The sequence below is a fragment of the Erythranthe guttata genome, chromosome 7 (genome assembly GCF_056151865.1).
Source record: "Erythranthe guttata isolate IM_541 chromosome 7, IM_541, whole genome shotgun sequence".
Classification (NCBI taxonomy): Eukaryota; Viridiplantae; Streptophyta; class Magnoliopsida; order Lamiales; family Phrymaceae; genus Erythranthe; species Erythranthe guttata.
Genome location: NC_142539.1, coordinates 14,812,808 through 14,882,446, shown reverse-complemented (window position 1 = coordinate 14,882,446; position 69,639 = coordinate 14,812,808). Strand labels below are relative to the sequence as shown.

Below are 69,639 nucleotides of genomic sequence, written 5' to 3'. Positions count from 1 at the left end.
AGAAAAAAAGAAAAAAAAAACATTTTCATTCCCAAATCCAATTATCATCCACCCTCCGCCGCACCATTACCACCACATCCGCCTTCAACCTGCTCTCGATTTGGTGGGACGAAAAAGCTCCAAAATATGGGTGGAAAATGGTGTAGAAAAGCTCTAAACCAAACCGAATCTTGTCAGAGAAAATGTTGGAGTGGTGGAGCGGAAGGAGCTATGGTTGAAGGCTTGAAGCGGAGGCTGAGGGTATGGAGGGAGGTGAGGGCGGAGGGGTGTTCGCCGGAAGGAGAGGAGCGACTCTGCTATGTTCAGTGTATTTCTGGAAAAAAATTAAATTAGCCCATGACTTAAGGAAGAAGAGGGCCTTTTTAAAAATGGGAGGGACTGAATTGAAAATGTTGAAAACTTTTTTTTGGGGCTAATTTATGAAATTTCTGATTTAAAGGGTATTTCAGTATTTTCAAATCAAAAAATTAACCCCCAATTGCATTTGTGGGAGTGTACCGCACAATCAATTTACAAGGACCCTGTTGGCTTTGACTAACTTTTATAGGGGGTCACTGTTAATTGTTTTAACACAGGTACTTTTGTAACAATTAGAGATTACACAAGGATGGTTCTAAAAGATTGTGTTTAATTTGTTTTGGAATTTCATCAAACGTATTCCATTTTAGATCTATGAACAAATACCGATTTTAACCTTAGTAGTAATTGTAATAAAAATATTTAATTCCATGAATGGTACTTAATTGTAATATATTATGTTGGAATGAAATATATATGATCATTTTGTTCTAAAGACTGATATTGGAAAGGAGGGGCATGTGAGAAAAAAAAAACATAAAATTACAAATTCAATTATAAAGTTCACTTTTTGGACGAACCTGTAACAATAAAGTGAAATTTGGGCTAGTTAAAAAAATTAGTTACATAAGGGGTCTAAAGGCGTTCTTTCAGCGTTCTCACGTGCAAAACTCCAAATTAACACCAAAATCAAATGGCAGACCAAAATTGTTAATTCAGGGATTAAAATCGTAACAAGAATAATATAAGGACTAAAATCAATTTTGGAGTATTATATAGGGACCAAAAGTGTAATTATCTCCAATATAGTCCTTACACATTTTTCTGTTAAGTACTCTAGTCAACGGTTAGTCAGAGAGGGATTTTGGTAATCATGAATTCGTGAGGGGGATTTTGGTAGTTTGACCTTGGTAATAAGATGGTCTTTGAAAGTGTGAAGAATCCGTCTACTCCTTGCAGATTTCGACAACAACAGCCAATGGTCGGCAAACCAATGGTGAATCTTCGACAAACTCCGATGTATTATGTATTTTAAATTATAATTAGGTAGTACAAAATAAAAATTTGACGTCAATTCTGATTTCGTCTTTTTACCAATAGTCCAAAACTTTATTCAAGTTTAATTACATGCCTATGGTTTTGGTAAATTTCTCCGAGTTGCAATCTCTAAACTTTGAATTTGGTAATTTCGTAACTTGGCAAAAAAATTGTGGCAGAAAATGTTCGGGGACAAAAATTGTTTTAGATTGTAAGTATAAGGAACAAACATATAATTATTTTGCTAAATAGTTAAAAGCAAATCCAGCACACTCATTAATATTGCAACAAATATGAATTTCAGAATTACATTGAAAAACGAGAGCGAGCATGAGGTCGATCGAGATAAATAATTGCATGCGTAACTAGACATATATACTTGTCTCGTTAAGCACGTGCTTTCTCAAACCAGGGATGTGAACTTCTTGAAAATACTTTCTCCACTCTATTTTTGTTACATCCAGGTCAAAGTTAATCTGCTCTTCCTTCGACATTTCGTACAACAACTTCTGAGTATTGCCTGCATGGAATCTATCTCGGGAAGGAAAGAAAACACGAAAGGAAAAGGAAAAATATAGTTAAATGATTATTTTGATTGAACATATTAATTAAGCTCTTTTGTGTGATGTGCATTTTCATGTTCGATTTCTTCTTTCTTTGCTCTCTTCTTAAGCTATCTATGTGTTGTGAAGTACAATTACTAATGTAGTCTTAAGCTCTCAGTCGAAGCTCTCTCTACGTAAATTTTATGTTCGAGTGTATTCATGTATTGCTTAGCTAGTCATCTTTCTATTTGTTGTTGAGTGCGTGTGTTCATCTATTGTTAATTAGGTGACGTTTGCAAAAAAAAAATTCAAAAGTGATTCTGAGTTTTGTGTGGCTCAGAATCGCTTTAGAAGTGTTTGTAATACTAACTTTTGTTTCTACTTTTCTTAAAATAAGTTGCATGAGACTGAACTATGAAAAGCACTGGAGCAACTTCTCGTAAAATAAATTGACTAAAGTTGATTTTTCATGGAGTGTGCAAACACCCAAAACTTTCAGAAATAAGTACTTATTACTTCTACTAACAATACTCATGGTCATAACCACCAACATCAATTTTTTTTAAAAGCTTCTGCAAATACTGCCTAAGTCATCAGTCTAAGTTTTCTTTGTAATCTTTCAATATCTAAGTTGATCTTTGCTCTCGATGCATTGTTAAGTGGATATGTTCATATATTGATGGCCAGAAGGGTTAAATTGTTCGATCAACGGAATTTTAATTAGGTTAAAATAATTAGAAGAATTTAAAAAATATGAAACATAAGTTCAACACTTAATTTTAATAAGATAGAGATATATAATACATACCTTGCTTTGAAGAGCCCCAAGAATTCATATATCTTGCACAAGTGCTCGGCATACATGATCTTTGCTCTGCATTGCGTTTGGGCCTTCTTAGTTGCTACCGCATTTCCTCCTCCAACACGTCGGGATATTTCTTGCCGTGTATATTTGGAGAAATCGTCGAAATTGTCGAAATATTTAATTTTTTCAATGTTATCATAGTAGTTCACCCTAATTAAACTTTCCGATTCTATTAAAGGTTCCGAACTGAAATATTCATAAAGATACTCGAAAAATTCAGAGTATCGTAAAGGGTTCGTGACGCTAGATGCTATCTGGTACACATTCAACTCCGGCTTTTGCATATAACCGTGCTTTGCTATCGCTGCAATTGTTGCATTTACGACAATGTCCAACGGAATCTGATAATAATAAATATAAAACAAAAAAGCCAATTATATACATCCATGATTCGGAATAGAATTTTTCAAATTTTTTTACGTAAACTTACGACATCCATGAGTGAATCAGGTTTTCCTAGAAAGGCTGGAAGCTGCCCTTTTCCGTATGAAACAATTACGGGATCGAACATCCTAGAAATAAAACAACCAACATATATAATTTAATACATTTCTGCTGATTTAAACAATTGAAGAAAATATATATTTAAGTACAAATTTATATTTTCACCTATTTCCTTGAATCCAACCAGGAACAGGTTCTTTGTAGCAACTCTCTATGACAGTTGGCCTAATGACGACAACCGGTATATCCCCTCTCGTTTCATTAATTACCATTTCCGCCATCGCCTTTGTCAAGTGATACGTATTATACCATCCGTACAAATTTGCTCTGCTAAAATAACATCAAGATTCACATAAGTTTATATATATTCATATATATTTTTTTTTATTAATTTTTTTTTTCGTTTTACGTATAGACATTTAAATGAAGACGGTCACATTTTTTTGTCACGTGTGTACGTTTTACTTTTTTGTCGTAATTTTGGCCCATTAGTTTCCATAGTTAGAATGTATAAGAAACAATAATAAATAATCGAACTAATACCAACCAAACATCTACTGTTAGAGTAGAGGTCTAGTGTTCAAAGTAGAGGTCTAGTGTTCAAATTCTGCCAATTCATTACTATTTTTTTCCAATTTGTAATAGAGTTTGAATTTTAGATAGAAAACATAAAAAATAAGATAACCTTTCCATTCCAAGCTTTTTCATATCTTTGGTCATATCATAGTTTGAAGAAGCTGTTCTTGAACTCAACGCCACCATGTTTAGTTCGTCGGCTATATTCAGACGAGGAAATTGAGATGTTTCGCATATGTCGTTTCTTCTATTCTCCCCCATAATCAATGGCTTTTCTAATATTATCCCTTCTTTTTCTCCGTTGACATATGCTATAATAACATTGCATTTAATAATTAGGGATAAACGAAAAAAGAGTTAATTTCATAATTCGTCATTTTTTTTATGTACTTACCGGTTGAAATATGGACAAGGAGCTCAAGGTTCTTGCACGTCTTCGCAAAACTCATCAAGTGTTGAGGGCTACTGACATTAGCTTCAAGCAAAACATCGTACCTGCGTGAAATTTTAGATAGTCTTGAAAGTGAGATCACATTCTTTTAATTAGAATGTCAATGTTTGAATTTGATCGATTTCGATGGGAAATGAGAAGAGAGAAAACCTAACCTTTCGTTCAAGGTTGTAATTGCGGCGGATTGTATAATCACATTGACATCTTTAATGATTGCATGAGCAGAATCGGAGTCCATTCCGAGGTTTGGCTCACAAATATTTCCAACAACTGGTATTAGAGTCTCCCTTATAAATGCTTGGTAATAATTTCCATGTTTTTCTTCTAGAGATCGGAACAACTCGGAGTTTACAAGCTAACAAAAAAGCAAAAGGATTTGCATTAATACAAGGGTTAAATACATTTTGCACCCTTGAAGTATAGCTTATGTAACACTTACCCATTAAAGTATCATTTGTAACAGTTGTCCCGTCAATATCAACTATTTTATATTTTAAAATTTAAAACATAATAAACATAACAATCTAATAATTATTGGATAATATAAAATTGAAAAGTAACTAAAATTAAATTATTAGAAAATAATTAAAAAGTAATTGGTCCTACAACAATTAGATGTTATTTATTAAATAAGTACCCAACGCAAGATAATATCTTTAAATTTTACAATATTGCATTTTTCAACAAATATTTTTAGTTGTATAATTTAATTATTATTTTAGTTATTATTTTCAATAAAAGAGAAAATTTTAAGGTATTAGAATATAAAATGCAAATTAAATTGTGCTTAAGACCTAAGGGGTAAGTGTTACAAATTATACTTTAAATGGGTAAGTGCTACAAAGAATATACTTTAGACTGTATTTAACCCTAAAATTTAATTAAAAATTAAACCTAATCATGCAATGCAAAAACATACTTCTTTGGCTATTCTATCAACGACTCCTTCTTGATCGTCCGCTTTCACTAGTACGTAAATCTTACCCACCGGTGTCGACCTTAATATCTTCTCCACGAGAACTACAAAATTTTATGTAATATTTATTTAGAAGAAAAAAAATAAAGGAATATAAACTATAATTTCCACATAAAAAAAAAAAACAAGTGAATTACATATGTATTTTCATGCAAAAAAAAAAAAAAAAAATATATATATGTATATATATATAGACACACATATATGTACATACCTTTTCCAAGAAGGCCAGTTCCACCAGTAATAAAAATGTTTTTTCCTTGAAAAAACTGAAGTATGCCTATACCCTTGCCAGAATCTATTAATCGTAGTGGTACTTCCAAATTACTTGAGTTGGCTAAGTTGCCATTGTTAAAAGCTGCTTTTGTAATATTAATATTATTTTTATTACTAACTAAGAATTGAACCCTGGATTTCTCATGACAAGAAAAGTTGTTAAGTTCCCTAATTGGTGGGCAGAAAAATGGGCTCTTACTCAGCAACATAGTTTACTTGATTAAAGTAAACGGAGAGAGAGAGAGAGAGAGAGAGAGAGAGAGAGAGAGAGAGAGAGAGAGAGAGAGAGAGAGAGAGAGAGAGAGAGAGAGAGAGAGAGAGAGAGAGAGAGAGAGAGAGAGAGAGAGAGAGAGAGAGAGAGTGAGTTGTGTTTGGTTTGGTTTGGTGATTTTTAATGTGATATAATGATCCAAGTAGAGGTCAATTTATAGGAGAAAAAATGGTATTGAGAGCTTCAATGAAGTTAGGTGGTTACACGGATTGATTTATAGTGCCTGAACCTGATGAAATACAGTATGTGGTTTTGCACTTTACATTTAAAAATAATAGTGCGTACGCCCACGATTTCTTATCGATGACAATCTATACCTAACAGAAGTCCAGAATTACAAACTAGTATTCAATGAAATTGAATACAAACAGACTAGGTGAAAAAATACAAAACAAATAATTATTGAAGATGTTCCAACACCCAATTTTTTTTCTTCTCTCAACTCTTTCTAGAAAATCGATAGTTAATTATTAGGCATAGTTGGTATGCGAACCTGAATTTTGGATTTTTATTATTTTTGTGTTAAAAAAATACCTAGGCATTATTTTATTTCGCAGATAAGACAAAAATGTTCACTTAAAAATTATGTTCCCACATAATTACAAATTCACAACTCTGTTGACTTAATGAAATTAATAGTATACACGGACTGGTAAGACCAAATATTCAGTTAAAAATTAACTGTTCACACTTGGGAGTTTTTTTAATAAAATTACCAAGTCAGATTAACTTATTAATTAATGGATTAATTTGTTAAAAGTCAGATTAACTTATTAATTAATGGATTAATTTGTTAAAAGTCCTCCGACCATAAAGTTTAGTCAGAATGGGGACAAGGTACCCTCCATTAAACTATTGAAAAGTAAAAGTAAAAGTCCCCGGATTTACTGTTCAAAGTAAGAAAATAGTATCTAGTGTTTATATATGGACGATAGTACCCTCCATTAAACTATTGAAAAAATGACATTGTCATAACATTAGGTGGAACTAATAAATTATATATATATATATATATATATCAAAGTTTGTATATATATAAACTTGACAATGTAGATTATTATAAAATACAAAGATTGTAGGAAAAAAAAATGTAAAATCTTGAAATAGATAAAATTAATTTGGAAGAACTCAATATCTAACTAATTACAATTACAATTGATAAAAGACATATCATTCACATCAATTGCAAGAATAAGTGTATAGAATTCCAAGAAATACTTAAAGTGGGTAAAACAGTATAGTTATGGTTATTGAAATTATTGAACTGTGTATATATTTTCAATACTATTTTATTCTCTAAAAATGGAAGATCATAAACAGATTCTTCTCTAGCCTATAATCAGACATAGGGTTGTTCGTGGGTTGGGTTAGTTGATTATCGGTCATTAAACCAATACAATTCAGCTAACCAACAATGGTAAATATTGAAAACAATTATCAACCCAACTTAGATGAGTTGGATTGACATCCAACTTTGTAGTTCTGACGGGTCGGTTGGTTGATTGCCCATCCACATTTCTAAAAAAAAATCATTTCTTTGAATATATTATTAAAACAATATTATATTATTCAATTAATAATTAGTTCAACAACATTTAATAAAAAAATTAATTTTTTTTAAGCTAAATGTGCTGCAATTAAACATAAATAGTTCAACAATATTATAATAAATTCAAATATTTCAGATCATGTGTCTTAAAATTAAAATAGCTACACAACATATTGAAATTTTATGTGTTATTAACTGAACATGAATTCAATACTTCACAATAGTTAATATCCATAAATTAGGTTCATATGTTTTGAGTTTAGTCAGTATTAGATAAGCAATAAAATTAAGAAATAATAAATAAAACTGGGTGGCCGATATTATCCGACTAAACAACTTTTTAGTAGATTATAAACCATTATTGAGAACCAACTTGCACGAATTGGTTGATAGTTGATTATCCGTAAAAAACTATGGGTAAAAAATGAGTTGGTTTGTGGGAAAACCGACCCATGGACAACCCTAATGAGACCGGGCCTTGAGTATATATACAAACTATATTTATTATCTCCCTCTCATTTAAATCACCACTTGCATGAATAAAGTCAAAATTCAATCACGAATTTATGCAACCTCTTTCACACGGACGTATCACCTAATACATTTTTTTTTCCAATATCTTATGTTATTTTGTTACCAAAAACAAAGACCTCTTAATAATTCAATTTTTTTTAACACTCAAATAATCACTAAAAAAGATTAAATGATATATGGTGGTAATTTTGCATATAAAATAACTTAAGGTAGTTTTTCAGCAATTCGATATAATACAGGGGTACTAATTGCAATAAACTCCAGTATTAATAACAAAATTGGGATATAAATAAGTGAACTCTATAAATATAAATCAGTTATTTCAGAACAAGATTGAGTATAGTATAATTTCAAACTATATATTTACACATGGCCGCCTTATCAGCAGTTCCTTCCATGGAAGACCTAAAGGTCAAGTTACAAGAAAGCTCTCTTATCTTCCCATACAAAGAAACACCGAAAAAATCGATTTTCTTGTCCAACATCGATCAAATCTTGAACTACGATATCCCGACAGCCCATTTCTTCAAGCCAAACCCAGATTTCCCGCCGGAAACAGTGGCCGAGAGGCTCCGAACTGCACTGGAGAAGGTGCTGGTGCCGTACGATTTTATGGCGGGAAGACTGAAACTAAACCGGGAATTGGGCCGGCTGGAGATAGCCTGTAACGCGGCGGGAGCTGGCTTTGTGGTGGCTAAGTCCGATGTTTCTCTTGATGAGATTGGTGAGAACCTCGTTTATCCGAACCTCGGATATCGACAGCTGGCTGTGCAGAGATTGGATAGCTTGCCACCTGAAGTTGACCAGCCACTCTGTGTTTTTCAGGTAGATTATTATATGCATGCGTTTCTTTCTCTCTCTAGATCCTACACCTGGTTAAATACATTATATAAATAACTACCCACATAGGTGTTTGTTATTATATATAGATCAATGATGTAAAACTACGTGGTGCATTTCACCAGGTGTAGGTTCTACAAAATCGTCTCTATATGTATGAAAAAATTGTGTTTCTTTAATTTGTATATATGAAGGTTTTTTAGATTATATATTTCTTTACGGTTTTAAACCCTAGATTTACACATACCCATATGTATGTGTGCTTAGTGGGTAATTATTTATGTAGATCTACCGTTTAAAACCACATAGTGAGTTTGGTGTAGGATCTCATAAACCTGGGTGACTAGGAATAAACCGTATGATCGTGATATTCCACCTACATATGTTGCAAATAATACATTAAATTTGGAATTGGTAAGTTAAGTTGTTCAATATACTAGAATATTTTTTTCAACAACTCAAGCTAAACCTATGGGGGAGAAAATGGATGATTAAAGGTTTTGTAGAACTACATCATGTAATTTTTAATCGCCGATGTACACATAATAATACATACACTCATGTGTATGATCAGTGGATAGTTATTAATGTAGATCTACGGTTTAAAACTACATAGTGTATTTCACCAGGTGCAGGATCTCATTAGCCGATGATTAAATTAAACTTATTTAACTTAGATATATTCGTTTGGATCTTACACGTTTCTAATACAACTTGCAGATTACCTCATTCAAGTGTGGTGGATTTGCAATTGGCATGTCTACGAATCACATCTTATTCGACGGGTTAGGCGCCAAAGCATTCATCGAAAACCTAGCCTCCCAATCTTTTGAAAACAAACCCTTAGCTAGTGTACCCTACATCGACCGTCGGATTCTCGCCGCTAGATCTCCACCTCACGTGTCCTTCCCACACCCCGAGTTCCTCAAGCTCGACCTCCCTGTGGGCCCGGGGTCAAGCCCCCCCGTGTTCGATTGCAGTATAGAAAAACTAGACTTCAAAATCTTCAAACTCACCACAAGTCAAATATCCCAAATAAAGGACAATATTTCTAAGAGCTCCAAAATTGCCAAAATTAGCACGTTTTCGGTGGTGGCGGCCCTCATCTGGCGGTGCAAAGCCTTTTCCGGCAATATCGAGTATAATAAAGATACGGTTTCGACTTTGCTCAATGTTATTGACATTAGGCCAAGGGTGAACCCCCCATTGCCATCTTCGTACTCGGCCAACGCAGTGCTTCCCTTGGGAGTTTCGGAAACTTACGAAGAGATAAAAAACGGGCCGTTTTCGAAACTTGTGGAGATTATCACCGAAGGGGCTAAAGAGATGACGCACGAGTACGTGAAATCGGCTTTTGATTGGTTGGAGTTGAATAGAGGGATTCCTCATGGGGATTACATGGTCAGCTCATGGCTTAGATTAGGGTTTCATGAGGTGGTGTATGCATGGGGGAAGCCGATATACAGTTGTCCGGTGGTGAATCATCGGAAGGATATTTGTTGGGTTTTTCGAGATGCCGTTGATGGTGGTGTGGGTGCAATGGTGGCTTTGCCTTCTCAAGAGATGGAAAAATTTGAGGCTGTTTTTCATGACTTCTTTGCTTCAATATAATATTGGTTCGAGTTTGGAAATTCATCAATAATGAATAATTTGATGTGTGCATGCAAATATGTAATATTGTTCTTTGTGTGGTTTATTGTTGTGTGTTTAATTGGTTTTGATTGTTCATTTAAAGTGTTTCATTTTGGATATATGTGTAAGTTGTGTACTATAAATGTCCAGTAGCGAGTCTAAGAATTTGTTATATGATGAGTTTAAAATTTTCAGTGGTTCAAAAGAAATTTTCAGTGGTTCAAGAGCAGCTTACATAAAGAAGTTGTAAGGATTTTTTTGTTCAATAATGTAGGACAAATTAAAACATAAAAATAGGAAAGATGAAAAAGAAAACAAATTTTTTTCCGACTTTTTTGCACTAACTTAATTTTTTGGGTGGGCCAAATAAAAATTAGGTGGACTGTTAGAATTTATTTCGTGCAAATATTAATTATCTGTGTTAGATTCAGTTATTCGTTACTGTTGCGTAAAGTGTTGTAACAATTCGTAAAACAATTTGTAACAACATAAATAAACGAGACACAAGTTTAATGTGGTTTGGATATAACAAGATTTTGTGTTGTCATGAGCGGCTATGGGGACGGCAATGAGTGCGGGTTTTCGAGTCTGAGACTCCAAACCGACCCGGTTGGGGCGAAGTTGTGTAAGTTAAACGATTCTTGATGGGTAATGAGTTTTAGTTCCTAGAACCGGATGATTCTGGATCGGGTTACGAATTTTATTGAACCGATCTAGAACCAACCCGTATAAATATATTATATTTTGTAGAAGTTAATAAATATAATTAATTAGATAATTTTATTACTCACTTTAAATTACTTCCAAAATATTGCATTTCAATTTTGAGATTCTTTTTTTTTTAAATATACAAGCTTTTAAATTATTTCCAAAGTATTACATTTTAATTTTGAGATTTTTTTTGTTAAAATATACAAGCACAAATATTATGAAGTTAAAAAATGTTAAACTTTTTGTTCGATATTAACCGGTGTAGCTAGCAGGTCTGGCGGGTTAGACCGTTTAATTCGGTATGGGTTGGCGCGAGTCTGGGTTTAGGCCAAAAGAAGTTTTTTATATATTATTTCGTGGATTCAGATCTCGAGTTTAGACAAATCCGCTCCAGAACCGACCCATTGTCATCCCTAAGAGGAGCCTGATCTAACTAGTTGACCAAAAGGGGAGGGGGGGAAGAAATTAACTAATCATGTTTGGACTAGAGCCCAAATTTGTTGTGTACATTACTTTGAAATCCAAACTGATAACTAATAAATCTACGATATGAAATTATTATTTGATAACTTATTTAGAATTTAGATATCAACATATAAAGCAAAACGGCTAATAAATCTTGTGTAATTATGCTGAGGTGATACAAATGAAATCACATGGATCAAGATTCATTAATTAAGTTATGATTTAGTTGGTATATAAACGGTGCCATATTGATATGAATTTATATGTATGACTAATTTGGAATAGAATTCCAAAAAAAATATAAACTATAATTAATTATTCAAAAAAACAAAATCTGATACTGATATCAATTAATTGGTTTTATTAATAGGTACAAGAAATTAATTATCAAATTAACTAGTCATCAATATTTAAAATTCTCTAGACATGAGTTAGACAGTATATAAATTCAAACCCTAGTTTCATTTTTTCTCTCACCACCTTTGAATAACACTAGAAAAACATCATGTCTAATGTTGTCCCATTTTCTTGCAAATTATTTCTCGTCGCTATCGCAATTAAACTATGTACGGCGACAGCATACAACGTTGTCGATTTTGGGGCACGAGGAGATGGAAAAACGGACTCAACATCGTCCTTTCTTAAAGCTTGGAACGCAGCATGCAACTCGGATGTACCAGCTGCTGTAATGGTTGTTCCAAAAGGAACATTCTTGGTGAAATCGATATCGTTTACGGGTCCATGCAAAAGCAATATGAAGCTCTTAATACACGGAACTTTAATTTGCGCCAAATGACTATCGATTTTTTGGCTCTAATGAGTTTTGGATTATGTTCTATCGAGTCAACGGGCTATCGATCTTTGGTGGTACCCTTAATGCTAAAGGTTCTAGTTTGTGGTCTTGTAAGAGTGGAGGAAACAATTGTCCGTTCGGAGCAAGGGTACGTTGGTCATTTCACATTTTACATTTATCATATTTCCTTTTGTCAGAAAAATACCCTTTTTCCTTTTTGTAATTAATTATTGAATGCGATGATTTGCAGTCGATATCGTTCCAATCATGCAATAATGTGCTAGTTAGTGGTTTGAAATCTTTCAACAGCCAAAGAGTTCATATTTCGATCAACGGATGTTGGAATATGTTTTTACAAAAAATGAAAATCGTTGCACCAAGTCGAAGCCCTAACACGGATGGAATCCACATTGAATCTTCGACGGGTATTACGATTAGCAACAGCAATATTGGGACAGGAGACGACTGCATATCCATCGGGCCGGGCTCCATGAAATTGCGGGTGGATAAAATTTCATGTGGGCCCGGACATGGCATCAGGTACTTTGAGAAATTAAATTTGAAATGGGCCAAGCCCAAATAACTTTTGAATTTCGTCGATTATGGTCTGCAATTTCTGACCTTTAAATATTTTTTTGGTTCCGATTTCTAATACTTTAAATGATTTAGGAAGCTTTAGGATATCAAAATGGGTGATTTTGATCATTCAAAAATCCAATTTTATAATATTTTTTCTTCGTTCTGATTTTCAAATTCACGATTCGACTATGTCGAGAAAAAAATTTGGATCTGAAAAAAAAATTGTTTTCTAATTTGATTGACAGCATTGGAAGTCTAGGTCGAAATACAAGGGAGCACGGAGTGCAAGATGTGAACGTCACGAATTCAATCTTCGTAAAGACAGAAAACGGCGTTAGGGTGAAGTCATGGCCGAGGGCAAGTGACGGATATGCGAAGAATCTTTTATTCAAGAATCTCGTCATGAAAAACGTCTCGAATCCCATAATCATTGATCAAGACTATTGCCCTCATCAGAGTTGTTCTCCTAAGGTACATTTACGACACTAGCGCCGAATTTAATATTTATCCGAGGGCTGTTCGAAGTTGAATGAAAAAAAATATTATAAGTAACATATTATATATGGAAAAAATACAGTTTTCACGCCTCACCGGTTTTACATTTGGTCCCAAATGTTTGCAAAATACACATTTGGTCCCTCGTGCTTTAATAATTTAGTAGTTTTAGTCATTTCCGTCAATTTACCGTTAGTTTGTCAGGTAAGGAAGGGATGGGCACACCCTCGATTTAGTTAGTTTTAACGGAAAATTGACGGAAAAAACTAAAACTGTTGAATTTTTGAAACATGAGTGACCAAATGTGTTTGTTGTGAACATGAGAGACGAAATGTGAAATCGGTGCAAACGTGAGAGACCAAAACTATATAGAGAAAAATACAGTTTTTGTCCCTCAAGTTTGCACTGATTTCACATTTGGTCCCCATGTTTACAAAAAACACATTAGGTCCCTAATGTTTTAAAAATTCAACATTTTTAGTCATTTCCGTCAATTTCCCGTTAAAACTAACAGAATCAAGCGTGTACCCATCACTGTCTTAACTAACGGAGTAACGGTAAATTGACGGAAAGGACAAAATGTTAAATTATTGGAACATGAGGGACCAAATGTGAAATCGGTGCAAACTTGAGGGATGAAAACTGTAATCCCCCCCCCCCCCCCCCCCCCCCCCCACACACACACACACACACACATATATATATATGTGTGTGTGTGTGTATATATATATGATGTTTATATTTGAATATTCGACTGCATGCAGAATTCAGGGGTGACGGTGAGCCAAGTGAGATTCGAAAGCATAAGAGGAACATCGTGGTCGCATAAAGCGGTAACATTGCGTTGCAGTTCGACGAATCCTTGTCGCGGAATAGAACTAAAGAACATTGATCTCACTTACATAAACCATTTGAAGAAGCCTACACTCTCGGATTGTGAAAACGCACGAGGTTTTTGTGCTGGTTTTGTCTTCCCAAAAGGTTGTTTGTAGATTTAATTTCCGAGATCATGTAGTGCTATTTTTGCTCGTATATTGGAGGGCATTTTTGAAGTTGTTGAGAAAATTGTTATAATACATATATATTTTTAATGCATTTTTGGTTTATAAGTAAAAAGTAAACTTCGTTGATCCATTCAAAAAGTCTTGTAGTCCACTCTAGTTATATTTTGAAAAAAATTGAAAAATATTGAGAGAAAATGTAGTGTGAATGAAAATTTAATAAATAAAAGTTAAATAAGAAAAACAATTTTTATTTGTAGATATATAGTAGAACTCAACCTGTGACATATTAAACAAAAATGCAATGTTGTCAGAACCGAACCGGCCATGGAACCGGACGACCATTTGGGTCACGGTTTTATAGGGTCGAACCGGATCAATTGGGTTTTTGATTTTTTTAATATATTATTATTATTTTATTAATTTTAATATTTTAAAAATATTATTTTCTTTACATTTTTAATCTTCCACCTATTATTTTCAATTTTATCAATCTCACACCACTTTTTACTATATATTTTTCCATTCTTTATTCTTCTAATGCGGCAATTCACCACCGCTATTCGATCACCCATGACCGAATCCGGCAATTCTTCGACCACTCATGACTAGATCCGGCCACCCATCACTAAGTCCCGTGTAGATTCACTCAAATCTAGTCATAAATAACCAACTTAGCGGTGATTTGAGATGTTTTGGCCGAAAACCGGGTTTTTTGACTGACTCGCCGGTTCTCGGGTTTTACTCGGTCGAACCGGATTTCGGTCATTTGACCCCGATTTTCATTTTTTTCCGGGTTTAGAGGTCAGATCGGACTGCTTCGAAGCCAGGTCACGGTTGAACCGGTCCGACCGGCCGGTTCGGTCCGGTTCTAACAACATTGCAAAAATGTACCTACTTACCACTTGAACCACGTACAACTTTATCTTGTCAACATTTCGCATATTCTAACATAATATATTGGATCAGTATATAAGGAATTTTTTTTAAAAAAATCAAGGGTGCGCAGTTGCACACCCTAGAATTATAGTGGATCCGCCACTGCCTATAAGACTATAATGGTGGGCTACTATCGGAAGACGCCCAGAGAAGACGTCAAAAAATGCATAAAATAGCTTTTTTCGTGGATTTTTCTCTCTAAAAAGCTCTGTTTTCGATGGGCAAATATTTTTCTTGGATTTCACGGGTTGTTGATGTGTTTTTTGCAGAAGAATAATGAGCTTGAATCTTAGCTCCAAACCGAACCAAATTTCGTCGGAATGGTGGGGCGAAGCGGAGGCTGAGGATATGGAGGGAGGTGAGGCCGGAGAGAGTGTTCACCGGAAGGAGAGCGGCGGTCAACTATATTCAGTTTTTGGAAAATTACAAATTAGTCCCTGACTTAAGGAAGAAGAGGGCCTTTCTGAAACTTCAAGGGACTGAACTGAAAAAATTGAAAACTTTATTTGGGGCTTATTTTTTAAATTTATAATTTAAAGGGTATTTTGGTCTTTTCACGTAAAAAAATCGAACCCCAGTCTCACATTTGGCGACTATATCACACGACCAGCTCGTAGAGACCTTAATATCGTTGACTATGTAAAACAAGGGATATATGCTAATTGTTTTAACATAGGGACTTTCTTAGCCATTAGAAATTACACAGAAGTTCCAGATACTAAGCTCATATTTCTAATTCCTTTTTGAAGTGTTCCATTCAAAAAGTCTTGTAATGCACTGTTCTGTCGGTTCTAGACATTTTATTTATCGCAGTAGTTAAATATAAAGGTAAATTACGATCACCACTGAGTTAAAAGATCGAATTACGAAAAAAATCAACGTAACTTATTTTACACACACTTTTTTATTTAATAATAATTTTCTTTTTCTTTGTTGGTTTATAGAAGCTGCAGATATTCATTGTAAACTTTCTCCAGCATGTCCACTTCACTGGGTATTAATGAATCCGAGGGGCGGAGCATCGGCAGAATATAACCACCGCCGAGATCAAATTCCTCCTCCTCTCCGTCGCCACCAAAAACCCCAAACAGCTGCGGCAACTCCTCCACCGGCGGCACATATGAGAACCCAGGCGAAACTCTTGTCGGCTTCGGCATATACACCTTACTCTTAGGAGGATTATTACTTTCATTTTTACTTTGAGCACTCAACTCTATTAATTTCTCGTTATTGCCGATTTTATCCTCGTCAACCTTTACTATATTCTTCTTCTTCTTCCTCTTCGGTTTCTTTTTCTTCTTGCCTTTGGCGGCGGTGGCGGTAGATTTCTTTGTTTTTGGAGATTCGGGAGAATCTTTGTTGTTCTTGAGTTTCTTGAGAAGGTATGTGTTCCAGTGGTTCTTGATCTCGTTGTCGGTTCGACCCGGCAATCTGCCGGCGATCAGAGACCATCGATTTCCCAAAATCCCGTGGAGCCGTACGATCAAATCCTCTTCATCTTCGCTTATATTCCCCCTTTTTAGTCCCGGCCGAAGATAATTCATCCACCTCAGTCGACAACTCTTCCCGCATCTCAACAGACCTATTCAGTGGCGGAACCAAGATTTTATGTATGGGGGCCAAATATATACATATATCCGAGACTCTTGTAATGAAGGGTCTTGCAACCAATCATATAAGTGAATATGGTAAACCTACACTCTTGTATATTAATAGCTTGCAAATCATACGAGATGTGTATACTACAGTACACTAGGCTAGCTAACTATGTGTGACAAACTCTACCTAAAAACCGTTGACAAGACAAGCTTCTACGTAGATTTCGGAAGTTTGTAATGGATTACATTAATATCAATGTGGTACGTTAATTTCACAGTAATTTTAACTACAATTCCTTAGTCATTTTCGATAAATTTATAGTGGTTTTCGATGGATATGTAGTGGATTTTTCAAAAAAAGTTAAACATTATCGATTTAAAACTAAAATTAAAAAAAAATAATGAATAACCAATTTTTGTTATAAATTAAAATAAGGAAAACCATTAAAAAATCAAAAAGAATTGGAAAAACAGAAACTGAAATGGCGTAAGACGCAGAGAATTAGGGGAATTTGATATATATAAAAAAAAATTAATTGATTTTCCATAACAATATAATATGTTCAATTTCATTAAATAGAGGCATTTTGGATAATTCGAGTTAATTGGGTTTATGACTAATATCATGAAGACGAAATTCAATATATGAAGGGGTTTTGTCAAATAGCTTATATTTTTAATCCATCATTTTTATTAATTGTTAATTATTAAAAAAAAAATTAAAATATTATCAATTTCGAATACTGGATTCGCCACTGCATACGTATGTATCGAATATCATATATAATAATGTACTCACATATTATACATGTATATGTGTATGTATATGTGTGTGCAGCTAGGTGAAAGCTACCCTTGAATTAAGTATAAGAAAAAAAAAACACTAATTGCAATAAATAAGATTACCAGCTTTGTTGGGGAGAAATCTCCATTGGCCTTCACCATGTAGTTGAATGTAAGTGGTGAGCAGAGTGTCTTCTTCAGCAGACCAAGGACCTCTATTCAGTCCAACTTTTGAGCAACAAGGTGATCTCCCCATTAATTATTGCTTTATGTGTTTTTTTTCTTTTGACGAAGGTTTAATTTGCAATTTTGGACTCAAATATAAATATACAAAACTCTATTGTTATGTCTCCCTCACACACACAACACGTCAGGGGCGGACCCAGAGGGTTTTTCTTGGGTGGACTAGAATATGGGGGTGATTTATGAGAAGATTTTTTTTTTTATGGACTAAAATGTATAAAATTAGAAGTTTAGGATGATAAAAGTGCATTAATTAATACATAAATAACAAATAAATAAATTAAAAAAAAAATTATAGGGGGGTTGGGGCCACCCAGTATACTCCTAAGTACGCCCCTGCAACACACACTAGCACCTCATTAATACACATAGATAATAAATAAATGGGTAAATTACACCCACATCCCTAAGGTATGTTAAAATAACTTTGAGGTCCATGTGGTATCAATAGTTACACTGATCACCCCTAAAACATAGTTAGAAACTGGAATGATAATGCATTGGATACGTTATTCCAATAGAGTTCTAACAGACTATTAGTTTCAGGAAGCGGTGGAGACAACAAAGAGTTATGGGGGATTTAAGAAATGTTGCGGGAGCCATGTCACCCCCTAACTCTATATTGTCTCCACCACTAGCTAAAAGTAATAGTCCGTTATAACCCTAACGGAATAACGTATTCAATGCATTATCTCATTAGAGTTTCTAACTATGTTTCAGGAGGTAAATGTAATTATCGATACCATAGAGACCTTAAAGTTATTTTAGCATATCTCAGAGGTGTGGGTGTAATTTACCCTAAATAAATATTATTTGGCGCAGTATCCATAAGAATTGTTTTAGAAAGAAAAGTTTATTAGGTATTTTTGAAGTCACTTGCTCTGTTTTTCGAATTATTACCATACTACTGTATTATTTTAGTTATATATCTTAATCGGGTAACTACTTTGTAAAAATGTTTTAAAGGGGTATTTTGGACCCATGCAATAAGTACTGAGTTGAAGTTTCATAAACTGTCTGATTTTCTTAAAAGCAAATTACTTGGATTAAACTTTAAAGTATCCTTTGTAAGTAGAGTTAAACTCGAGGGATTATTTAACATAATATTGAATATAGATCAAGTTACATAGGGTATTATGTTACACCGAGGAACCATTCTTAGAGTAGTTGATGAGTAATATATATAATGACTAGTCTATAATTAGAACAATAAATTATTCTTTAAACTATCTATGTGCTAGTACTTATAATGGATTAGATTGTCTATGCTTCTTTGAATGAGATTATGTGAATTATCGAATTTCATTTTTTGTACTTGAATTATGTATTCTATTCCAGTGATATATATATATATATATATATATATATATATATATATATATATATATATATATATATATATATATATATATATATATAAAAGTATGCATATGTGAATGTATATGTATATCTATAATTTAGACCTGCGAGGTTGTACGTGTACTCCGATCCCTTGGAGTTGAAAAATCCTGTAATTTGAATGGCGTGATTAAGATATTCAAAACACGGAAACGTTAAGAAGTTGAAGTTTCCGTGCTACATAGATTCTAATACATTTGTTTCCCGTACCAACAAGAATTAACTTTTACTATTTACATTAAACATTTTAAATAGGGTAAATTACACATACACCTCTGAAGTATGCTAAAATAACCTTAAGGTCCCTGTAGTATCAGAGGTGGAGACAACATAGAGCTAGAGAGTGACATTTCTCTCCTAACATTTCTTAAATTCTTATTATTTTATATAACTATTATAAATTTTCGTCTATGGTAGCAGTAACGGCCCCGCGCGAAACAAATATAGTGCATTTAAGTTACCATAACATGAAATCTTGACTTTAGTAATTGTTTCAGGGATACGGCTGTATTTACGAATACTACAGGGACCTTAAATTTATTTTAAACTAAACATTTGAGACATGCACATGTTAGATGGTAAGGGAGGGGCCTCGACCCCGCGCTGGCACGGGGTAATGTCACATTCTCACCCTTATATCTTTGCAACTTGTCAACTGTTTTTATCTGCACGTGCTCAATCATTATATTATACTATTTTAAGTTCCGACCAATATAATCAACCATTCTCCACCGTCCAATTTCTTTTTATTTCCTTTTTTGGTTTGTGATCAAATCAAACCAATTTTTTGAGTGTCATTTCACATCGCTGTTAGTTGGAAATTGGAACGATCCCAATACAAATCCAAAACCAAACAAGTTTCTTATCTGACTGTATATACAATCCAAACAAACAATAATGATCATACACTCAAAACCCTAGCTAATTCTAGAAGATAATGGTATTTTTATTTATTTTTAATTTTTTTTCTATATCAAATTTAAATAAATACCATATATTCGACTTCAAGCATAATATATTAATATAGTAATATGTACAACTATATTTACTAAAAATAACATTTATACATTTTCAAATATTGAGCATTTGGTGCATTTTAAGATATATTATACTTTGATATACAAATTAAAACCGTTAAGTTTCTAGAAGGACGATGTAAATGGGCCACACCCTCTGATGGTGGCGATATAAATGGGCCACTGCCTCAGTCGCAGTCTTTTGTCCACCATATTGCCTAACATGGCCTTTAGGGCCGCTTTTGTTAATTGCACGACGGGCACTTCAGGGTCGGTGGGGTTTGTTGTCCTCGCAGTCCTCAGCCTTTGGAGTGGAGATGGATAGGGTGGAATCACTCCCTCTCGGGTGGAGGAGGTCTGCTGGGACCTCCTACCCCAGGATCGGACGGCGGATTACTAACCACTTGATTATCTCATTTTGTAACACGTGCGTAGGTAGATGTTTCCACAAACAACGCCAAAATGAAATGATGATGCTTCAGTACACTCACAAATCTTCAAACTCAAATAAACTGGGAAAGCGAGATATCCTGCTAGATGTCCAAGAATGCAAGGTTACAATCAGAATGTCATGCAATAGTTTCTGTGCATAGTAGAATTCTTCGCTCCAACCTACAAAACCGAGACAAACACTCGGTGACTCGCTGGGGTTGGCCTGGCGATTAACCTCCGCTGATAAAGTCAACCGGGATATTTTTCGTAGAATAGAAAGCTCTCTAAATTGTCAAGGAAATAAAATTTACATCAAATGGATAGTAAACTCTAATATTTCATGGGTTTCTCAATCGATGGGCTTAGTTTAGGCTTTTGACTCCAATAATCCATGAAAAATTAAATTTAAGCCTAATGGACCAAATTAATTATACATGGATTATTTAAGTAAATAATCTATGTATAATGAAATTAGGCCTTATTGGTTAAATATATTTGGATATATGATTTATTAATTTTAAAAATCCATGTAATAATTGTTATTAGATTTCACGGGTCGATTTAATTATATATTGAAGTATATAAGGGATAATATGTATAGGATATGTAACAATCACCTTCCGAGGTAAAGTGTAATTACAAAAATACCCATTTTCTTTGATAAATTACATCCAACCTCCTGTAGTTTATAAATTTCTTACATCCACCACCTACAACAGGATGTTGAAGTATGAAATCTATAGATTGCAAGGGCGTAAATGTAATTATGAAAGGTGAGGATTTTTTTTTCTTCATAAATAGACCTTACGTCATGGGTGAGTGTAGTTTACCCATATTTTAACATGTTATTCAATATAATGAGTTGGATTGACTCTTTCTTGATTCAATGTTGATGATCAAGAGCCATTGTTAAAAATATATTTTAGATATATTGAGAAAAAATATACCTAAAATTAAAGTAACATGTTCATCTCAATTTTTTTTCCAACCCAATTGGAAGCTCTACTTACCATATATTTATTAATCAACAAAGTAACATGTTTTTACTTAAATCAATCATTTCTTGTACTTACTACTTTGACATTCCTCTCACTAATTATTTCCCGGGAAAAAAAGAAAAAAACACAAACAAAATAGCTGCAAAATCAGCCAGTATCCCGCCTAATAATCCTCCGTGATAAATCCACGTGTCACATGGCTTTCTCAGCCAATTTAATTTCGTAGACTTGAAAAAAAAAATATCTGTTTGACTATTAAGGGGAAAAATATCGTTTTAATACCGTACTTTAGTACAAATTATTGATCCATGCACTTGCCCACTATTATGGCATATTCCATGTAAATATTTTATTTTAATTGACTTCATTTTCATATGAATTATTGATCTTGCATGCAATTTAAGTTGAAAATTACTATTATTAAAAGAATAAAGATCAATAACTTAAACTAGCTAGTGGATTAATAGCATTTCGCCATCTATATTTTGTCCATTTCTGCACTTTGTCACTTTAACAATAAAAATATGCACGAATACACTCAAATCTGTTAGTTTGACTCACTCACTTAACCATCTATAGTCAGGGGCGGAGCCAGGATTAAGAAGTAGGGGGGCTAATTAAATTTTCGGGGTTCGGGGCAGCGCCCCGAAAAAAATTTTAGGTTCACAAGACATTAAAAAAATAGGTTTATACTGCGAATTTTTAATTAAAATAATATATATATATATATATATATATATATATATATATATATATATATATATATATATATATATATATATATATATATATATATATATATATATATATATATATATAATTTTATCATATTTCAAGTATAACAAAAAAATCTAAATTATTCTAATAATATATTGCACTTAATGGGATTCATGTCACGTCTCGTATTATTTTTTAGAGACATTGATATAAAAAATTAAAGATCGATAAGTAAATATTCATAAATTTTATTTAAATAGTACAAGTTTTAACCATTTTATTTTATATTTTTATATTAAATATAATATATATCTATAATTTATATAAAATTGTGGAGAATAAACAAAAAAATTAAGGGTTAAGATACATATTTACAAAACCTTTGGGGGGGACAAAAGTAATATTTAAAAAATATTATGCCAAAACAGCAAAAAAAAAGTTTTTTTTGCCCCCCCCCCCCCCCCCCCCCCCCCACCCCTATGTAGTACCGCCCCTGCCTATAGTGAATAATCGAATATTCATATATAAATCCCAGCGCACGCGCGAAGCCATGACTAATTACATTGGTTTTTCCGTCTTTTCACTTGATAATATCACATGGAGTGAAATTGACAGTTCCAAGGTCTCGTATAAGTTCTAAACGAAAAATAAAAACATTCAAAGTGGCTGCCCCCGATAATTAAATATTTGTTTCACCATTAGTCATTCACTAATCGAGGCTAATAATAAGAGTAAATTTGTTGAGAAAGTTTGCAATGAACGCAACATTAGAAATCTAAAGTGACAAATAGTATTTCAAGACTATGAACGAAAAAAAAGGTCGGGTTAAATACACTTTACATGCATGACGACCTAACTAGGGTTCTCACATCAAATACACATCAACACCTGACGTTAACTTCACACTAACACCGTCGAGGTAAAGTTATTAATTAATATACAAATTGCCCTTCGATTACATGGATAAGTTGAAGTGTACAAAATTTCAAAAATACTTGTCAAGAATCCTAGATGTAGAAGAGCGACTTCATTTTAGATGTTTAACTGTATATGTACATGTATATATATATATATATATATATATATATATATATATATATATATATATATATATATATATATATATATCCCTCCATTTCATATTATCTGTCACTTTTAAAATTTGTTTTTTGTCTATATTATCTGTCACTTTAAATTTTCAACACTTCATTAATTACTTAATATCTAGTCTATACCCTTATTGACTTTTTCGAGGACACTTTTTTTTTAACTAATTTATCTCTTTTATTAATTATAAGACAAAGCCATTTTAGTCTGATCATACATTTTTTTCTAAAATTAAGATACATTTAATAAAAAAATTAATCTTTAATTTGTGTAAAGTTAAAAAAACGATGATTAAAACGGAAGAGAGGACCACATGATTAATGTTTAAGCACGAAAATTGCATATACCAATGTATAGCTTATCACATGACTCCGTACATATCATAACACGATGTGATAGTGGGCCACGTTTCTCTTAATTAAATTAATATTATTTATAACCGTTGAAATTTTCAAACTCCCATATAAATACTACCCCAACTGTCACTTTCTTCATCACAATTCATAACAACGTCCATTTTCATCTCTTTCTTCAATAAAAAAATAATTAAATAGAGAGAGAGAGAGAGAGAGAGAGAGAGAGAGAGAGAGAGAGAGAGAGAGAGAGATGATTTCTCTATGGTCCATTTTATTCCTTCATTTCACCTTATTATTACCACTATTTGTGAATATTGCAGAAGGTGCATTGACATTCAACGTGATCAAATTCGGCGCAAAGCCGGACGGAACGACCGATTAGACTCGGCCGTTCCTTAGTGCTTGGGCATCCGCGTGCGCCTCGACGGTGTCTTCGTCGATTTACGTGCCGAAAGGGCGTTACTTGATTAGGTTCGCAGAGTTCAGAGGTCCATGTAAGAGTGCGATTAGGGTTCAAATTGACGGCACCCTTGTAGCTCCAATTGACTATAATGCCCTTGGAAACTCCGGCTATTGGATACTGTTTATTCAAGTGAACCGGCTTAGTGTGGTTGGAGGCTCTATTGATGCTAAGGGGGCCGGTTTATGGGCATGCAAGAAGTCCGGCCAGAATTGCCCGGTCGGAGCAAGGGTAAGTTCGTCATTTTAGGCTAAAATTTTGGTTTATTATTTAAAATAAATAGACCTAGCTACCTAATAAAATAGTACAAAGTCAATTAAATATGGAATTAATCCAATGTTTTTTCAACGCTTTGCAACTTCAAGTGAACATTGAAGAAATTAACTAAAATTTGGTATTTTGAACTACCCTTGTTTAATTTGGTTGCCATAGCTTTCACAAATGTCAACTACTTGCTTTTATTCCAAGAAAATACTTAATTTTAATTGTGAATATTATATTTCTTATTGATAAATATTATTAAATATTATGTGATGTAGTAAACATATATTTTTATTGTTATAGTATATATATGTTATTACACCTTAATTTAATTCTAATTAAAAATATTTTCAATTTGCAGTCTATAACATTTAATTGGGTTAACGACGGTGAAATTAGCGGGTTAACCTCGATTAATAGCCAGCTAATGCACATTGTGATTAATAGCTGCAAGAATGTGAAGGTGAGTAATGTGAGGATCATAGCTCCAGACCTAAGCCCTAATACGGATGGGATTCATGTTCGATCTTCGATTGGGGTTACTATCACTAATAGCAACATTAAAACAGGCGATGATTGTATTTCAATCGGGCCCGGGACTAGAAATTTGTGGATGGAGAAAATACTTTGTGGCCCGGGACATGGTGTCAGGTAATAACTTATATAATCTTTCCCTCGTCCTGATCGAATTTTGCTATTTAAAATGTTAATTATTAAATAGTTTTTAGTAAATTCGTAATAATTTATATGCGTCTGTCTTTTTTTCTTATATACGATGATGTAGGGATGGGAATTTTAACGGATCAGATCGGAATTAGCACTTGAAAAAAATTCAGATTTTTTCCGGAAGTGAAAAACTATACCATTCCAAAAAAAAATAAAAATAAAATTCAGAAATCAGAAATCGGAAATTGGAATTAAAAAACTTGTTACAAAATTTAAAATTTTGGGATCAAAATCGGTGAAATTCGGAAATTTTCAAATTTTAATCACCTGAAATATATATAAAGTGCATACGAATATTGATAGCATAAGTGTAATATTCATAAATAAAATTGGAATTTTGTAATTAATTTCAAATTTTAAAATTGAATCGAAAACCAGAATCTCATCTATATTCCGATGATTCCGATCCAAAAATTTTGGAAAAGTCGAAAATCAAAATTTGGAATTCAGAATAAAAAATATTGTTCCAAATTCAAAAATTTTGGATCGGAATCGGTGGTAATCAGAAACTACGTTCCAATTTCCACCCCTAAAACAAACGAAAAAAAAAGGCATCATTTTTTTATATAAATGAGTTCAAAAAACTATTTTGCGTTAAGTTTAAAAATATTGTGTTTTTTTAGTTGATAGTTAAATGAAAATATATTTTTATCACAACATATAACTTACATTTTTTTCATTTTAATTTTTTCAGCATAGGGAGTTTGGGTCGAGATTTTAATGAAGATGGAGTCGAAAATGTGACATTGGTAAACTCGATTTTTACCGGGTCGGATAATGGGCTCCGGATAAAAACATGGGCCCGGCCCAGTAACGGGTTTGTTCGAAACATTAGTTATCGAAACATCGTTATGAAGAATGTGGAGAACCCAATTATTATAGACCAAAACTACTGCCCCAACAACATTGGTTGTCCTCTCCAGGTATTATTCAAATAAAACTAACTAAATTATTTTATAGTTTTATAAATTACAATTTTTTTTTTATTATTTTATTTCAACGTCACAATTTTTTTGAACTCAAATAAATTCATATGGTTTATATTTTTTCGTACAAAATGTATAATAAATTAATAATAAAAAAATGCTATCAAAATTATTTATTTTAGGGCCACGTGAATTATGCATTACTTCTTTTAGAATCAAATAAATTAAATTGGATTATTTTAAAAAAAATTGTGTAATTTATTAATTAGTTAGTAAGATGTTCAGTTCGATCTATGATTAAAAAAAATGTTTAACTGTGGTATTAAATGCGATTTCTCAACAATAATTAATTATATATAATCTTAATTTATAGCATTTAAGGGATAAAATTGTTTTGATTTTCTATTTTAAATTTAATTATATATTATTTATTTATTTATTTTAATTATGATAGGGTTCTGGAATAAAGATAAGCCAAGTGACATACCAAAATATCCAAGGAACATCAGCAACACAAGTTGCTATGGCTTTTGATTGTAGCCATACAAATCCATGTGTAGGCATCAAATTAAAGGATATTAAACTTACTTATATGAACACGAAAAAGGCGCAATCTTTCTGCAAAAACATCGGCGGAACTTTTGGTGGTGTTATCGTGCCCGATAATTGTTTGTAACAATTCGAGAAATTAATTAGCGGGAAAAGAAGAAAAAAAAATTGTGTTCATTTTTTCCTCTCGATAGGATGAGGTATGGTTAAAACGCAATTTAATTTACGCAGTTTAGAAGTAGTTTTCGCTTTAATTTAGTTGATTTCACCAAGTGAAGATCAACTCCTAAGTGGATGGACATAATATTGTTGGATGTAACATTTGTAATATTATTACATTCAATGGAGGAGTTAGTATCTTTGGGTAAAAAGATTTTGGATCCATTATTGTACAATCGTGTTGACAACAAATAAATGTGTTATTAATCAAGTATATGAATATTCATTTATCACATACACACTAGTAGAAAAATATTTCTTTTTTACCACGGATCTTTTTGCTGTATTAAAAAGTTGTTACAAGGGTACACTAATTTTACTACAGTGACAATATAGGGTTGTAGTAAATGCTAAGATTTACCGTAACAAAAATGTACTTGCTACGGTCGTTTACTGTAGCAATTTTTTTATCACGTTCGTATTCGATATGGAGAAAATTTGTAGTAAATTCGTAGCATGTTGTTTTTTACCAGGAATATGGTATCTTAACAGGGGCAGACCCAAGGTATGTCTTAGGAGGCCCGCTCCTATAGGAAAATTTTCTTTTACCTGTTTTTTATTATTTTTTAATATTTTGTGTTATTTATCTATTAATTTATATACTTTAGCCTCCTAAAATTCAAATTTTATATCCTTTTAGCCCATAAAAACATTTTAGCCCCCACCGGAAACCCTTTGGGTCCGCCTCTGGTATCTTACGACGTATTTCGGTATTTGTGTGGTAGTAAAAAGCATTATCTACTAGTGATGGTTTTAACTTTTTATTAATAAAATCCAAATTTCTTGTAGAGTTTAGTTTGAGATCCAAATAACTTTCATAAAAAGATTAGATGTATGATAAATCCTGTTTGATTATGTTGACCGATGGGAAATTAGATGTTACACCTGATTATAAGGTATATTTGAACTATATATCTACAGATAATCACGCACACACTCAAGTGTATGTGTGTTTAGTGAATAGTTATTAATCAAATTTATAGTTCAGATTCACCCAAGATAAATAATCAGGTATAACATCTAACCCCCGAGCGATAACACAACCAGAACACAAAAGAACCCAATATTATATATTAAATTGGAAAATTATGCAAAAGTCCCTTACAAATGACACAAATTTCTAAAACTTCAACTAAATAATTGTTTTTCCTTAAAAGGTCATTATTTAATAGATTTAGTTCATTAAGACATTTAGCTACAAAATTTTTATTAGTCATTTCAACACACAATCTCATATGTGGATTGTTGACCGTTGACCGGCATGGACTGACTGTTGACCAACATTGATTGTTAGTAAGATTATATTACATATTTTATTATTTTAGTCTTAGTGTCAAATCAACACAAGGATTACTATTTATGTATTCTTACTACCTATTTTATTTTAAACATACCATTTATGTATGAATTCCAATTGTATTGAGTCATTGGATTTCCTTGGTAAACACTAGCAAATTTATAAAATATTATGACTAATTTGGCACTTATTCATAATCCGATACTGATTTTTTTAGTTATATTCCTATACTTTTACATAATTTATTTTTCCAAACAATTAGATACTAGTCAAAATGACTGGTCAACGCTACTTGCACTTCTTTACATGTGAATTCAAAAGTATAAATTCAAACCAAATTACATTCATTTTCTCATAGTATCCAAACCTAATAATCTTTCCCTCCACCTTTGTAACACTAGAAATTAAAACATGTCTAATGTTATCCCACTTTCTTGCAAATTATTTATCGTCGTTATCGCAATAAAACTATGCACTTCGGCAGAGCACAACGTTGTCGATTTCGGGGCGAGAGGCGACGGGAAAACGGACTCGACATCGTCGTTTCTCAAGGCATGGAACGCGGCATGCAACTCGGATGTACCAACCGCTTCAATGGTTGTTCCGAATGGAACGTTCTTGGTGAAATCGGTAACTTTCACGGGTCCATGCAAGAGTGATATCAAGCTCTTAATACACGGAACTTTAATCGCTCCAAATAACTATCGATTTCTTGGCTCAAACGAGTCTTGGATTATGTTCTATAGTGTTAGTAGGTTGTCCATCGTTGGTGGTACCCTTAATGCAAAGGGTTCTAGTTTGTGGTCTTGTAAGAGCGTAGGAAATCATTGTCCGTTCGGAGCAAGGGTACGTTGGTCATTTCACATTTCACATTTTATCGTATATGTTTTCATTTTTTTCAAAATTACCGTCTTTTTATTATTTTGATAGAGTTTGTTTGATTTGATTCGATCCAAATGAATCGGCAATATTAATTTGTTTCCCTTAACAAAATACACCTTATAGAAATTTAATTCTTGCATGCAACGATTTTTTGCAGTCGTTGTCGTTCCAATCGTGCAACAAGGTGCTAGTTAGTGGGTTGAAATCTTTCAACAGCCAAAGAGTTCATATTTCTATCAACGGATGTTCGAATATGATTTTACAAAGAATGAAAATTATTGCTCCAAGTCGAAGCCCTAACACGGATGGAATCCACATTGGATCCTCGAGGAATATTACAATTACCAATAGCAATATTGGGACAGGAGACGACTGCATATCCATCGGGCAGGGATCCATGAAGATGCGGATCGATCGAATCGTATGTGGTCCCGGACATGGCATCAGGTATGTATAGTAATTTGAAATGGGGCCCACTTAAGCAAAAAAAAAATTGAATTTCGCCGATTATTGTCTGTAAATTTGAGACCATTAACTAATTGTTTTCGTTCCAATTTTTCTTCGATATTTCAATTTATGAACTCTCAAAGAATACATTTTTTCTAGAATCTAAATTCGATACAAATTTTCCGACATTCCAAAAATTTTATCTGATTTTCAATTTGAAAAACAATTTAGGAAGTTTAATTAGATTAATATTTTGCAAGGAATTGATTAGATATAAATATTATTATAATATTTATACCGCCATTATATATATTTGATGTATTTTATATTGGGAGTGAAAAATGAAATTAATAATTTTGATATTACAAATTCCAACTTTATAGTAATTCTTATCATTCTGAATTTTTTAATTCATATTTTGATTTTTTTTTGTTTCTTGGATGTAATCAAATTGCTTCACATTCCAACGAACTTTACGAATTTGGTGGCATTGAATTCTTTCAGTTTCAAACAATTTAATTTATATCTCATTATTCGTTTGATTATATAAAATATTTATGGTAACGACATGCATGTATACGCTCCGTTATGCAATATACACGCAAAAATACTACGACAATTATTTTAACGATCTTGACTTGTTCTGTTTCGAAAAAAACAGCATAGGAAGTCTCGGTAGCAGTGCAATAGAAAATGGAGTTGACGGTGTAATTGTCACTAATTCGATCTTCACACAGACACAAAACGGCGTTAGGGTTAAGTCATGGCCGAAGGCAAGCGATGGTTACGCCAAGAATCTTGTATTCAAGAATCTTACCATGAGGAATGTCGCGAATCCCATAATCATCGATCAAGACTATTGCCCGACTAAGTCTTGTACTAATTCTAAGGTAACATACATTACATACTCAATTACTTTACGAAAGTGACGAGTTTATCATTAATCTATGGGAAAAATACAGTTTTCATCCTTCAAGTTTGCATCAATTTCATATTTGGTCCACAATATTCACAAAATACACATTCGGTCCCTCATGTTCGAAAAATTCAACATTTTTAGCCTTTTCCGTCAAGTTTCTATTAAAAGTAACGGAATCAAGCATGTTCTCACCACTACTTACGATAAACTGACGGAGAGGACCAAAACTGTTAAATTATTGAAACATGAGGGACCAAATGCGGTTTTTGTAAACATAAGGGATCACTTCGAAATAGGTTTTGAGGAATTTGTACATAAAATTAGTTCTTTTCTTTTAATAAATTAATATATATCTATTTAATTTATTGTTTAATGATGTTTATATTTCAATTATTGCATGCAGAATTCCGGGGTGAAAGTGAGCCAAGTGAGATTCGAACAAATAAAGGGAACGTCGTTGACGCAGAAAGCAATAACGTTGCGTTGCAGTTCGACTAATCCTTGTCAAGGAATAGAACTTAAGGATATCGATCTCACTTACGTAAACCATAATTTCAAGAAGCCTACACTCTCCGATTGTGAAAACGCACGAGGTTTTTGTACCGGTTTCGTCTACCCGAAAAATTGTCTGTAGCTTCGAGACTTCATGTAGTATTTTAATTTTGCTCGTATATCGGAGAGCATTTTTTCAAGTGGTTGAGAATATCGTTTGTTTTTTTTTTTTTTTTTTTTTTTTGAAAAAGAAAGAAAAGTTAAATTTTGCTCATTAATGTTAAATTCATCACTAGATCTGATAATTAAAACCGTTGAAAACTTCAAACTCCCATATAAATGTACTAAACTGTCACTTTTTTCATCATATTCATAACAATGTTCATTTTCATTTAAAAAAAAAAAAGCGAAAAACGAAAAAGAGACATGATTTCTACGACGTCCGACATTTCGTTCCTTCGTTTCATATTACTGCAATTATTTGTGAATATTGCAAAAGGCGCATCGATATTCAATGTGATCGAATTTGGTGCAAACCCAAACGGAACTACCGAGTCAACTCGGCCTTTCCTCAGTGCTTGGGCATCCGCGTGCGCCTCGAGGTTATCATCGTCAATTTACGTTCCGGAAGGGCGTTTCTTGATTGGTTTCGCAGAGTTTAGAGGTCCGTGCGAAAATCCGATTAGGGTTCAAATTGACGGCACCCTTGTAGCTCCAATTGACTATAATGCCCTTGGAAACTCCGGCCATTGGTTACTGTTCATTCAAGTCAACCGGATTACGGTGGTCGGAGGAGTTGTTGATGCTAACGGGGCGGGGTTTTGGGCATGCAAGACATCCGGCCAGAATTGCACGGTCGAAGCAAGGGTAAGTTAGTCATTTTACATTATCATATTGGTTTATTATCTAAATAGGCCTAGCTAGCTAATAAAATTTGTAAAAAAAAGTCGATTAATTAATATGGAATTAATTATATTGTTTAATTTCAACGCTTTGCAAACATCAAACGAACATTGAAGAAATTAATTGACCAGAATTTGGTATTTCAACTACCCTATATGTACTTACTCATTAATTTCTTTTCTTTGATTTCACTAACTAATAGCACCAAATAAATTATGAAGTTCTATATTCTAAACACTTTATTAAGATTTAAATAAAAATGTTTAATTGCAATAAGTCAAATGTGGACATATTGTAAAAAAATAACAATAATAAAGTGTGCAATCAAGAACATCTCAAGAGACGAAAATTTATACTTCATTTTATTTTATCGTAAACTTTTTAATTTTTTCATTATTTCTCGGAAGACCTTAAAACGTCATATGTTTTTTTTCTTCATTATTTCTCCGAATAAAGTGTTATATATATATATATATATATATATATATATATATATATATATATATATATATATATATCATTGTATAATAAAAGTTATCGGATTAATTTAATTTAGTACAAATTAGAAAAAAAAGATCGATAAAAAAAGTCAAATTGTTATATTTATTAAAATTGTCGATAAATATTAGTATAATTAATGTTATGTAGTAAAATTACATATATTTAAGTTAAAATACTAAGATATAATAGTTTTATGTGGTGTTATCTAATTAAATAAAGAACAAAAAACTATCACATTATTATTTTTAAATAAAAAAAAATATATAATTTAGAAGCTTACTACTTTGATTATGACATGAATCTAACTCTATTTTCAACTTGCAGTCTATAACATTTAATTGGGTTAATGACGGTGAAATTAGCGGGTTAACCTCGATTAACAGCCAGCTAACGCACCTTGTGATTAATAGCTGCAAGAATGTGAAGGTGAGTAATGTGAGGATCGTAGCTCCGGACCTAAGCCCTAATACCGACGGGATTCATGTTCAATCTTCGACTAACGTCACCATCACAAATATCATCATTAAAACGGGTGACGATTGTATTTCGATCGGGCCAGGGACTAGAAATTTGTGGATGGAGAAAATACAGTGCGGCCCGGGACATGGAGTCAGGTAATTAAATTATAAAATTCAATTTTTTTTATTTTTTATTTTTTTTATTAATATTAATAGAGTAGTATTTGAAATAACTAATATAATATAACTTACATTAATTTCATTTTAATTTTTTCAGCATAGGGAGTTTGGCTCGAGATTTTATCGAAGATGGTGTCGAAAATGTGACATTAGTAAATTCAAATTTTAGCGGGTCGGATAATGGGCTGCGGATAAAAACATGGGCCCGGCCCAGCATTGGGTTCGTGCGGAACGTTAGTTATCGAAACATTGTTATGAATAACGTTGAGAACCCAATTATTATCGACCAAAATTATTGCCCAAACAACCAAGGTTGTCCTCTCCAGGTAACGATGATTATATTTTTCCTTACACTCGAATAATATAACTAAAATTATTATTATTTTTTTTATTTTATAACCTATAATTATTTTTTTCGTTAAAATAGTTTACCAATATAATTGATTATTGTCATGTATCGTACACGTTCCTAATTATTTGAGCTCAAATAAATTTGTATGGTTCATATGTTTTGTACAAAATGTATAATTATTAAAAAAAAAACTTAATTATGATATCACAAATAAGATAAAATCGCGAGCTCGTCAAATTAGAAAATTAATTATTTATTGATTATTATTTAATTTTTTTTTTAATTATGATAGAGCTCCGGAATAAAGATCGACCAAGTAACATACGAAAATATCCAAGGAACATCGGCAACACAAGTTGCCATGACTTTTGATTGTAGCCCTACTAATCCATGTGTAGGCATCAAATTAAAGGACATTAATCTTACTTATTTGGACATAAAAAGGGCGCAATCTTTCTGCAAAAACATCGGCGGAACTTCCGGTGGTGTTATCGTGCCCGATAATTGTTTGTAGTGTCGATAAATTAAACGAATCTCGCCAAGTGAAGATCAACTCCTATGTGGATAGACAAATTGTTGGATGTAACATTTGTAATATTATTACATTCAATAGAGGAGTTAGTATCTTTGGGTAAAAGGGATTTTAGATCTATATATTGAAGAACAAATATGTTTATTATAATTGTGCAACAAATGTGTTCATTATTCCCCTAAACAAATTGTATTAATTATTAGGGCAAATTACTGTCACCCCCTGAGGTATGGTCATATTAAAAAAATCCCTCTTGTTTGGGTAATTACAGCCACCCCTTCTTTTAAATATTTTTACATAAATGTATTTTAGAGGTGGGTGTCTACTATAAATATAATTTATTTGTCTTAAATCGTATTTTTGTAACATTGTTCGATGCAAGGGGTGGAAATGTAATTATCAGAAACCACTGATCAGCGTCATCACTTGATCTACATGAATCATCCCTTCTGGAGAAACTTGAAAATCTTGAGTTGGAGCCTTCTCGTTTTCAACTGGCTGTTGCTTTGTGGATGTCTCGACTTCGTCTTGAGCCTCAATCTGCTCCACAACTTGACTAGCATCGGCTTTGTTCATCTTCTCGATCAACTTGGCAATTTGAGAATCTCGTTGTTGAACATGCTTTGTGAGTCCCTCAATAGCCTTGGCCAAACTTGCAATTTGCTCTTCCATGGTTGTAGCGTTAGTTGTCATGACGGATGCCACCTCTGAGTAGCTTGATGTTGAACGAGGCGTGGGTTGTGAAGTCTCTCGTTTTGAACCTTCTACGTCTGCACTTGTGTTGATAAGAGGTGGTAAGCCCTTCTCAATGGTTTGGGGCGTTGAGCTAGTCTCGGAGGATGCTTGCACATTCTTAGCCATACTCCTTGTAAATACACCCACACTCGATGAATCCGAAGTAGCAGCCTTCATTGCGAACGTAGAGCAGTCACTGCAACACTTCGAGGAACTTCGAGAGAGAAGAGATGAGAGGTAGAGCAGTCCCACTGGGCGTGCCAAAATTTGTAACAACAAATTCTTATCTGCGATTTAAACAAACAAGAAAAACTTGCACAAAGATAATTTATTGAATTAAAATAAAATATTGCGGGTTACAAACTCTAATTTAATCCTCTGGTTCTTCTCTCTAGAACGATGTACGTTTTGACTTTGAATTTTGGAGTCGGGTCGTTGACTTGATCTTCTCCGGATTTGATTTGGATTTGAATAACGTCTTCGAGGGTCTTGTGACTTGAATCTCGGATCGAACGCTGAACTTTGACGGGTTTTGACTTGAAGATCTTGGGGTTCTTGATGGATTTGGCCCTTCAATCTACCTTCGATCTTGATTTGTTGAGGAACGCCATCGATTTGATTGACTTAAAGATCTTGGAGTTCTTGATGGATTTGGCCCTTCAATCTTCCTTCGATCTTGATTTGTTGAAGAACGCCCTCGATTTGATGTTTGATGAAGAACGCCTTGAATTTGTTGAAGAACGACTTGAATATTGTAGAGAGAATTTTCTCCTACGGTTTTTCTTCTTCTTGAGTTGTGTTTTGAATTGTGTAGAGAGGGTCCCTATTTATAGTGGTAGAATAAGAGTCCTACTTAAAGTCTACTTGATGACGTGGCGCGATTTGATTGGCTCTCTTTAAATTGATATTTATCTCTTATAACTTGGAAGAGAAAAAATAATCCTATTGGCCAATAATTAATTGATAATTACTCCATAACTTATTTTGTAAGATAAATTATAATTTAATTTAGACACAATTGAATTGGCTAATTTAATTAACCAATTAATTAATTTTATGCGTCTACACAGCCTACAAAGTCGTAAATTAGTACTTGCAAATTAGTGAATTAGTACTTGCAAATTATAAGAGCATAAAACAATGTTGGGGTTCTTGCTCATAAATACCTATTGCCCGAAAACGTTTGCTATTCAGTTCATATATGTTTTTTCTTTATCTGCACTCCCTACTTTTAACTTTCACTTACACTTCACTCTCTACCCACTTGAAATGACATGTTTGCCCTTCATATTGTTACTGGAGGGTGTCATATCCCCACTTCTAACAGCCTACAAAGCCGTAAATCAGTACTTGCAGATTATAAGAGCATAGAACAATGTTGGGGATGTGTTCTGCTTCGGCGGAACAGCAGCAACGGCAATACAAGCCACGGCAGCGCGTGTGACTCACGCGCGTTCTTCGGGCGGTGCGTGGGGATGCGTGCGGTTTCGGCTCGTGTGCTACTCCTCGATTCTTCGATCTTCGATCTTCCTCCTCTCGGATTTCACCTCGTATACTTCGATCTACTAATCACGTGGCACTAGACACGTAATAGTTAGAAAAACGGAAGAAAAGAATGAAGGAAAGAAATACATAAAGGGATCGGCCAACGGATGGCCGATTCCGGCAATTTCCTGCAACGACGGCGCGGTGGCCGCGGGGAGATGGCCGAGCGAGAGGGAGAGGGAGCGGCTAGGGTTAGGATTATGTGTTGTCTATTTGTGCAAGACCTATAAATCAAGTATTTATAGTGTCTTGCATAAAACCCTAACGGGCTTAAGTTGGACCGGGTCCAACAGCTTAAGTTCTTTAGTTCTTTTACTTGCTCGTCTCTCTCAATTCAATGATCGGAAAATTATAACGATTACATTTTCGGAATCATAAATGTCCTCGTCATTACGAGTGCCAACTCTCGATATCCAACTTTCCAAAAGTGGGAACCCTAATTCAGTGCACTTTCTAAATTTGGAAACTTCCCGATTTAGAAAGTCCACTAATACGCGTTTGCCTATTCTTTTCCTTTCTTATTCTCATTCATAATTCCAAATTCCGAATGTTGGACCCAATCGTATTGACTTCCAATCAAGCAGAGATAAACCATTTTATCTCTGACCGTTTATTCAAAGATCTCATGTGCACGAGCAGTGTGACCCTCGATGGTTCGGCTGTAAGCTAGCCGTGGGCCCACAACCCTTTGTGGTCAAAACTCGTCCCTTAGAGTTACGATTAAGATGAAGCTCGTTTCACCTTAATCACCCAACGAATCAAGATTGGCGTCTAGCAACTACGCGTCATGATTCCCTAGATACAAATGAAGTGCCTGCAAGAACCTTCAGATATAGTTAACGTACAATATGATCCCTTCGATTCATATGTCCCGATTGAACTAGAGGCATCATCCAGACCTCTTTATTTGTTCAATGACCGTGCGATCGTTCTAAATGTTGTAATCGTTACGTGCATGACTTAGAGAATCGAATTCTCTAATCATCACTTAGTCAGCTCTGGCCAGAGACTTGGAAAGATTACAAACTATGAGAACACACAGGACATCCAAGACTATTCTAGCGATCGAATCTCCGACTACAATGCACATACCTCCCACTAGATTTCGGATTGCACAAACACTGGCCCTTGGGATGGTCCTCGGTGGAACTCAGGGACAGGTCACGATACAGCTGGTCCTCTAGTGAAGTCACGGATGTGTCTGGGTCATAAGGACTAATGGTGTATAACTATACCATAGATATCTCTACTCGATTATTGTGAACCACTTAGAGTTTTCTAGGGTGAGGGAGTTCAGTGAACTCGTCAACTTACGAGCACCCACTTATGCATGCCGATATCACAATACCGTTTACTGATGAGATGCAGTACACATACACTAAGTGCTAGTCTCTTAATCCGAAAAGCCGATATCCTCATTGGTGGCCTAACCCTTCGACTAGGAACACGTTTAACAGTTATAATATTTAAGTAAATATATCACGATCCTAACGATCAATTACTAGTACTTGTAATAACTGTAAGGATTATATCTATGCTTGGACAAAGGGACAAAGATATAAAATGCCAAGGTGTTTTATCATTAATACGAATAAAAGTTCGTTTATTACAATAATAAATACGAAAGACCACGGCCACATGTTGGCTTGTTGGTCACCTACTATAACAGAACATTGCCGCACATAACGATGATATTTTTCGGTACATATCATATACGTTATGTAGAAGTCGACTATACTTATTAGGTACTTTAAACATACGTTTGTGTTGAATGTGTAATACCTTGATTTTCAATATTTAAAGTTTAAGAATTTTTTAATTTATAAATAATTAGTAGCCATTACATGTCCCTAAAACATGTTTAAAAACATCACTAAACTAAATATATATTGAAAAAACAATTGTATTAGGTGTCACAAATAATCGTATGACTCGGGAACTGTAATTGTTTACTGTTGTTCGCCATAACGTATGTGTTATGTATACATAGTGTTCATAAATCGTATTACACGAGCACGTTAATCGTATGCATAGAGAACTGTAATTGCTTACCGTTGTTCTCCAATAACGTATACATTGTGCTTATATACCGTACATCGAGTGATTTGATGTTTAAATTACAGCCAAACACCCACTTTCAATTAATTATCCTTGTTCCCTAACACATCTGTATCTTAAATCATTCTAAACTTACTGAGGCAAAAAAAATACGGCGATTGTCTTCGTTCTCTCAGCCTCTGATCGCCGTCGTGTTTGTCGCCCCATTGTTGTCTCTTCCTCTGGTCGTCGTTGGTCTTTATTGGCGTCGGCCGACCTTTTTTTGTCGTCTTTGCCCTAATTTGAGCTATGCCTGCTACCTACGGAACAATGAGAGCAAAGGGTGACGGCCAACAACCCCCTGTTGAAATCTTAGCAAGTTGTCGATCCAAGGGACAACTCTATATTTTCGCCATCAAGAATAATGCGACTCTAGCGGACCTTTATTTGATTGTATATTTGATTGTAGGACAGAGGTGGTCTCATGCATATTAGAGTACATTGGTACTTGAATACCTAGCCCCCCGTGAAAGAATTCACGTGAGGTTGAACACCAACAAGGACATGCGCACAATGGTGTTGATGCATTCGATTATGAAGATGAACATCGTAGACCTATTTCTGAAAAGAAACGAGAGAGACGATGAGGCTCACTTGCGAGACAACGGCCAGGACAATACAGAGTTAATATTCGCTTATTAATGTTTACATTAACGTATTTAGTGTACATATAACACGTATACACACGTGGTCAATATGTATGTACGTTACTGTAGCGTTGTATACTTGACGATATCTGATAGTATCCACCCAGACACATATCGTATGTAACGTATCTTACGGACGTATCACTCACAATAAATGTGGTATAACCGTTGATTAATTTAATTATTTATTTTCATCTGAAAGGTTGGAATTATTTGAACAAGATGATGCGAACGATGTGCTTCCTAAACCGTCAATTGATGCATGGAAACACTGTATTAGAGGAGAAGGCCAAAGTTTCAGAGGTGATGATGAGTTTTGAGTAATGCTAAAGAACTATCGTGGTGCCAAACTCAGAGCATACGTTGTGAACGCTTCAAGAAAACCACATGTGTGCTTCGTATATTCGTCCATGCAGTGGAACTGTATACGACCCCGGCAAACGACGTATACGGCAGCGTCGCATTAAATATACCACGTCATTCAACTTCCAAATTTACTTGTTTTTTTTATTTAATTCCACTGCCCACTAACCTCCAAACGGCCCTCAAGCATTTTTATATCGGTCTCGTAACTAATAATATAATTACCCGTGTGTCAATATGAGCCAATCCGGTGCAAAGTGCAATGACTCACTAATATTGAGTATAAGTTGTTGATGTACTAGTGATATTCGTAGATGGTGGTGACTGTTATCAATAGAAACCAGCATCCGATCGACACGATATTACTTTTCACACACAATTTGTTACTTTTCACACATAATGTGACCCATGTAACGTATGGGTTTAGGTTTAGTGGGCAAAATCAGAGCATACGTTGTGAACGCTTCGGAAAAACCACAAGTGTGCTTCGTATATACGTCCATGCAGCGGAAACGTATACGACCCAGGCAAACGACGTATACGACAGCGTCGCACTAAATATACCACGTCATTCAACTTCTAAATTTACTTGTTTTTTTTATTTAATTCCACTACCAATTAACCTCCAATCGACCCTCAAGCATTTTTATATCGGTCTTCGAACAAATAATATAATTCCCCGTGTGTCAATATGAACCAATCCGGTGCCAAGTGCAATGACTCACTAATATTGAGTATAAGTTTTTGATGTTCTAGTGATATTAGTAGATGGTGGTGAATATTATCAACAGAAACCACCATCCGATTGATACAATATTGCTTTTCACACACAATTTGTTACTTTTCACACATAATGTGACCCAGGAAACGTATGGATTAAAATTTAGTGGGCAAACTTAGAGCATACGTTGTGAATGCAGCAAGAAAATCACAAGTGTGGTTCGTATATACGTCCATGCAGCGGAACCGTAGACGACCTCGACAAACGACGTATACGGCAGCGTTGCACTAAAAATACCACGTCATTCAACTTCCAAATTTACTTGTTTTTTATTTAATTCCACTACCAATTAGCCTCCAAACGACCTTCACGCATTTTTATATCTCTTTGAACAAATAATATAATTCCCCGTGTGTCAAGATGAGCCAAGCTGGTGCCAAGTGCAATGAGTCACTAATATTGAGTATACGTTGTTGATGTACTAGTGATATTAGTAGATGGTGGTGAATATTATCAACATAAACCACCATCGAATTGACACGATATTACTTTTCACACACAATTCGTTTACTTTTCACACATAATGTGACCCATGTAACGTATGGGTTTAGGTTTAGTGGGCAAACTCAGAGAGCATATGTTGTGAACTTCGGGAAAACCACAAATGTGCTTCGTATATACGTCCATGCAGCGAAATCGTATACGACCCTGGCAAACGACGTATATGGCAGCGTCGTATTAAGTGTACCACGTCATTCAACTTCCAAATTTACATGTTTTTTATTTAATTCCACTACCCACTAACCTCCAAAAGGCCCCCAAGCACTTTTATATCGGTCTTCGAACAAATAATATAATTCCCTTTGTATCAATATAAGCAAATCTGGTGCCAAGTGCAATGACTCACTAATATAGAGTATAAGTTGTTTATGTACTGGTGATATCAGTAGATGGTGGTGAATATTAGCAACATAAACCACCATCCGATTGACACGAATATATAACTCATAAAAGACGTATGATGAACACCATCGCAACGTATATCGAAAGAAATGTAACTTGAACCGCGGAAGGAATATATGTGATCACATGACCCCCCATGTCAGTTGATGATGGGCTACATAAAAATTCCAAGTAAGAATCCACTATCACCTGTCCAATTGCTTCACCAAACAAGAGCGCACACATACCATATCCTTCGACGCTGATATAATACAATATGTAGTATCATAATTATAATAAAATTTATTCGTGATAAAATACAAGAACAAATTATAGTTACCCGAACCCGGCCGGTTTGGCACCATTGCTCTTCGATCGCCATTCAGTTTGTATCTTCTAACATCTCGTTTGATTGCTAAGATAGGATTAATCTAGATAAAATAACACTCTTCAGTGAATTTGTTAAAGAGTGGGTTTAAATTTGCCGTGGTATAGGGCAGCGGCCCCAGAAATTTTTTAGGATTTTATTATGTGACAAAATCAGAAAATAGGGAAAAGAAATTAGGGCTTTTATTTTGCATTAATTTGAATTTTCGGTAGACTAATTAATAAAAATTGGGTGGACTAAATAAATATATATGTATAATACATGGGAGAAATTATCAATTAAGGGTGGACTCGCCTCTGACACTCCCTATAAAAGAATTAAGCTATTAATTATAAGGTGTTTGATATTAAATTTTGGATTTCTTTTCTTCCTATAGATTAATAGTGTTTGATGTTCGATTTTCTTTACATCACTGCAATTATTTTTGAATGACTGAATTACCTCTCTTATTATACATAATTTTGCTCTTATACTATTTTATTTATATAATTTTAATTAATATTTTTTTTTTTGGAGAAAAATACTAATCTTACATCCAGTTGATCATAATTACATATTCAAATAGGGAAAATAACAGTTCACCCCCTCGAAATTTTAGGTTTTAGCTCTAAACCCCCTATAAATATAAAAAAATAGAACTTTCCTCTTCGAAATATATAATTAGTTGCATGTTGCCCCAATAACAAACTTTTGAATAGAAACCGGGTATCTAAGAGGGGCAGTTTTATATATCATTGACGGACATAATTGTTATTTTATATCTATCCACCATCTTCTTTGGCCATGGTTCACTGGCCGGAACGGGCATAGCGGACTCGGAACGGAGGCCACCACGACAAAGTTCCGGCATTTAATTCATTTATATAAGTAGAGCAAATTACGACCAACCCCTGAGTTATGGTGAAATTACGAACCCCCCCCCCCCCCCCCCCCCCCCCCCTCAACTATGTATTAGCTACAAAAATACCCCTTCAGAGATAAATTTAGGAATGCTAAATCGGTAAAACCGAACTGAAATTTTGGTACGCCAACATTTCATACCGTTTAACGAACTGAATATACGATTTGGTTTGATAAATAACCGAATTACATTAGAACACTTTTTTTATATCACCTGACTTCTTATTACTGGAAAACCAATAGTTGACAGTTAAGAAAATCCATCGGATTTTTGTTTGCAACTTTTGGGGTATGGCGGACAAAAGGACGTCAACATGATTTGCATCAATTGAGACCCTTATTTGGATGTCCTAGAAGATGTCGATGATGAGACTCTGGATCGACATGCTAGAGTGTATTTGTTGCATATAACAGGCTATACATACATCCATTGCATTGCAATAGATTTACTGTGCCGGTGATGTTTGTTCGTTTACTTTCAGATTTGGTAAATGTTGATTCATATGCATGGGCGCCGGTTTGCTGGCAAATAAACATCATACTTTGACGAAAAAGGTGAAGACTCTTGCAGCACCCCTTCTGCCATTGCATGTATGTTATTTTCGACTTTTTCTCTTATTCTACTTATTCAATTTATTATTTGTATTTCTTGATGGTCCCGGATAAATGGTCACCAGCTATATATATAAATATATACTTGTAATAAAATCGTTGTTTATATATTTATTATTGTTCCTATTCTTCATATTCTTAGGAAAGCCAGTTTCTTGATTATTTCTTAGGAAAGAAATAGCATTATCAGGCAATATAAGTAGTCTAGATATTCTTTTTGTACACATTCTTTTATACTGTTTCTTTAGTACTTGTAAGAAGTCAAGATGTATACAGATTGAAATTTGTTGATCCAATTTATTATTTTGTATAAAGTGAGGTTTTCACAAATTGTTCTGGGTTTCTTTCGACATTTTATGTATATCCAAACATTCTAAATCATCAGTTCATTATATTAAGTTATATCATGAAAGTGAAGAATTAGTTATTACAATTAACATAGTTTGTTGAAACCATTATTACATGAAGGTTTCAAGTCTTTTTCTGCTGCTGCAATTTTGATCTCTTAATTTTTTACATTTTATAACATATTTTTTCTATGATTCATTTTTCTGGCCTATCTACCTATTATCACGTGTTCTGAGATGAAATCCCTACATCTTTCCCACTTGTGAACAGTTGGACAAAGCTCATGAAAAGATGTAGAAACACCTCGAATCTTATGGACATAGAGGAGCTATTGGGACCTATGGAAGAGGTTTTCCTTCTTTTATTTTTAACTATTTTTTCTTCTTTTTGTACTATGTTTGATATATTTATCGCTATTTTCATACATTCGTTCTCTAGTAAAACTTGGAAATATTCTTAGAACTTAGCACATCTAATTAATTATAATCATAAACTTTGCCCATTCCGTTTCATACATTCCGTTTCATCATCACTTGAATTTTTTTTCCTTCTAATAAGACATGTTGAATTTGTTGTTGAGCCATATGTTGAAGCTACAAAGACGGTACCTCGTCATTTGAAAAGATAAATTTGGATGTTTGACGTCGACGTACCTCTCATATGTGGCAACAAATTGTGGTCTCATATCGGCATTAAGGATGTAGTTGTGCATATGAGAAGTGCTGAGACAATCAACTTAAGGAAAATATTTAAGACAATGGAGGGTGATCCAAGAAACTGGTTGCAGTACTATAGCCCCATAGTAGAGAAGTGGAGGAAGATACAAGATGACGTGCAAAGATGCTTCAATATCCCTGCACCATCTGATCCTCCTGCTGTCTTTCTTTTGATACAAGGTAGTTTCTTTCAAACTTTTACATTCGAGTTCGGTTTGAATGACATGTTCTGATAATTTGTTTCTAGCTTTTCACCTGCCGCAGCTCTTCGCCATCTCTTAGGCCTCATTCACTGATTGCTCCTCTTCCAACAGAAGTTGATCTTCCACATCCACATCGGTATCCAAGCCGAGAGCGTAAACCGATGAGAAAGGATGACTAAGCATATCCAACTACAAATCAACGACGAGGTGGTCATTTTGTTTAAGTATTTATGTTTGACAGAGATAACATTCAAGTCTGTATAAACAATGACTACTTTTGTTTTGGCTTATATATTTTTCTGTTCAACTTGTATGTACAACCAAGATACCAAAAGACAAAAGGTGGAGTATGATCTCGAGAAACACATGTGGGAGGAAGACGTTAAAGTAGACAAGGCCATGGGTCGGTTTTCGGCCCGGAACCGGCCCGTTGACCAGTGAACCGGTCCCGGAACTGTGAACCGGTCCGTGTACCTCGGGTCGGGCCCGGTTCTAGAAATAGGTTCACCCAAATTAAAAAAAAAAAAAAAAAACTGAAAAAAGCTTAAAAAAGCTGAACCGGCCCAGCGAACTGGCCCGGTGAACCGGCCGTTATTTTTTTTTTTTAATCTTTGTCGTAATTCAAAAAAGAACAAATAACGGCCGGTTCACCGGGCCGGTTCAACTTTTTTCAGTTTTTTTTTTAATTCGGGTGAACCTATTTCTAGAACCGGGCCCGACCCGAGGTACACGGGCCGGTTCACAGTTCCGGGACCGGTTCACTGGTCAACGGGCCGGTTCACAGCTCCGGGACCGGTTCTCATCGGTTTACGCTCTCGGCTTGGATACCGACGTGGATGTGAAAGATCAACTTCTGTTGGAAGAGGAGCAATCAGTGAATGAGGCCTAAGAGATGGCGAAGAGCTGCGGCAGGTGAAAAGCTAGAAACAAATTATCAGAACATGTCATTCAAACCGAACTCGAATGTAAAAGTTTGAAAGAAACTACCTTGTATCAGAAGAAAGACAGCAGGAGGATCAGATGGTGCAGGGATATTGAAGCATCTTTGCACGTCATCTTGTATCTTCCTCCACTTCTCTACTATGGGGCTATAGTACTGCAACCAGTTTCTTGGATCACCCTCCATTGTCTTAAATATTTTCCTTAAGTTGATTGTCTCAACACTTCTCATATGCACAACTACATCCTTAATGCCGATATGAGACCACAATTTGTTGCCACATATGAGAGGTACGTCGACGTCAAACATCCAAATTTATCTTTTCAAATGACGAGGTACCGTCTTTGTAGCTTCAACATATGGCTCAACAACAAATTCAACCTGTCGTATTAGAAGGAAAAAAAATTCAAGTGATGATGAAACGGAATGGGCAAAGTTTATGATTGTAATTAATTAGATGTGCTAAGTTCTAAGAATATTTCCAAGTTTTACTAGAGACCGAATGTATGAAAATAGCGATAAAAATATATCAAACATAGTACAAAAAGAAGAAAAAATAGTTAAAAATAAAAGAAGGAAAACCTATTCCATAGTTCCCAATAGCTCCTCTATGTCCATGGGATTCGAGGTGTCTCTACATCTTCTTTTCATGAGCTTTGTCCAACTAATCACAAGTGGGAAAGATGTAGGGATTTCATCTCAGAGCACGTGATAATAGGTAGTTAGGCCAAAAAATTGAATCATAGCAAAAATATGTTATAAAATTTAAAAAATTAAGAGATCAAAGTTGCAGCAGCAGAAAAAGACTTGAAACCTTCATGTAATAATGGTTTGAACAAACTATGTTAATTGTAATAACTAATTCTTCACTTTCATGATATAACTTAATATACTGAACTGATGATTTAGAATGTTTGGATATACATAAAATGTCGAAAGAAACCCAGAACAATTTGTGAAAACCTCACTTTATACAAAATAATAAATTGGATCAACAAATTCCAATCTGTATACATCTTGACTTCTTACAAGTACTAAAGAAACAGTATAAAAGAATGTGTACAAAAAGAATATCTAGACTACTTATATTGCCTGATAATGCCATTTCTTTCCTAAGAAATAATCAAGAAACTGGCTTTCCTAAGAATATGAAGAATAGGAACAATAATAAATATATAAATATATATATATATATATATATATATATATATATATATATATATATATATATATATATATATATATATATATATATATATATATATATATATATATAGCTGGTGATCATTTATCCGGGACCATCAAGAAATACAAATTGAATAAGTAGAATAAGAAAAAAAGTCGAAAATAACATACATGCAATGGCAGAAAGGGTGTTGCAAGAGTCTTCACCTCTTTCGTCAAAGTATGATGTATATTTGCCAGCAAACCGGCGCTCATGCATATGAATCAACATTTACCAAATCAGAAAGTAAACGAACAAACATCACCGGCACAGTAAATCTATTGCAATGCAATGGATGTATGTATAGCCTGTTATATGCAACAAATACACTCTAGCATGTCGATCCAGAGTCTCATCATCGACATCTTCTAGGACATCCAAATAAGGGTCTCAATTGATGCAAATCATGTTGACGTCCTTTTGTCCGCCATACCCCAAAAGTTGCAAACAAAAATCCGATGGATTTTCTTAACTGTCAACTATTGGTTTTCCAGTAATAAGAAGTCAGGTGATATAAAAAAAGTGTTCTAATGTAATTCGGTTATTTATCAAACCAAATCGTATATTCAGTTCGTTAAACGGTATGAAATGTTGGCGTACCAAAATTTCAGTTCGGTTTTACCGATTTAGCATTCCTAAATTTATCTCTGAAGGGGTATTTTTGTAGCTAATACATAGTTGAGGGGGGGGGGGGGGGGGGGGGTTCGTAATTTCACCATAACTCAGGGGTTGGTCGTAATTTGCTCTACTTATATAAATGAATTAAATGCCGGAACTTTGTCGTGGTGGCCTCCGTTCCGAGTCCGCTATGCCCGTTCCGGCCAGTGAACCATGGCCAAAGAAGATGGTGGATAGATATAAAATAACAATTATGTCCGTCAATGATATATAAAACTGCCCCTCTTAGATACCCGGTTTCTATTTAAAAGTTGGCTATTGGGGCAACGTGCAACTAATTATATATTTCGAAGAGGAAAGTTCTATTTTTTATATTTATAGGGGGTTTAGTGCTAAAACCTAAAATTTCGAGGGGGTGAACTGTTATTTTCCCTATTTGAATATGTAATTATGATCAACTGAATGTAAGATTAATATTTTTCTCAAAAAAAATATTAATTAAAATTATATAAATAAAATAATATAAGAACAAAATTATGTATAATAAGAGAGGTAATTCAGTCATTTAAAAATAATTGCAGTGATGTAATGAAAATCGAAATCAAACACTATTAATCTATTGGGAGAAAAGAAATCCAAAATTTAATAACAAACACCTTATAATTAATAGTTTATTTTTTTTATAGTTCACCCTTAATTGATAATTTATCCTATGTATACATATATATTTATTTAGTCCACCCAATTTTTATTAATTAGTCTACCGAAAATTCAAATTAATACAAAATAAAAGCCCTAATTTTTTTTCCCTATTTTCTAATTTTGTCACAAAATAAAATCCTAAAAAACTTTCTGGGGCCGCTGCTCTTAACCCTGGCAAATTTAAATCCAATCTTTAACAAATTCATGAACTCGCCACTGAAGAGTGTTATTTTATCTACATTAATCCTATCTTAGCAATCAAACGAGAACTTAGAAGATACAAACTGAATGGCGAAGAGCAATGGTGCCAAACTACGTGCCACATAATGCATGTCCAAAAGTAGATCTATATGCATGGTTTTTTGTTAAGTATTAATTCAGTATCTTTCATTACCTAATTGATATTAGCTGGCTAGTCCAATCATAGATGCACCATGTATTTTGTTATTGATTTCTAAGGTTTATTAGAATATAATTAGGTTTTATTTTACATTAGAAATCTACAGTGTTTTCTAATCCTAGCAGCCGCAGTCTATCTAGATATTGTTTTTTATAAACTAATTTATTTTTATAATTGTGTTAATTAAATAGGGTAAACTATAACCAACTCCTGAGGTATGGTTAAATTACGAAAAATACTCTTATGTTTAGATAATTACAACAATTCTCCTCAACTATGAATCTTTTTACACGTTTATTCTTATAGTGTCAAATGCAAAATAATCTTTTAGATTTCATTGAATGTTCTCTAGTTTGTACTCGTTTTGTGCAAAAATACAGTTTCTAATGCACCACAATCCGATATATACAAACCAAAAAATACATCTTATGATCATCTAACTTCAAAATGTGGAGCTCGAACGGGATAAAACGGGTACAAAATTTAGAATATTTCATATAATCTAGACGATTTCACTAAATTTTACACCGCAAGGGTGGACGTGTAAGAAGATTTACAGTTGAGGGGTCGTTGTAATTACCCAAGTAAAAGGGAGGTTTTCATAATTTGACCATACCTCAGGGGTGATTGTAATTTATCCACTTAAATATCATAAGAAAAATAGTTTGTTCTAAGCACTAATCAAAATATATTTAAAAGAACATTCCATTATCTAGCACTACAAGAAAAACGACTTTCAACAACATATGTTTAACAAGGTGCGACAAAAGTATGTTGTTATTTATCATGTATTACAATGCGCGTTTAATGCGTGTTGTTCTTAACGACAGTTGAATATATATTACAACATTCCAATTTTGCCTGTTATTAAATTTACATACCACAAAGTTCATCCGCATCTTGTCAAATTATACACTATTTACAACACACGTCGTGTGTTGTCATTATTTATCACGTACTACAACCTGCATTCGCACCTTGTAAAATTTATTCAAATTTTATCCAACCAAAGTTTAAAGACTTTTAATTTCCCTCTTCTCGTTTTGCTTTGACTCTTGTTCTTTTTCCCCTTATTTTCCTTTTCTATTTTCACTCTTCTTATTTTACTTTCCCTCTTTTTCCTTTTTTCCTTTTCTTTTCCTCTTTCATTTTCCTTTTCTTATTCACGCATTTATTTGAAACCCTAACTGAGACCCACTATCTCTTTTATCTTGCTCCGGCTTTCGTCTCCACCCCTATCGGCCAGCGTTTCATAGTCGCCTCTACCACCGCCAGCCTCTCCATCGTTTCAGGTAAAGTATATGTGTTCCGGTCTGTAAATTGAGATCTACAATTGATTGGGTCGTTTTATCTCCTCCGCTTAAATTCAATTTCTTTAATATTTTGTTCTCAAAATGAATTGAATTGATTTTATTGTATTCGTTTCTTGAAATCAGGCTTCTCATAGAATTTGTCGGAGAAACTATTGACAGTTGTCCATCCTCGTGTGAGGTCGATGTCATTTGTTTGCAGTCATATAGAATTATGATAATTTCATATCCCAGGTACTTGATTTTAAATTGCAGGACAAGATATATCAATATCAATGTATCATTTAATTTGAGGGAAAGTTAATTGTTTGTTCTCCTTATTCAAAGGCAGCCGATTTGGAACAGAATTATAAATTTTAGCGGAAAGATTGGTTTATTGCATTGAGGCATCATTTGAAGAAGTCTATTATTATGTATATGTGAGTTTTTTGTTGTACATATTTTTATTTGATTCCTAGCTGTATTTTTTTTCATTGGTTTCGTCGTCTTTGATTGTATTTTTTCTCTTCAGTTTGCAATATTAATATTGGAAATCTTTCTCATTTCCCTCCACGTGTCGTTATACGACGAAAACGCAACGTCGAGGCCGTTGTAGGACAACCTCTGGAGGCTAACGAGAGCCGGCCTCCCGGAAAATACGACATCATGGGATTTCATGATTTCTGACACCACATTTGACGACGAAATCACGAGCACCGGTCTGCATCCAAATTTCATCGACATGAGTGGACTGTATTGCTTGGAGAGGTGATATAGGTACTTGTGGAGGTTTTGGCCATCAAATTGATGCAAATTCCCAATTAAGGGCAACCCTCGTGGCCCGGGTGGGTTGTGTTTTTCGGTACGCGGCTTCGTTGCATGTTTTTGGAAATTATAGAGGATGACGAATATTATGTGTAGGGCTAAAAGAACAAGATTTATTAGTGGCAACATCTTCTTTAATTTGCTTGTTTAGGATTCTTGGGAGGGCATATACAATGTTCATTATATAGTTGGAGTTTGGTGACGAATATTTCGTTTCTATCGTTTGGTGACTAATTAAATAACTAATTGAGTTATTTTCGAAAACACTGTGCTTTAGAACTTCTTTAACTATTTATAGTTAGGGTAAATAGCATTTGCCGCCCCTGGTTATAAGTTTTTGTAGATGCCTCCCTTGTGCTCGTAATATCCTCTTATGGTTGATAGGGGTAGCTTCCGTTAGTTTTTCTGTCAAAATTAATTTTGCGTGTAAACGTCAAAATACCATATTTTGCGGATGACCCTCTTGTGCTTACATTCTCCCTTTAATTTTTGCAGATGAACCAGTTGAAGTTTGACAAAAAAAACTAACGAACACTACCTCTATCAACCAAAAGGGGTTATGCGTTGATATTACAAACACAAGAGGGTCAGCTGCAGAAACTTGTAACCACAGGGAATTAAGTGCTATTTACGCTTATATTTACTCGTAGCATATTTTTAAACCATTCATATATGACTGGCGAGCATATGAGTATACAAAAAGTTGCCTTTTCTAAGGGGTAACCAAGTCGGTGAAGCAAGTGAGCGCGGTCTCATTTAATACGAGTTCGAATTTTCTCCTCAAACAGGTTTCTAGGTCGACCACGTCATATATACATGGTTAAATACTTAAAGTAGCGTAGTTTTCATCTCTCGTGTGCTTTGCATGGTATTGCACGAGGACTGAATATAAGTTCGGGGGTTGCGGGATAAAAAATATAAAAATAAAATAAGAGTGTAACGTCAAAAAGTGATAAAAAAGATTAAATTAAAAAAAAAAAAAAAGCAAAAGTTTTATAATTTAGCAAATTGTCCCCATAAATTTCCCCTCAAAATCACAAACTACTACTTTTATGAAAAAAAAAATTGCAAAAACAACTTTAACGAATAAAAAATAAGTGTTGAATTTTAATTGGCGCAAATAGGTATTGATGTGAAATGTCATTCAAGAATAAACACACAGATTGCGTACTATTTTGTGGACAATACTGCTTTACATATGCATGTGGTCGAGAAGATCTAGTTACAGGGTGGACTAATTATTTTTCGGGGGTTCGGGGACAGCGCCTCTGAGAAAAATTAGCACTTTTTTTTACAAAATTAGAAGTTTTTTTGAAAATTGGATAAGAAAAGAGAAAAATTTAGGACTTTCTTACATTAATATAGATATTAGGTAGACTAAAAAAATATATAGATATAATATAGTGTAAAAGAAATTAATTAAGCGCGGACTTGAGTCCACCCTTGCCTAAGAGTCGACTCGCTCCTGATATACACACACATATTCCAAAATATTTTGATAAATATTAAATCATTTTCTTCATCCCTCGAGATCTCAGAGAACACTGTTTTTTAATTTTCCTTCGTTGCAGAATATAATAGCCGCCGGAACAGATATAACTTCAATTGTTTTAGTTTGGGCACTAACTGCCCTCGTAAAGAACCCTTTGATCATGAAGAAAGTGCAAGGAGAGATAAGGCAATATTTATTACGAGGCCGAAAGAAAGATTTTGTCGACGAAGATGACATTGCGAAACTTCCCTATTTCCGGGCAGTTATGAAGGAGAGTTTCCGGTTATATCCACCCGGTCCACTTCTAGTCCCGAGAGAGACGATTAAGAAATGCCTTATATACGGTTATGAAATTGAAGCCGGGACTTTGGTGTACTTCAATGCATGGGCTATTGGAAGAGACCCCGCGGTTTGGAAAAACCCGAACGATTTCATCCCGGAGAGATTCTTGGAGAACGACATAGACGTCAAGGGAAGGAACCCGGAGGTGATTCCGTTCGGGATAGGGCGTCGACAATGCCCCGGGATGTCGTTAGGGTTGGCGAAAGTTGAGCTTGCGTTCGCAAATCTTTTGTACAAATTCGATTGGGAATTGCCCCTGGGAATGAAGGAAGGCGATATCGATTTCGACGAGCTTCCCGGAATGACAATGCATAAGAAAAATGCACTTTGCCTTGTTGCCAAGGTTGTCCATGGCTAATATATATGTGTGGTTGTGTTGTGTAATCTTATTAAATAAAAAATGGATAAAATACGATTTTCATCCTTCAAGTTAGCACTGTTTTCACATTTAGTCCCTCGTGTTTTAAAAATTCAACACTTTTAGTCATTTCCGTCAACTTTTCGTTAATACTAACAGAATCAAGTATATGTCCATCATTTCCTTAATCGGCGAATTAACGATAAATTGACGGAAATGACAAAAAATGTTAAATTACTGAAAGATGAGGGACCAAGTGTGTTTTTTTGTGAACATGGAGAACCAAATGTGTAATCAGTCACTATATATATATTATGGTGTTTGTTTAATTTTGTTCCGACTAACATTAGTATCACAAATATCATCATTAAAACAGGCGATGATTGTATTTCAATCGGGTCCGGGACTAGAAATTTGTGGTTGGAGAAAATACAGTGTGGCCCGGGACACGGAGTCAGAAAAAAAAAAAAAAAAAAATTGCCCTGAATCTTATTTGTATTTTTTCAATACTAATTGCATATATCATAAAACTTGCATTAATTTCATTTAAAAAAAATCAGTATAGGGATTTTGGGTCGAGATTTTATTGAAGATGGTGTCGAAAAATGTGAGTATGTGAAATTGATAAATTCAAATTTTAACGGGCTGGATAATGGGCCGCGGATAAAAACACGGGCCAGGCCCAGCATTGGGTTTGCACGAAACATTTAGTTATCGAAACATCGTTCCGATTATTATCGACCATAACTATTTTATGAATAACCAAGATTGTCCTGTCCAGGTAATCACCATTACATTTTTTTTTCTCTCACTCTAATAATGCAAATACAATTAAATAAAAGATTTTTAATTTTATAACTTATAGTTATTTTTTTTATAATTAAGATCGTTTGACAATATACTTGATTATTGACATGTATCCTACACACTCATAATTTTTTTTTTTTTTGGAGCTTATATAAATTTGTATGGTTTATATATTTTGTTGGACAAAATGTATAATTATTAAAATTCCTTATTCGGATATAACAAATAAGACAAAATGGCGAGCTTACCAATTTAGATAAAATGTGGGGTCCACCCATCGCTGTTTGGTTTCATGGGTGAGGACCGCCTTATCTTTTAGGAGACAATTGGCCTTGTTTAGATAGAAGTATGCTTCTACTTCATGTTATTTAACCCACAAAATAAATGTATCCATTTAAATTTCAAATTATTTTCTTAAATTAAGTCGAATACATCTATTAATTCAAAATATTAAAATTAAGTTGAATAAATTTCTATTTTACATATTGTAACTGAATAAATGTGTTCTGACGTAATTTAAGAAAATAATATGAAATTTAAAAGAATAAATTAATTCTGCATAAATCCCCTTGTATTGTAGAAAATATGCACTAAATTCCCCTCTGCTATGAAAAAAATGCATAAAATTCCCTTTGTAGTTAACGACGTTAACTTATAACGGAAAAGAGGATTTCGTGCAAAGTAAATATAAAACATAAGGAGGTTTTACGCAAGAAAAAATAAATAAATGGAGATTTGACAGAAATTTTCCATAACACAAGAGGGTTACCGACAAACGTAATTGAGAGAGAATATGATTTATCGTGACACAATAGTCAATATAATTGATTATTGACATGTTTACCTTAGATGTATTGATATTGGAGTATTCCCAACCATACATACACATATCTATTGAAGTTGATGGGGCTTTATTTGAGCTGTCCAATTTATTTGGTGGAGATGAATTCATATGCAGATAAAATTTAGGGTATATTGCAACCACACCTCTAAGGTATGCTTAAATAACTTTAAGATCCCTGCGGTATCGATAATTACTGTCACCCCTTGAAACATAGTTAGAAAATCTAATTGGATGCATTGGATTTGTTATTCCTATACAATTAGGGGATTGCATGGCTCTCCAACACTTCTTAAAATCACCCATAGTTGGCTCTTTATTGTCTCTACCACTTCCTGAAAAATTTAAGTCACGTGTAATAAATTACCAGCATCGTCATGTGACGAGCATGAAATTACGTGTAGACCGGCATATGTGCACGTCCGTATCTTGGCCACACGTCCCATTCCTATCCACATTAAATATATAAGGTGTATAAATATCTGCGCAATTATTTTTAAATATTTATTTCATATCTATATAAATAAACTTATGTATGTATAACAAGTAGGGCAAATTGCACGTCTCCCCTTATAAATTTCTAATTTTCGTACTTTACTCTTAAAATTTGGAAATGTTAATACCCCTTCAAAACGTTATTCTTATTGTATATTATCCCGATAGTAAAAATTCCGATGGATTATTTACTGGAATTGAGTGTTTTTGTTTCATGTTGTTCCTTTAAATGTTATTTTTGTTGCATCTTGCCCTTAAAACATTATTTTTTCTGCACGTTGTCCATTTCAAATGTTTTATTTGTTTCACCATATGCAGCGCAAAAATTGAAGTACATCCAAAATAATATTAAAGGGGGTTATCCAATTTTTCAATTTTTAAGGGGGAATGTGCGAAAATGAAAAATTTATAGTGGACAACTACATTTTGTCCTAACAAGTATGATAAATAGCTAGGCATATCTAGAAATAACACACCAACCTTCACAAATCAACAATGAATATTCTTCTATTATCAATCTCTCTTCCAATAATCTTGATTATTTACCTTCTCCTAAAAAACAAAAACTCAATCAAAACCCTAGTTCCACCAGGTCCAGCGCCGCTACCCTTGATCGGAAACCTCCATCAAATTGGTGCAGCCAAAGATCCACATATTTATCTATGGCAACTCTCCAAAAAATATGGCCCACTTATCCACATGAAATTGGGATCCATCCCACTAATTGTGATTTCTTCAGCCAAATTAGCAAAACAAGCACTAAAAAAACAAGATTTGGCGTTTTCGAGTCGGCCGGAATCCACAGGGAGTCGGAAAATCACGTACAACTGCGCGGACATTGTGTTTTCACCGTACGGCGAGTACTGGAGGGAGCTTCGAAAAATCACAACCATTCATCTCTTTAGCCTTAAAAAGAGCCAATCCTTTCGCCCCATTCGAGAAGATGAAATCTATCGCGTAGTCGAAAAGATTTCGGATTTCGCTTCTTCGAGTCAAGCCGTTGACTTGAGTGAGGTGTCAATGGCTCTTAGCAGCAACTTGATATGCAGGATAGCTTTCGGCAAGCATTATTATAATTACGAAAAAGGGTCCGAGATTCGAAGGTTCGACGAGCTTCTGCATGATGCTCAAGCCACGTTGGTTGCTTTCTTTGTGTCGGATTACTTTCCTATGTTTGGTTGGGTTGATAAAATGACGGGATTGATTAATCGGCTCGATAAAACTTTCGAGAACTTGGATTCGTTTTATCAGGAGATTATCGACGAGCGTCTTCTTGATCCGACGAGGGCAAAAAAGAAGGAGGAGGATTATGATATTCTTGATACATTAATCCAACTTAAAGAAGAAAAGTCATCTTCTGTTGAACTCAGCTGGGACAACATCAAAGCAGTCCTAACGGTATGTTCAATATTATTTTGTTTATATACATAGTATGCACTTATTGCATTTACTATCCATGTGAAAATTGCAATTAAATGTTTTCCCCCTCATAAAAAAAAAAATAGCAAATACCCCCTGTATTCATTAGTCAAACGTGAAAACCCTCCCTCCTTGCAAATCATGCGTCTCACTCGGGCTCTGCATGAAATGACAAAATTGCCCCCGGCATCTTTTCTTTTTTTCTTTTTCCTTTTTAACAAGTTTTTTTTTTCTTTTAATATATATTTTTTGCATTTTCTTTCATTTAAATTTATTAAATTATAGATATTTATAAAGCAATATTTGGTACTTGCAAAAAAACATGAAATATTGAAATGCATAATATTATATAAACATTATGTATTTTTCAGAAAATTACAATTCAGTCCCCTGACTTATTTGATTAAGTTTTCCAAAACTTCAATTTGGCCCCCTGGTTTTTTGCAAAACCCTGGGTACTTTCAGGTCTTTATGCTGTCTAAAAATAAATAAAGGGAATTGTTGCTATAAAAAAAATTATGACTGGGGATTTTATGACCGGGGGAAAACGCACAGTTGTGATTATCACATGGGTAATAAATGCAATAAGCTCTATATAAAATATAAATGTTTATCTTACAACAATTACTCTACGTATACATTTATTGTTTTCTCTCTCTAGGATATATTCATAGCTGCAACGGATACGAGTGCAGCGGCGACGGTGTGGACCATGACAGCTTTAATGAAAGCACCAAATAATGTTAGAGTAAAAAGCAGTTTACCCCCTAAACTATAGCCCGTTTTGCACTTTACCCCCCAAACAAAATTTTTTTGCACGTTTTTACCTAAACTACGGTTTTCGTTGCACGGTGCCTTAAAAAGGGAATATTCCGGGCATTTTTGCCGGAATCCCACACATGTGCATTTCACGTGATTTTTCTAAGGGTAAAACCGTCTCATCACTTAAAAACTAACCTAGGGCTGTATTTCCCCCCTTTTCCTCTCCCCTTTGTCCAATTTTCCCTCCAAATATAACCCATATTAATACTCACATTAAACATTGAACAAATTAAAAGAAAATTAAAATTTAAAAAAGTTGATTCCATAGATTTAGCAAGAATCTTTAATTGCAAACTTCGACAGTTCTTCGTCGAAATATCGGACATACGTAAACGAGTACATAAACGAAAACCTATACAGAAACATACAATCTGCATTTACTAAAAGAAAACATTCGACACTGAATTTATATTAATTATCCCACTTCATAAGGCAAATATCCTGCGAGAATTCCCCATCACCGTTTCGCTTCGTATTAGAAAAGCTTTTGCTATCGAGGAAACAGAATTCTGAGGTAGAACAAACGGAAAAGGCGAGAAACGGAAGTTTCTCGAAGAAGATGAAGAACTGAAGTCATCGAACGGTGTTATATCTCGTGGGTCCTCCATCGGATTGGAGAAGCAGGTCACGTGAGATCCCTCAGCAGCACGTGCACAAGTGGTTCTTGTATGATTTTCGTCAGACGAAAAATCCATCAGCTGAGGCAAATCGGACGCCGCCTCTGAATCGACCCCGCAGTTTCTATTCCTTGCAAACCCTGATATAGGCACTATTTTCCCATCACTACTCTTCTTAAATATTCTGCATATCACCCATTCATTCTGAAAATTTAATAAGAAAAAAAAAAAAAACAATCATCAGCAAACAACAAAATAAAAAAAAACAGGGGAAAACAGGGGAATATACATTAGCAGTTTTGGGGAGATTTTGCAAAGAATGCTTGCCCTCCAATCGATATTCGTGCATAACCCAATTGGTTTTTTCCACTCTCTCGCAACCACCGACCATCAACCCCACCCCGGCAAATCATCATTTCCACCTCTAAACTATTTCCAACCCGCCGCCGCCATTACTTTCCCCATTTCCTCCTTCGTTTGCCGACCGAGTGTTCGACCATAGCAGTAAAAAAAGATCTCCGCAATTTTTCTATTTAAGAAATCACCATCTCCGCCGCTGCTCCTCCGACGTCAAAGATCCTAACCCCATCCCCATCTTCTATGGATCTATGAGCAAAATAGGATTTGAAGACATTTTATTTAACTGAATCTTGGCCGCCGAGGAGATGTAGTGCACCAATTATCGGAGATCGATGGTGCTGTTATTTTTTCGCCGGAGAATGTTACCTGGCTCGCGGACGAAGCTATATCCTTGGAAGAAGGAGGAGTGGTGGTCGTCGAAAAATTTTGGAATTTTTTTAAATTATTGTTTGAGATTTTTTTGGTGCAGACATGGATTGGGTTTTGGGAAGAAAGGTGGGTGATGGTCTCGTGGGTTTTGGGGAAGAAAGGTTGGGTTATGTGCTCTGTTGGGTTTTTCTTTTTTCTGTTTTTTTTTTCTTTTTTTTTTGTCTTTTTTTTCTTTTTTTTTTAATATGTATTTGTAATTAATATTAAAGATGCAAGTGAATGGGCGAATTTACCCCTCAAAATCTCACGTGCAAAGCACATGTTTTAACATTCCGGTCAAAATTGCCTGAAAATTGAGTTTAGGGGGCACCGTGCAACGAATTAACGAGTTTAGGTAAAAACGTGCAAATTTTTTTTGTTTAGGAGGTAAAGTGCAAATCGGCCCTTAGTTTAGGGGGCAAACTGCTTTTTACTCATAATGTTATGCAAAAAGTTCAATCGGAGATCAGAAATTCGGTAGGCGAAAAGGGTAGAGTAGACGAAGACGATTTGCCAAAGCTTCCCTACCTAAAAGCGGTTATAAACGAGACTTTCCGATTGTACCTAGACAAACAATCGAGAAATGCAATCTCGAGGGATACGAAATTCAACCGAAAACATTGGTTTATATTAACGCGTGGGCGATTGCACGAGATCCCGAGTATTGGGAAAATCCATTTGAATTCTTGCCCGAGAGATTCTTGAATAGCAATATCGACATTACCGGGCATGATTTTGGGGTGATTCCATTCGGGTCGGGTCGGAGAATCTGCCCCGGGATGTATATGGGTCTTGCGAATGTGGAGCTCACCGTTGCGAATCTTTTGTACTCTTTCGACTGGGAGTTGCCGTCTGGGATTCGAGCACAAGATATTGATACAGATGTTTTGCCTGGAGTTACGATGCATAAGAAAAATGCACTTCGCCTCGTACCAACGAAATACAGTAGAACTTCGATAAATTAATAACCTCGATTAAATAATAATTTCTTCTCGTCGAGTTTCAGTGAAAATGTACTCAATTATTAGTTCCATGATTTAGTATTTTGCTAGTTAATAGAATTTTGCTTGTACTCACTGCATTAATTCATTGAGGTTTAAATGTACAGTTAAACCTCTATAAATTCATACATATAAATTCATACAGTCGAAACTAGGAAAATTCTATTAATTTAGCGAATTATTAAATTATCGAGTTAATAATTTAATATGTTTTCACCAAGTCAAGCTCGAGAGAAACTATTATTTAATCGAGGTTATTAATTTATCGAGTATTAATTTATCGAGGTTCTAGTGTATATTGTTTAGATATTCGTATTAGCTTGTATTTGGTGAAAATAATAATTTGTATTTTCTAGAAAGACAATTCATCGCCACACAATTTTATATAATTCTATAAGTGCCCAAAGATTTTTGTGGTGATATTAATTTTGTACAATGACATTGCTCTTTCCTTTGCAACTAATGTTTTTTGGGAAGAAAAATCAACAAAACTATCATTTAATGGTCCCTCTCCCACCAACTAACTGGTCAACTCTTTTACGTACACACTTTGGAAACTTCTCCTACTTCTAAGGTGATGTTTGCAAAAGCCAAAAACTTTTATAAATTGATTATAAGTTTCTTTTTTTTCATAATTTATTTTTAAATGTTTGAAAAGTAAACTTTTAGTTCCATTATTCTTAAAATAAACAACTTTAAGCTATAATTTTGTTAAGCACCTACGACCCTGTCTTTTGTTTAAGTTTATTTTTCAGTAAACTTGCAAACACCCCCAACTTTTAGAAATAAACACTCAAAACTAACTTAACTCACAATCAATAATTTCTGCTTTTAAATTGCTATAAAAAAATAAACATAACAAATATTTTTAGGGTAAATTACACCTACACCCCTGGGATACACTAAAAAAACTTTAAAGTCCATATAGTATCGGTAATTACAATCACCCCTGACACATTGTTAGAAACTCTAACAGAATAATGCATTGAATAAGTTATTCCATAGTTTTCAGCAGTGGTGGAGACAACATAGAGCTAGAGGGTGACATGGCTCTCCTAGTATTTCTAAAATCCTTATTGTTTTATATAAGATTTATAAATTTTTGTCTGTGGTAGCTAGCATTAACGGCCCCGATGGAAACAAATATAATGCATATCGGTCCCCAGGACATGAAATCGTGGCTCAGATAATTGTTTCATGGGTGTGGCTGTAATTAGCAATAAATACCACAAGGACCTTAAAGTTATTTTAGCATACATCAGGGGTGTAGTAGTAATTTACCCTATTTTTATGAAAATAAAAGTCGGTCGGTCAACAAGAGAAGAATCAAGAAAAGTCAAATATGAGCGACAAAAGCTTCCAATTTACACTTCCGTTGAATGCATTGACGATTTCCCACTTTCAAATGATCACCCTATAAATTGATTCTCACACCAATTTCATTTAATTCAAACCCATCGTTCAAGAAAGAAAAAAAAACGCACAAACACGCACTGAAAAGAGAGAGAGAAAAAAAAACCAGAAAAAAAAATCAGTAGAAATGGGGAGTAATAATAAGCAGGTGATTTTGAAAAGCTACGTGAATGGTTCTCCAAAGGAATCTGATATGGAGCTGAAAAGCTCAACGATTGAGCTGAAAATTCCAGAAGGATGCAACGACGCCGTTTTGGTGAAGAATCTGTACTTGTCGTGCGATCCTTATATGCTTGGCCGTATGAAGAAACTCGATGGCCATTACGTCGATTCGCTTAACCTAGGCGCTGTAAGTTGTTTCTCTCTCTCTCTAAAATCCTGAGTTGTTTCTCTCTCTAAAAATTCTGGTGGGTTTGTTCTTTTCTTTTCTTGTGGGTGGAATGAAATATTTAAAATGGGTGGCCGTGGGATTCGAACTCAATCATAACCGTTCATTTGGCCCGACGCTGATACCACGTTGAATGACCATCTGAACCAATATTTCGGGTTTCGGGTTTCGGGTTTCGGGTTCGAGTTTCGGGTTTCGGGTTTCGGGTTTCGGGTTTGAACCAATAGATAAAGTTGTTAGCAAAATGTATTATTTAATATTAATATCTCCAATATTTTTGCGATCAGCTGTTATTTTAGTGTGCAACTTTTTCCATAAATGATGGAAAATTTACAGTTTTCATCTCTAAAGTTTGTAACTATTTCACATTTAATCCCCATGTTCACAAAAAACGCATTTGGTCCCCTATATTTCAATAATTTCACATTTTTTGTCATTTTCGTCAATTGATCGTTAGTCCGTTAGTTAAGGCAGTGATGCGAACACGCTTGATTCCATTAGTTTTAATGGAAAATTGACGGAAATAACTAAAATTGTTGGATTTTTGAAACATGAGGGTCCAAATGTGTTTTTTTATGAACACGGGGGACCAAATCTGAAATTGGTGCAAACTTGAGAGATGAAATCTGTATTTTTCCCGTAAATGATAATGTGTTGTTAAACGATGACATGTTTTCCGTAAATATCATGTTCGTATCGTTTGGTTGATGTAACGAATGTTCGAAGCGGAGGATATGCATAATTATGTCATGAATTTACTCTTTTTAATCGAATAACATACTCTACAAGCAAGGGGGTCGATAAAGGGTCTATGTGTGCGTAGGCTAAATTATTCGGGAGTACCTTTTTCGATCACTTTAAAAAACCGAACAATAGAAAGTTTTCGTGCGATCATCTTTGTACTATTTGCTAACCTTGTTATGCATTGTTTCGTGTGAGACAGCCTATTATTGGATATGGAGTTTCGAGAGTAATGGAATCTTCTCATCCGGACTACGAGAAAGACGACCTTCTTTGGGGCTTCGTTGGATGGGAAGAGTACACCCTTATTACCAATTTGACCACTTGCTTTAAAATCCAACACAAAGACGTTCCTCTCTCTTACTATACCGGACTTCTTGGTAAATTACTACATTGCCCTTTCAACGAGATAAATGAAACGTTGCTCAATTCATCTTTGCTTATTCATTGCACTTTTCACTAATTACCATTGACATCGATTTTACCAAAAAAATGATTTTTTTTTTAATTAATTGATTTTACCAAAAAAATTGATTTTTTTTTAAATTAATCGATTTTACAAAATAAAATGAAAACTGAGTTCCATTGTCGATATCCGTATGTCAATTTATAGCTGAGTTCAACGGGATTCGTTTTTTTTTGTTTTAGGTATGGCTGGTATGACGGCTTATGCTGGATTTTTCGAGCTTTGCACTCCGAAAAAGGGAGAAACCGTTTTCATTTCCGCTGCGTCGGGAGCTGTCGGTCAACTCGTCGGTCAATTTGCAAAGTTAATGGGATGTTATGTCGTTGGAAGTGCTGGGTCCAAAGACAAGGTTAGTGTCGTAATTATGTCGACAATATTAATGTTTTTCTACACTTCATTTTATTTGATCCATAATTATGATGTCTTCATATTAAATGAAAGTTTTTAGTTTATTTTTGTATCCGGTTCCGTTTATTAACTTCTATTCATTTATTTCAATGAAGGTTGATCTGTTGAAGAACAAATTTGGCTTTGATAACGCATTTAACTACAAAGAAGAGTCGGATTACAATGTAGCTTTGAAGAGGTGAGTTCTTCGAATCTCAGTAATTTGCTTCTTTCAAATCCAATAACAAAATCAAAATTGGGGGTGGAAATTGGAATAAAATTTCCGATTTCCAATCCGAAACTTTTCGATTTAATTTTCGAAAAAAAATCCGAAAATTCAATTTTAATCTGAAAATTATGTTTGTAATATTTTTTAGGGTATTGAACCCTCAACCTTAATATTACCCTCCCCACCCGATACCACTCGAGCAATGCCTTTGCGGTTACACTTATAATACGAATATTGTTATGTATTTGATATTTTAGGCGAATAAAAAATTGGAATTTCTGAATCTGTCGATTCCAATCCGAAAATATCAAACTTTAGAACAAGTTTTTCCATTCCAATTTTCAAAATTCCGATTTCCAATTTATTTTACCATTTTTTATTTATTTTTTAACGTAATTGGAATTATGTGGTGTTTGCGAAAGCTTTTACAAATAGATTATGAGCTTTTTTTTGCTCATAATTTATTTTTAAGTGTTTACAAAATGAACTTTTGCTTTTGCTTGTCTTAAAATAAGGAACTTTAAGCTATAATTTGTTAAGCACCCATGAACCTGCATTTTCTATTTAAGTTTATTTTCCAGTAAATTTGCAAACACCCCTAACTTTTAAAAATAAACACTTAAAACTAGCTTAAGGTGGTGTTTACAAACGCTTTTTGAAAGTGATTATGAGCTTTTTTGCTCATAATCTGTTTCAGGTGTTTGCAAAATCAATTTTTGCTTTTGCTTCTCTTAAAATAATTTGCTTTAAACTATTTTTTTTCTATTTAAGTTCATTTTCCGAAATATTTGCAAACACCCCCAACTTTTAGAAATAAGCACTTAAAACTGACTTAACTCACAATCACTAACTTCTGCTTTTAAACAATCATTTGCAAACACCACCTCATAATTCATAACTCCTACTTTAAAATAAGTTTTTGCACACACCACCTTATTTTTTAGCCTAATTTTTCCGAGGGTGCTAATTCTTATCTGATCTTTCCAATTTCAACCCCTAATCAAAATTAATCACGTCTAAATCCCATTTATCTATTTAGGTATTTCCCCGATGGAATCGACATCTATTTCGAGAACGTGGGAGGAAAAATGCTCGAAGCGGTACTCAACAACATGAGAATCCACGGCCGAATCGCAGTGTGTGGGATGATCTCGCAGTACAGCCTGGCACAGCCAGATGGGGTCCACAACTTGTTCAATCTCATATCGAAAAGGATAAAAATGGAAGGATTTCTCGTCATGGAATATTACCATCTTTACCCAAAATTCATCGAGATGGTTCTTCCTCACATCAAGAAAGGAGATATTACTTACGTCGAAGACTTTGCTGAAGGCCTTGAAAATGCACCATCAGCTCTATTGGGGCTATTCTCGGGGCGTAATGTCGGAAAGCAAGTTGTTGTCGTTGCTCGTGAGTAGATGTATATATATATATATATATATATATATATATATATATATATATATATATATATATATATATATATATATATATATATATATATATATATTATGTATGTATCATGTTTTTGTGAGTAGTCTTTGGCAACTTCATTTATTTGAACAGTAAACTTTGTACTTTTTTTTTCTGCCTATATTTTTTTTTTAACTTATTATTGACGAATGTAATTCATTAAATCATAAAGGCGAAATCTCACTAATAATCCGCCGTCTAAGTATTTTCTCCCACTTTAGTTCCTGGTGTCACCATTGTCTCATTATCATCCGTCGATTACATAGTTTATTTCAATATAGTTCTTCGATGTATAATTTAGGTAAGGGCATATTATGGCCACCCCGGAGGCATGGCTAAATTACGAAAAAAACCTCCTCTGTTTGGGTAATTACAACCACCCCCTCCTTTTAAATATTTTTACATAAAATTTATGTAATTCAGTTATTTACCGAACCAAATCGTATATTTAATTCAGTAAACGGTATGAAATGTTTGCGTACCGAAATTTCGGTTTGGTTTTACCGAATTAACATCTCTAAATTTACCTCTGGAGGGGTCTTTTCGTAAGATGATACATAGTTGAGGGGGTGACTGTAATTATCCAAACAGGAGGGGTTTTCGCAATTTGACCATAACTTAGGAGGGTGGCCGTAATTTGCCCTTTAGTTAACTTTAACATAATCTTTTATTTGTTGGATGAAACATTTTGGGAAAATTACAGTTTATGTCCCTAAACTTTACCACTAAAACGATTTATGTCCTCAAACATTTCAATCCACGAAATATGTCCTCAAACTTGCCACTTTTGATCACTTTATGTTCTGCCGTTAACATCGACAGTTAACTTCGACGGAAATAGCACACGTGGCTCACGTGACGTCTATGTGGCCGTTAAATGTTGAGCTGTACAACACCCAGTGCCTACTTGGTCGACGAAACGTGATGTGGAGCGACACGTCATTCTCCTCCCCTATTTCTATTCTAAAATCCCTAATTCTCCATATCCCCAATGAACCCGTAAATCCAATCCCTAAAACCCCATTTTGAATCCTTCAATTGAGGTGGAATTCGAAAATAGCAGAATCGTCTGTGAATCCATGGTCATTTTTCGTGGTGTTTTACCAGCAAAATAGCTCAATAAACAAATGCCGAATGTTTCATCGATTTCACTTTCATCTTCGGGCTGAAATATCATGTATTCTTCCACTTCGTTGGGGAAGTCGAGGAGCTGGAATCCGTTCTTGGGCAATCTATTCTTGGCGAAAAAAGAATTATATGCAGCTTTGACAAGTGCTGCATGTTTTTTTTTTTTCCGGAATTGGTTCAGACATTTTGTCGAACACCTTCTGGGCAGGTTCTGAAACTGCTGAGTTGGGTAGAATTGGTGACATCTTCACCATCCTTGTGCTCGCTTCATCGAGACCACAAGGGGCACAAGCATCAGCAGATGAAGAATCACAAGACCCCAACGTTCTAGAGACGGAGTTGGTAGAAGAATTAAAGCTTCCTCTAAAATCTTTTGCACGTGAATCTGCTGTTCTTTGAGAAGGGAAAAACTCTTCAAATGTGAGAATGTTTGGATTTTTTATGGGTTTATGACTTCGATTTTAGTATGGGTTCGAGCAAGAATGCAGATTGGATTGGAAAATTGGGAATGAGAATGAAACGTGATTTGGGATTTGGGATTTGGGAGAGTGAATTAGAGGAAATTAGTATATTCTTGTGCCACGTCAACATTTAATATTCAATATATTATTCCACGTCACATTTAACGGCCACATAGACGTCACGTGAGCCACGCGTGCTATTTCCGTCGAAGTTAGCTGCCGACGTTTACGGCAGAACATAAAGTGATCAAAAGTGGCAAGTTTGAGGACATATTTCGTGGATTGAAATGTTTGAGGACATAAATCGTTTTAGTGGTAAAGTTTAGGGATATAAACTATAATTTTCCCAAACATTCTATTCTTATAATTATTTGTGGAATGATCACAGTTTTGGTCCCTATATTATACATCATTTTCAAATTTGGCTATTAAACTTTTTCTGGCACGAAATTGGTCCTCAAATAACCAGTTCTTGTACAGGTTTCGTCCACCGTTTGAAATTGCAGTTAGTTTGGACTTTGGACAGAAAAGTCACGTGCGAGGCACGTGACAATGCATTTACCAATGATAAAATTGTAGTTTATCAATTTTTTCTAACTTGAAATGTTTTTCTTTTCTTTTTCTATTTTTGAGAGAGAACTTGAAATGACTGAAACTGTTGAAAAAATAATTTGTATTGTTCCTATAATGATTTTTCCAATAATAACATTTTACTTTGTAGTAGTCAAGAAGTCTGTTCAGATTTTTTATAAGTAATTGTTGTAGTAAACTAACACCCGAATCTTCAACTGAAACTTCAACTGTTTAATGTATCCGCATTTCGGACATGTTTCGTGTTAGACACTGAGAACACTTGTAGAACACCTATGGTTGATTTTGTAATTTTTAAAAAGTTAAAAACATGTTTGATAACAAATTTTCAAATATTTCTGTTGCATCCCAAATTATTTACATGATTTAACGATCAATTGCAAATTGATAACTGATGGAATTTTTTTTTTTTTAATATTTTTGTATAAAAATATATAAAAAGAATTTATATATAAATAAAAACTTATATAGCATATTTATAAATATGCGCCTATACTTTAGTATTTACACGTTCCCCCAAAAGCTTCCGTATCCATATTTTTTGGACATGCCGTTTCCCCGTATCCCTGTTTCCGTGTTCGTGCTATATAGTACAACATACCAAAATTGCAAAAAATAGCTTGTTTGAAGACTTAAAACCGTGGAAAAACAATGTAAGGGGTAAAATCGATCTTGATCCATAGTATAAGGACCAAAAGTGCAATTACTAATATTTGGGGGAAGAAAAATGCAATTTTTCTTTTTTCAGTATATAACCCAAATGAATCTTGTTCCTCGATCCAAAAAAAATCAGAACAAAAAAAAAAAACCAAATGCAATTTTCCCTCCTCCATCGCTTATATAATTCACCCACCCTTCGAATTATTGCTCCTTATTACAGTCGAATCCGTTTCAAGAATATGTCAACCGAAAAACCCATCTCTGCTAATCCAAAAGTTAACCAATTCCAGCAAGTTTTTCACTCGGAATCCACCACCACCGGTGAGTCAACTCAGTAGATTCAGTAAATAGTTTGTTGTTTGTTTACAGAGAGTGGGGTTGTTGTGTTAATTTGCAGATGGTTGGGATAAATGCTGGGAAGAAGAATTAACGCCGTGGGATTTGGGTAGGCCCACCCCTGTTCTTGTGCACCTCCACAACACCGGATCCCTCCCCAAAGGCAGAGCTCTTATTCCTGGCTGCGGCAGTGTGAGTGTTGTACATTCCGCTCTTTCCCTTGTACCTTTTTTTTTGGGTGAATATTTGTTCCATTGTTTTCGTATTCTTGAGCTGTGATCGGTGGGGAAGTGATCAAGCTATTGTTTAGTTGTTCATTGAGGCGAAGTACCTTGTGCATCGGCGGTTGTACCTTTATAGAGCTTTATGTGGCACTTTGTTAGATGAGATGCCGTATGAATTTGACCAATGCTAGTTTGTTAGAAAAATAAAGTGTAAATAACACTTAAACCCATCGTGGTTACAAGCTTTTGCAGATGACCCGGTGCTCGTAATATCGGCACACAACCCCTTTGTGTGCCCCCTTTGTGGTTTATGGGGTAGCTTCCGTTAGTTTTTTCCGTCAAACTTAACCGCTTGTGTCAAACTTGAAGGGGGTCATCTGCATGACACTGGCTCATGACACTGGCTGTTAAGTTTGACGGAAAAACTACCGGAAGCTACCTATCAACCACGAAGGGGTTATGTGCTGATATTAAAAGAATAAGGGGGTCATCTGCAAAAGCTTGTAACCACAGGGGTTAAGTGCTATTTACCCAAAAATAAAAGCAGTAGCCCGTAAGCAATTAATAAGTTATGGAGCAAAGTGCAACCAAAATAATATTTCAAAGGGGGAGTATCCTTTTTTGAATTTTTTTTAGGGGGAGATTGCGAAAATGGGAAATTTATAGGGGGTTCAAGTGCATTTTGTCCTAAATAAAATATTGTTTAATTAGTTCTATTTATGTTCTCTAATTTTATTTTCTGCTTTCATCTTTTTTTCGATTTCTTTTTTAATTTATCCTCTGGTTAATTAGCTTGGTCATAGGATTGTCTCTTTTGCTGCAGGGTCATGATGTGGTGGCAATTGCATCTAGTGATTTACATGTTGTAGGTCTCGATATTTCCGAAAATGCCATCAAGAAAGCAACGGAAGTAAGATTTTTTTTATTTTTTTATTTTTTATTTTTTGAAGCTGAAAAATTGGTTTATGAATGTTTCCTTTAAATTCGATGAAATGTTTTATTTGGTTATTGCATGACGTGGCAGTTGTGTTCCGAGTCGCCAAAGACGGATCATGTTTCTTTCTTAAAGACGGACTTCTTCACTTGGTGTCCCGCTCAGTTGTTTGATCTCATTTTCGACTATACGTAAGTTTTACTTTATCATATATGTATATAATTTATTTTGCTGAATTTAATATTCATATATTATAATATTGTTTTTACAGATTTTTCTGCGCAATTGAACCCGAGTTAAGATCACTGTGGGCCAGGAAAATGAGCGATCTCCTAAAATCGGATGGGGAGCTCATAACACTAATGTATCCGGTTAGTCGAGGATTTCTTTTTTGTTGTATCTTATTTTAGTTTTCCATTTCGTACGATTTTCCTATTATAAATTTATGAAACTATTGGATAAAAATTTCTCTACATGAATTTTTTAGAGTTTATTGCACTTAGTTACCTGTGTTATATCGAATTGCTAAATGACTCCCCATGTTATAAATATTATCAAACACCTCCCTATGATAATTTATTTTAGCACACAACTCCCTAAATTGTGAGTTTTTAGGTGGTAGTTTGCTAATATTTATAACATAGGGAGTTCTTTTGCAAATATTTACCGTTAATGCTGAATTCAATAACTATATTAATAATTGTCCAATAGCAATTTTGTACCAACAAATATTAATAATTGTAGTCTAGAAAACCTTTTGTTCTCTTTTATGTGTTAAATATTTTATAATAATAATATTTATCATGTCTATTATTTGAAGTATTTATTATTTTTCTGATCGTTGGCACATATATATTCTTGTTGTTGGCAGATAGACGATCACGAGGGTGGTCCCCCGTATAAAGTATCAGTCGCCGAGTAAATTCTCTCGTGAACATTTCTATATATTTTCCGTATGTTTTTAGTTTCTTAATTGCAAAAATACTAACGATTTATTTATT

General features: G+C 34.3%; 10 protein-coding genes, 1 long non-coding RNA gene, 1 other non-coding gene and 1 pseudogene across 14 annotated transcripts in view; 10 read left to right on the top strand and 3 right to left on the bottom strand.

Moving 5' to 3' along the window:
- Positions 1-1,694: 1,694 nt before the first annotated feature.
- Positions 1,695-4,571, bottom strand: LOC105950545 (fatty acyl-CoA reductase 2, chloroplastic). Its single transcript, XM_088820433.1, has 7 exons — positions 4,372-4,571; positions 4,160-4,260; positions 3,875-4,076; positions 3,355-3,516; positions 3,176-3,257; positions 2,689-3,086; positions 1,695-1,866 (listed from the first exon to the last, which is right to left on the bottom strand). The coding sequence occupies exons 1-7, from the start codon at positions 4,452-4,454 to the stop codon at positions 1,701-1,703; spliced, it is 1,194 nt and encodes a 397-aa protein (XP_088676559.1). The 5' UTR covers positions 4,455-4,571; the 3' UTR covers positions 1,695-1,700.
- Positions 4,572-8,142: 3,571 nt separating this feature from the next.
- Positions 8,143-10,474, top strand: LOC105950539 (acyltransferase GLAUCE). Its single transcript, XM_088821036.1, has 2 exons — positions 8,143-8,647; positions 9,383-10,474. Exons 1-2 carry the CDS (start codon positions 8,192-8,194, stop codon positions 10,271-10,273), a joined length of 1,347 nt encoding a protein of 448 aa, XP_088677162.1. The 5' UTR covers positions 8,143-8,191; the 3' UTR covers positions 10,274-10,474.
- Positions 10,475-11,975: 1,501 nt separating this feature from the next.
- LOC105950547 (polygalacturonase) lies at positions 11,976-14,329 on the top strand. Its single transcript, XM_088820362.1, is given in 5 exon segments — positions 11,976-12,254; positions 12,256-12,411; positions 12,514-12,803; positions 13,088-13,313; positions 14,102-14,329. Coding segments are annotated over 5 exon segments (1,179 nt in total).
- A 1,866-nt stretch (positions 14,330-16,195) lies between these two features.
- Positions 16,196-17,969, bottom strand: LOC105950586 (uncharacterized). The gene is made up of 2 exons (XM_012973952.2): positions 17,782-17,969; positions 16,196-16,859 (listed from the first exon to the last, which is right to left on the bottom strand). The coding sequence occupies exons 1-2, from the start codon at positions 17,912-17,914 to the stop codon at positions 16,216-16,218; spliced, it is 777 nt and encodes a 258-aa protein (XP_012829406.1). The 5' UTR covers positions 17,915-17,969; the 3' UTR covers positions 16,196-16,215.
- A 6,093-nt stretch (positions 17,970-24,062) lies between these two features.
- On the top strand, positions 24,063-27,231 carry LOC105950584 (polygalacturonase). The gene is made up of 4 exons (XM_012973951.2): positions 24,063-24,616; positions 25,008-25,297; positions 26,067-26,295; positions 26,753-27,231. The coding sequence occupies exons 2-4, from the start codon at positions 25,074-25,076 to the stop codon at positions 26,972-26,974; spliced, it is 675 nt and encodes a 224-aa protein (XP_012829405.2). The 5' UTR covers positions 24,063-24,616; positions 25,008-25,073; the 3' UTR covers positions 26,975-27,231.
- A 1,543-nt stretch (positions 27,232-28,774) lies between these two features.
- LOC105950548 (polygalacturonase) lies at positions 28,775-31,304 on the top strand. Its single transcript, XM_088820361.1, has 4 exons — positions 28,775-29,209; positions 29,403-29,692; positions 30,354-30,582; positions 31,015-31,304. The coding sequence occupies exons 1-4, from the start codon at positions 28,775-28,777 to the stop codon at positions 31,243-31,245; spliced, it is 1,185 nt and encodes a 394-aa protein (XP_088676487.1). The 3' UTR covers positions 31,246-31,304.
- A 175-nt stretch (positions 31,305-31,479) lies between these two features.
- On the top strand, positions 31,480-34,245 carry LOC105950587 (polygalacturonase). Its single transcript, XM_012973953.2, has 4 exons — positions 31,480-31,970; positions 32,832-33,121; positions 33,243-33,471; positions 33,790-34,245. The coding sequence occupies exons 1-4, from the start codon at positions 31,530-31,532 to the stop codon at positions 34,009-34,011; spliced, it is 1,182 nt and encodes a 393-aa protein (XP_012829407.1). The 5' UTR covers positions 31,480-31,529; the 3' UTR covers positions 34,012-34,245.
- Positions 34,246-49,092: 14,847 nt separating this feature from the next.
- On the top strand, positions 49,093-51,010 carry LOC148769798 (uncharacterized). 2 transcript variants are annotated; one of them, XR_016032059.1, is made up of 5 exons: positions 49,093-49,423; positions 49,568-49,675; positions 49,769-49,860; positions 49,953-50,282; positions 50,741-51,010. It is a non-coding gene; the product is annotated as an uncharacterized LOC148769798 (long non-coding RNA). The 2 variants fall into 2 exon arrangements; XR_016032058.1 differs by having other exon boundaries at positions 49,568-49,860.
- A 635-nt stretch (positions 51,011-51,645) lies between these two features.
- LOC105950549 (cytochrome P450 71B9) lies at positions 51,646-52,508 on the top strand. The gene has a single exon (XM_012973916.2). The coding sequence runs from the start codon at positions 51,898-51,900 to the stop codon at positions 52,435-52,437; it is 540 nt and encodes a 179-aa protein (XP_012829370.2). The 5' UTR covers positions 51,646-51,897; the 3' UTR covers positions 52,438-52,508.
- Positions 52,509-55,011: 2,503 nt separating this feature from the next.
- LOC105950604 (6,7,8-trihydroxycoumarin synthase-like) lies at positions 55,012-59,282 on the top strand (annotated as a pseudogene). Its single transcript, XR_016032317.1, has 3 exons — positions 55,012-55,978; positions 56,661-56,745; positions 58,652-59,282. The product of XR_016032317.1 is annotated as a 6,7,8-trihydroxycoumarin synthase-like (transcript).
- Positions 57,062-58,385, bottom strand: LOC105953786 (uncharacterized). The gene is made up of 2 exons (XR_016032318.1): positions 57,728-58,385; positions 57,062-57,642 (listed from the first exon to the last, which is right to left on the bottom strand). It is a non-coding gene; the product is annotated as an uncharacterized LOC105953786 (transcript).
- A 1,272-nt stretch (positions 59,283-60,554) lies between the features above and the next one.
- Positions 60,555-64,262, top strand: LOC105950606 (2-alkenal reductase (NADP(+)-dependent)-like). The gene is made up of 5 exons (XM_088821035.1): positions 60,555-60,969; positions 61,952-62,129; positions 62,398-62,564; positions 62,719-62,801; positions 63,871-64,262. The coding sequence occupies exons 1-5, from the start codon at positions 60,748-60,750 to the stop codon at positions 64,247-64,249; spliced, it is 1,029 nt and encodes a 342-aa protein (XP_088677161.1). The 5' UTR covers positions 60,555-60,747; the 3' UTR covers positions 64,250-64,262.
- A 2,988-nt stretch (positions 64,263-67,250) lies between these two features.
- Positions 67,251-69,639, top strand: part of LOC105950607 (putative thiol methyltransferase 2) — a 3,212-nt gene continuing 823 nt past the window's right edge. The window contains exons 1-6 of the mRNA XM_012973974.2: positions 67,251-67,465; positions 67,542-67,672; positions 68,528-68,614; positions 68,729-68,829; positions 68,910-69,009; positions 69,510-69,556. Coding sequence (XP_012829428.2) covers positions 67,297-67,465; positions 67,542-67,672; positions 68,528-68,614; positions 68,729-68,829; positions 68,910-69,009; positions 69,510-69,556 — 635 coding nt within the window. The 5' untranslated portion in view covers positions 67,251-67,296. The remainder of the gene's footprint in view (positions 67,466-67,541; positions 67,673-68,527; positions 68,615-68,728; positions 68,830-68,909; positions 69,010-69,509; positions 69,557-69,639) is intronic.

What these genes read in the sequence shown, in the direction of transcription:
- LOC105950545 (XM_088820433.1), bottom strand. Translation starts at nt 4,454, where the DNA reads ATGGACTCCGATTCTGCTCATGCAATCATTAAAGATGTCAATGTGATT. An exon ending in AAAAAGCTTGGAATGGAAAG is followed by an intron (nt 3,517 to 3,874) that starts GTTATCTTATTT and finishes TTATTTTAGCAG; the next exon opens with AGCAAATTTGTACGGATGGT. An exon ending in TTGGGGCTCTTCAAAGCAAG is followed by an intron (nt 1,867 to 2,688) that starts GTATGTATTATA and finishes TTCCCGAGATAG; the next exon opens with ATTCCATGCAGGCAATACTC.
- LOC105950539 (XM_088821036.1), top strand. Translation starts at nt 8,192, where the DNA reads ATGGCCGCCTTATCAGCAGTTCCTTCCATGGAAGACCTAAAGGTCAAG. An exon ending in AGCCACTCTGTGTTTTTCAG is followed by an intron (nt 8,648 to 9,382) that starts GTAGATTATTAT and finishes TACAACTTGCAG; the next exon opens with ATTACCTCATTCAAGTGTGG.
- LOC105950586 (XM_012973952.2), bottom strand. Translation starts at nt 17,914, where the DNA reads ATGGGGAGATCACCTTGTTGCTCAAAAGTTGGACTGAATAGAGGTCCT. An exon ending in ATTTCTCCCCAACAAAGCTG is followed by an intron (nt 16,860 to 17,781) that starts GTAATCTTATTT and finishes GCCACTGAATAG; the next exon opens with GTCTGTTGAGATGCGGGAAG.
- LOC105950584 (XM_012973951.2), top strand. Translation starts at nt 25,074, where the DNA reads ATGCACATTGTGATTAATAGCTGCAAGAATGTGAAGGTGAGTAATGTG. An exon ending in GGCCCGGGACATGGTGTCAG is followed by an intron (nt 25,298 to 26,066) that starts GTAATAACTTAT and finishes TAATTTTTTCAG; the next exon opens with CATAGGGAGTTTGGGTCGAG. An exon ending in ACATTGGTTGTCCTCTCCAG is followed by an intron (nt 26,296 to 26,752) that starts GTATTATTCAAA and finishes TAATTATGATAG; the next exon opens with GGTTCTGGAATAAAGATAAG.
- LOC105950548 (XM_088820361.1), top strand. Translation starts at nt 28,775, where the DNA reads ATGTCTAATGTTATCCCACTTTCTTGCAAATTATTTATCGTCGTTATC. An exon ending in GGTCCCGGACATGGCATCAG is followed by an intron (nt 29,693 to 30,353) that starts GTATGTATAGTA and finishes CGAAAAAAACAG; the next exon opens with CATAGGAAGTCTCGGTAGCA. An exon ending in AGTCTTGTACTAATTCTAAG is followed by an intron (nt 30,583 to 31,014) that starts GTAACATACATT and finishes TATTGCATGCAG; the next exon opens with AATTCCGGGGTGAAAGTGAG.
- LOC105950587 (XM_012973953.2), top strand. Translation starts at nt 31,530, where the DNA reads ATGATTTCTACGACGTCCGACATTTCGTTCCTTCGTTTCATATTACTG. An exon ending in ATTGCACGGTCGAAGCAAGG is followed by an intron (nt 31,971 to 32,831) that starts GTAAGTTAGTCA and finishes TTCAACTTGCAG; the next exon opens with TCTATAACATTTAATTGGGT. An exon ending in GGCCCGGGACATGGAGTCAG is followed by an intron (nt 33,122 to 33,242) that starts GTAATTAAATTA and finishes TAATTTTTTCAG; the next exon opens with CATAGGGAGTTTGGCTCGAG.
- LOC105950549 (XM_012973916.2), top strand. Translation starts at nt 51,898, where the DNA reads ATGAAGAAAGTGCAAGGAGAGATAAGGCAATATTTATTACGAGGCCGA.
- LOC105950606 (XM_088821035.1), top strand. Translation starts at nt 60,748, where the DNA reads ATGGGGAGTAATAATAAGCAGGTGATTTTGAAAAGCTACGTGAATGGT. An exon ending in ATTCGCTTAACCTAGGCGCT is followed by an intron (nt 60,970 to 61,951) that starts GTAAGTTGTTTC and finishes CGTGTGAGACAG; the next exon opens with CCTATTATTGGATATGGAGT. An exon ending in TACAATGTAGCTTTGAAGAG is followed by an intron (nt 62,802 to 63,870) that starts GTGAGTTCTTCG and finishes TTATCTATTTAG; the next exon opens with GTATTTCCCCGATGGAATCG.